The sequence below is a fragment of the Mustela lutreola genome, chromosome 8 (assembly GCF_030435805.1).
Source record: "Mustela lutreola isolate mMusLut2 chromosome 8, mMusLut2.pri, whole genome shotgun sequence".
NCBI lineage: Eukaryota > Metazoa > Chordata > Mammalia > Carnivora > Mustelidae > Mustela > Mustela lutreola.
In genome coordinates, this window is record NC_081297.1 from 28876140 (window position 1) to 28948228 (window position 72089).

Below are 72089 nucleotides of genomic sequence, written 5' to 3' on the forward strand. Positions count from 1 at the left end.
CCCAGAGCTGGGTGGCCTCGGGCAGGGGGAGAGGCTGAGGCCGGGTGTGGGCCTCTGCGGGGCCTTGTCCTGCTTTGAGCCCTGATGCTTGGGGCAGCCGAGTCCCAGACTTTCCACTGAAGCCTGGCTGCCTTTCCAGTACCAACCACAACTTCAAAGGACTGCCAAGGAGCAGCCTGGGCAATGTCCCCCAGTGAACTTGGCTAGCTGGGTGTGCAGCGTGTGCGTGGGAGGCTTGCACACATGGGGGTTTTGGAAACCACGACTGGCAATTCTGGATTCCAGGAGCAAGCCCTGAAGGTGGGAGTGGAGGCATGGAGCCAAAGGATCTGCTTTGAACTGGATCCCCCGAGGCAGAGGTCACATGCAGCAGCAGGTTCAAGCAACCCACGCCCCGGTGGAAGGGCCCTTCTCAGGCCCGGGAACACAACCCACTTCCCTTTCCTCTTTCCAGCTCTGTTCCGCCCACTGGAATGCTCTTTCAACCAAGCCAGACTGTGGAAATGACAGTCCCCACCTGCCTTCCCTCCCTTCCCTAGCGATGCCCCGCCCTCCAGACCCTGTAAGCTGAGGCACGGCTGTAAGCTGGGGATGGGCCCCAGCGAGTAGGGGGCAGAAAGAACACCGCAGGACGTGGCTGCATGGGAGACTAGAAGGGCTCGGCAGAGGAGACACAAGATGGTGGCCTCTCTCGGTGACAATGAAGAGGGTCAGCCCTCTCCACACTTGGGAGAAGGGACAGCTGGAAAGGCATCAGCCTGGTGAGGCTTGGGCAGCTTCACAGAAGGTGCGGGAAGCAGGGAGTTTGCATTCCATGCCACCAGGGTATGGACTACTAATCCCACCCCCCCCCACCCCTCCCGGGCATCCCTTGTGAAGAAGAGGAGTCTGCATTTTCTCATCTGTGAATGTTGTCCTCGCAGCCGCCTGACAGGCGGTCATGAGGAACAGGCGGTGACATTTAGCACCACTCACAGTGTGGGGCACAGGGAGGGACACACAGACTCGCTGGATGAATCGGCAAACACGGTCCTATTTAGCACCACTTGGTTCTCCTCCTAAGCTGCATGAATTACGAGTTTTGGACAACTGCTGTCCGTGATTAACACTTCAGTTGAGTTCCTTTGGTTTTTACGATTGGGCTGGAGAATAAAGGGCCTTAGAAGATATATCACAAACCCAGGGATGATGAGCTGGGAAGAGCCTGCCGAGGTGCCCCAAGCTGGGTTTGGAAAGCAAGCCCCAGGGAGGTGAGGCTCCCCGGCTGGTATGTCAAGGCCGGCCAGGGAGGCCCTTCCTGAACCTTCCTCCTCTTTGACATTGTCTTCACAAAGCAAAGGTTATCTCCCCCCAACTTCAAAATGCATAGACACCAAAGGATGTCTAAGTGACAGGATAAATTCTGTCCTATCCCATGGACTGGAAAGCCACGTACCACAGGAAGACCCGTTGGAAGCAGGAGAGAACCTTCTATCGTTACCACCCCAATAACGTCGGGGTGTGGGTTCCATCGGTGTGATGTGATTGCACAAAGACCACGGAGGCTGGAATGCATCTCTAATAACAAGGGCCAGCCTCCCGCTGCATGTCCCCCACTCGAGGGGCGCACGCCACTCAGCGGCAATCAGCGAATCCCGTGGACGGATCTCACCTGTCGCCTAGAAGTGCGTGTGCCTGCTCCCGCCAGCACACACACGTGTATACACACAGGGCCCCTGTGCTCGGGAGCCTCTCTGCCTGACACACGGATTCCTTGCTCACTCACCCCACCCCTTAAAGGTTATTTCCAGAACTTTGGTTGTTATCCTTGGCAGCTGTGCTTGACCCACAAACACTGAGAGGCTGGTTTATGAAGTGTGACATGTTTACCAAGGACTAAGTTCCATTAACCTCTGCTTCTGAATGTGAATTCCTACCTCTGGCCCCCCAGGCCGGAGCGGCCCAGCCCCTACCTTGAGTGCAGGCAGGGGGTGTTGGGCGGGGGTGACCGCTGAATCCCGAACCTAAGTGGCCACACTAGGAGCTCCAGTGCCCAGAAAGTAGACCCCCGAGGCCCTCCACAAAATGTGGATGGGTTTCCCCTTTGGAAATACTCTCTGAACCTCAGAAACACGGTTAGCTGGGGAAATGGCTGGCTTAAGCGTCTTGAAGAAGCAGTGGGAATCAGGAAAACCTACATTGAACTTGGCCATGGAGGCAGGGAGATTCCTTCTGATTCGGCTTTGCTCTAGATCCTGGCATGCCCCCAAAGCAGAAGGGCCCTTGGGAGCCCATGGCACACAGGTCTGGGCACTGGGGGAATCGGAAGGCAGAAAGCAACACTAGGAGGTGCCCCAGGATTGCACCGTTCTCCGAGTTGGGGTGGGGGGTGTCATTGGTGGACCCTATCCCTGACTCAGGGCCATTTGTGGTTTGCCCCGCCCAGCTTAGCGAACCGTGTTTGCCATTTTGGCTTTCTGGGCCATTTCTGAAAATCACTCTGTTTCCCCGCCTTTAGCTCATTGTTGAATAGAAAGTTCCTGCGCTTCAGATGATAAGCGGGCCTAAAGGAGATCCTTACACAGCAGTGCTGGCCCAGTTGGTGCGCCAATGGTATCGCATGGGCCGGGCACTGCCTGGCTTCTGGGGTCGTCAGTGGCCTCCCTAGAAGGACAGTAGCCAGGACAGCGAGTGAGCCTGCTGGTGACGGCAGCGGTTGGCCTTTCCTAAGTCTCATGAATTTGGAATATACAGGGAAGAGTTTCATGATCTGTTTTAAAATAAAGAGACATTTTAGATCGACCACAAACCTCACACACAGAGGTTGACCCTTTTTATGCTGAAAAGCGTGGGCTGGGAAGTGCCTTTAGGTCATGATCCTGCCTTTTCTCATGCAGACAGAGAGATTTTTTTCCCCTAGCAGCACTGCTTGCTCTTAGGGAAGAGGGAGAACCTGGCAAGGGGCAGGGAAGCAGGGGCTGCACTGGCCTGGTCAGCTGAGGCAGCAGGTGGCTGCATTCCTGGCCCAGCCACTCCCCCACCCCCCACCCCTCCAATGCAGTTCCAGTCCCCATCTTCCCAGGACTCGGTGGCTTAGAGCCCTGCCTTCTCTTTTCTCAGGTATCTGAAAGCAGGGCTTGTCCAGTGAGTAGATTAGAAAAGGATATGCCAACTTGTTCCCATACTTGAAAGCCCGAGAAAGCCTTGCTGTGAAGAGAACAAACAGAACCTGTTTGGTGGCTTGTCATTTCAATGACAACACGAACCTTTCACAGGTGAGCGTTCCTCACACACCTCCCCTTCCTCCTACCCCTCCCCCACCAGGCAGGCATGGGGGGTCACAGGCCAGAGCAGAGGAAAAACACAGCAAACCAGCTCCGAGCCTTCAGGGAACACCAGGGTTTGATGACAAACATTTAAGATCTCAAGGGACAGCTGAGGGAGAGAAATGTATTAAACCTTTTCCAGGTGGTCAAAAACACTCCTAGGGAAACAATGCCTCATTCTGCTGCCTCCATTAGGGACCCGGCCCAGCAGGGACGCCTTTCTCGATAAGAGTGTATTGTTTCCATATTTATCTTATTTCTCTCTACGTTCCTCTTGAATAAACATCAAGAACTGATTTCTTAGATCACCTGTATCAAAAACATCCCCACCAAATCCTCCGAAGGGTCAAAGGCCTCATAGCCAGAGCTGTGGGAATTTAAGGAAGAGAATACCTTTCTGATTTCTTTACCAATAAAAAGGCCAATCCTGAGGGTCTCCTGAGGCCTCACTTATCAACTCCACTAACCTCTTCATGAAAATGGGGAGCTGACCTTAGGAGCCCCCCACGAGGAATTTTGTGTGAAGAATCCTATACCGCCCATGCCCGTGTGTGCTGCGCAGGGAAGGAAGAGCAGGAGCGGGCTCAGGCCCGAACCCCGCCGTGTGTACCTCGACAGACTCAGGACACCCCCTGTCTTTCTCCTCAACGGGTCTTGAAAGAGAACAATGCCAGCTGGGGGACAAGAGCAGAGATCAGACTTTCTCCCAGTTTGGGCAGATTAGGGAGCACAGTGGAGCAGGGAGGAGGAGGGACGGGAACAGACATGGCTGCTCTAGTATCTGTGAAGTAGTGCTGTGCGTGCAGGTTACTGTGGAATCCACAGAGCAGTACTGTGTGCGGATTGTTACTCTGCTATCTGCAAAGCAGCTGATACCTGTGTTGGATTGTTTCTCTGGAATCCACAAGTAGTACTGTGTGTGGTTTGTTGCTCTGGAGTCCATGAAGTAGTACTGTGTGCAGATTGTTGTTCCGGTATCTACGAAGCAGTGCTGTGTGCAGATTGTTACTCTGGTATCTGTGAAGTGTTAATGTGTGTGGATTATTTCTCTGGAATCTGGTAAGTAGTGCTGTGTGGGGCTTCTTACTGTGGTATCCATGAAGTAGTACTGTGTGGATTGTTACTCTGGAATCCATGAAGTAGTGCTGTGTGTGGAGTGTTTCTCTGGAATCTGTGATGTAGTGCTGTGTGTAGATCGTCACTCTGCTATTGAAATAGTACTATGTGCAGATTGTTTCTCTGGAGTCCGTGAAGAAGTACTGTGTACATATTGTTACTCTGGTATCCACGAAGTAGTACTGTGTGTGGATTGTTACTTTGGTATCTGCAAAGTAGTACTGTGTGCAGATTGTTTCTCTGGAATCTGTGAAGTAGTACTATGTGTGGATTGTGACTCTGGAATCCACAAAGTAGTACTGTGTGCGGAGGAGACTTCAGTGGCATGTGTACATACCTTTCGAAAAGCAGGAAATCTTTCCCACCATTTTTAAGTATTAAGATAAAGAGTTTCATAAAAACGGAATGTGATTTACAGGTATCATTTTGAAAAGAAAAAAAAAAAACCATGGGCACTGGAGATTAATCTTTTCTTTTCATTACAATTTTGCTTTGAAATGTGATCCTTAGCGTTCCCTTGAAGATGAGCCTTTGTGAATGTCCTATCACATAGTTATGACAAGGGAACTAATGCCTCACTGCAAACTAGAGGTTAATTTAATTTCATTTATTTGAGAGAAAGCACGAGCAGGGTGAGGGGCAGAGGGAGAAACAAAGACTCCCCGCTGAGCAGGGAGACCGATGTGGGGCTCCATCCCAGGACCTCAGGATCACGACCCGAGCTAAAGACAGGTGCTTAACCGACTGAGCCATCCAGGGGCTCCCAAACTAGATGATTTTATTAACATGAAACGTATACAGGTTACAGCATTAATAGCTATCATTTGAATCTTGTACAAAACACATGCCTTTAATTACTAGGGTTTGGGGCACAAGAAATGGCCAGAGTAATAGCCAGTATAATTATGAATAAATATAAGGGAAGGATATAACCATTTAAAAGAAAATAATTGGGTGCAAGTATAAAATGCAAAAACAAAGCTGTTTCTACTTAAGACAAATCTCTAAATTTATTTTTCAAAAACGTCATCATGAGAACAATATACTTAGAGTCATGTTGACCTTAATCACAGTGAAGTCATAGGATAGCATACAAGAGATAATTCTCATATTTAAAGGATATTTAAAATGTTAGCCATAAAAAGACCATTAAAAGACCCTCTTTTAAACACTATATGGCATCTCTCCTTATGAAAGGGTAATATAGCCCTCAATTCTTCAAACAAAATCCAACATAAATAGGAACACAATAAAAACTATTTTGAAAACCTGTAAAATCAAAGCACCTATTTAAATTAAGACCATCAAGAATCTATAAGATTATTTTAGGAGGACATGGGCTGGATGAGACACTAAATACTGTAGTTCTAAGGAAACATTGACAATCAATTTATGTAACTTACAAGGCAAATTGAACACTACGAAAGATGTCCTTTACGACACATTTAAAAGTTTTAATTTAAATAATACTCAACAGGAGGCAACCAAGTCTGTGACACTCACTGAGACATAATAACAAAAGGGCGTGACTTGCAGTTGGGGCCCTTCCCAGTCTATTTTTAGAGGCTTAAGACTCCAGCCTTAAATAGTTTTAATAATAACATGCTTGTGGCTACAACTCAGCATGTAACACACAGTCTGGGAGAAAAGCAGTACTCAAGAACTGTGGAACCTAGCTTGCTGGGGTTTCATTCCCCTTTAAAACTAAACCTGAGATCGTGCTCACAGAACACGAGGGATCTCAAGAATGTTTTCGTTTCCTTCTGTTCACTAGCTACCTTGCAACACGCACAAGTAAAATTGGGTGATAAATTGAAATCAGGTTAAAATTAGGGGATACATCCTTAAAAATGTTCTTCACTTAAAAAAAAAAAAAAAAAAAGAACTATCTTGCTTCTCTGGAAGCCTACTTGAAATATTACCTTCCCTGGGTACAGAGCGACCCATGGGTGAGTAAGAAGCACTCTGATTATGGAGATGATTGAGATGTGTCCTTAAAGGTTCCAGTCTCTCTCCCATTGTAGCTGGGACGGCTGCGTCCATCGAGAGAGTAGGAAGGGCACTTACCTTACATCCTCTAGTTACTTGTTAGGGTCTTGAAACGTTGGTGGATGTGGACTCACGAAGATATGCGCGTGTGAACACAAGTTTCCATAAACACACATTACAGACAGGTATATACACCATACACGCTCACCCACATATCTCCCAGTGACAAAGCCCCCATAGTCTGATGGGACTTACTGAAAATTACCACCTTTTCCAAATCCGGCCTTCCCATTCCGTTCCTGTAACTCAAAATTACATATTCTGAAGGATTCATTTCAATATTCAATTTTTAAAAAATCCAAAGCAACACATGGGTAAACCAAATTATAGCCAGAAACAAAGGCACATCTAGGGCCAACACACCAACATTTACCCCTGAGAAACAAACAGAAAAACCAAGGGAGATGCTCTGAGATGTTATAAAGATTGAACGGGCATTTCTGTTTTATTTTCTCAGAAAAGGAAGAGGCAATCCCTTTCATGGATAACTAAATGTAAGAGATCTAAATGTCTTGGGTGTCCCCTCCTTGGGAGAAGTCTAGATGAGAGACTGAAAAGTAAACAGATCAGATCCAATCCCCTTCCTTCTAAATTCAAAAAAAAAGAAAAAAAAAAGATATGGCATTTAGGGTTTTCAGGGCTCGTCTTTGAACTCCAAGAAAAAGGAAGACAAGATAGGAGGCCGGACTCTCCCAGAAGGATCGCCCTGCTCGGACTTGGCAGCGAAGTCGGGCACACTTCCTGTCCCCACTCCCTCCGCCTGGACTGTGGAGTCCTGGCACCTGTCATCTCTTGTCCTCCACAGGGCACAGCCCTGGGACCGTGGCCACTGCTTCTCACGCGGGCACATCTGTTGTTAGGCCACATGGGCCTGGCCATCCTGCCTCTCCAGCCCCACCCCACCTCCATCACAAGTTCTCCTTCAGAAGGCCAAGCTTGCGCAGGGCCTCCCGGCGGGCCTCCTCCGTGGAGCCGCGACCAGAGAACTGGACAGTGATACCCTGGGGCCTAAACCCAACAGCCCTGGGCAGCGACCCTGACCGCTTCCTGGCATCCTGGCTGCAGTCCGGCTGCCGGTGCTCGTAAAGGCTCCTGCTGGCATTCTGCCGTGCAAGTTTGCCGGCCAGTGCCGGGTCTGGACGGAAGGTGACAGTTTTCCCCATTGAGACGAAGGCACTGGGCTCACTCTTCAGGACGTCGTGGATGCTCTGGAAGCCATTGGCCAATGGCGGGCACTGTTCCGTCTGCACGCCTCTGGACTGCAGAGTGCCGGTGTGGCTGCCCGCCCGCGTGGACGCGGCATCGTGGATGGGGCCTGGCTTGCTCTGGCCACGCATCCCTAGCTCGGCAACCTCAGCCTTGGGGGCCCGGTCTTCCACCTCCCCCGCGGCCAGGAAAGAGACGCCATTGATGTTGGCCAAGACCCGGGCCTTCCGCTCCTGCACGTTGACAGCTGCTTTGGAGATGGTCTTGTTGAACTCCTTCCCCGCGCTGTTGGTCACGCTGATGTTGCTTGGGAAGCGGTGGATCTTGGGCGCGGGCTGGGCTGTGTGTTTGTGCCACAGGAAAGTGTCCCCATGCCGAGGGGCCCCCGAAGGCAGTGTCCTCCAGTCCCCTGGCTTGCTCTCCTTGGAGGGGGACACAGGTGGAAACCCTTCATTCCCTGCCACCTTCTCAGACATTTTCTGAGCGATTACCAGGGGAGTGGGAACGGAGCGGGGCAGTTTGGGGTGCTCTGAGGGGGGAGCCGGGGCCAGCAGCTCTTTCCTAGGGGGCGCGGCTGCTGTGGCCACAGGCGGGGAGGGCGGCACAGGAGGGGCCTCTGGAGCTGCTGGGCCTGGCAAGGGAGGATCCCCGGCTTCTGGTTTCCTGCCCTCAAGGACAGGAATGTCTTCCTTCCCAACAGGGCCAGTCCCTGAAAAGGAGGCAGAATCCTCATCAGGTACCACGTTAGGTAAAAATAAATGCATCTCACTGCCTTCCCACTGGATTCATGAGGGCGTACAAGGGACATAAAGCCAACATCAGCAGCAATGTCAGCATCCTGTCGGCTAACCTCCCTGGCCCAGCAAAGGAGAACCTGCCCCGTGAGTCTCACCATCCTCGTGAGTTATGAGAAGGCATGACGCATCAGGGACAGTAGAAGACACCAGTCTGAAGGCTCAGCCCCTGGGATGCACACGGAGCATGTGGGCTTCTAAGGAGGTGTGGACCAGGTCAGAATAACAACCCACCTCAGGAGGCGGTGTTGCTGAGGGGAAATGGAGGCAGGAAGGTTGGGGGCACCCCTGCATCAGGTTTTTCTAGATGAAGACCAGCTGGTTGTGTCAGATGCCCTGGGTCAAACTCAATACACTGCTGAGCCTTTACGATGCCCTTAACAGATATGGATTACAGGCCACCCAACACCGTGGGCACCTACATCCACACACCTGTCCTTTGCGGCAGAATTGCGCGCTGCATCTTATTTGTCCCTAGTCTCAGACTTTCACACAGCGCCTGCCGGAGAAGGCAACTGCCACTGGCCTGAGAATGTCCCGGTAGAGATGGGTGGGCAGGGCGGCTTTCTCTCAGTGAGTGTTTCCCTTGGCACTAGTATACAATCTGGCATTTTTAAAGGATCAGCAGGTTCACGTTAACGTTAGGAAACACACTTCAAAGAAGTGTGATAAAAACGGGAAATTCTTATTCAGTCTCTTCTTTGCTGACATGGCTACAGGCAAAGCTCCACACTGGAGCCGAGAACCCCAGTCTGTGAAATCTGGTGTAACACCCCGCCTTGCGCACGTAGCTTGCAAGCACACAAACGTGTGCGCACGATAGAAAATATATTTCCAGAGGCTTGTGGCAGATGGCAGTATTTTGTAGTAAGAGCCCAAACACTTTCCCTTCTGTTTCTCCCTCATCCTTCCAATCCTCATGTCCTTGCCGAAGCTTATTTCGAGGATCTTTTCCGATCAGGAAGGACAGTGCCAGACAATCCCACCTCATCCGTCCTGTCTGGTCTTCTCGCAGGATTCAAAAGACAAAATTCGTGCCTCTCCTTGGAGGCCACCCTGAATCAAGCAAACCTACAAACCCACAACCTACTAGATGCTGAGCCAAATTCTTGTCTGCTCTTTTCCTGCTTTCCTGAACCAGCAGACTTCTCAGTTCAAATACTCCTACTTTGGAAAGTCATGCTAGAGAAACAGGGATAGAAGATTGCTCAAACTCTGAGATCAAACCCAAGGGCTAAAATAGAAGTACCTCGTCTGTTTTCTTCGTAGAATGAATTGTTACACCTGGAATCCATTTCCAGTTTTCTTTCTCTCCCCTTCCCCTCCGATTCATGTGGCCAGCTAGTGTCATTCTTTATCCTGGCCTTTCGGAAACTCCCTTCAGAGGCTGTCTCCTAATACGCTACGAAAGCATCTGCTTGGCTGGACACTCAAACTAGCGAGACCCTGCTTCTACCCTGCAAAAACCCGATGTACCCCACAGCATCATTTCTGGCCACACACAGGGGACGTCCTCACCTGCTGCTGCTGTCCCAGCTGCGAGGCACTCCGGTTCTCCCGCCTCTGGTGCTGGCTGCACTAAGTCGATCACCTCTCCTGGCTCTGAGTGACCAGAAGCACGCTCTTCCAGAGACCCTGGAGAGTGGCCGTCACACAGGACTTGCTCCTCAAAGTCGTCTTCCAGGGAATCGATGGTCTCTTCGAAAAACAGGATGACATCCTTTTCCTCGTGCGTCAGGTACTTCAGACTCTCGTCATCCTGTACGACAGGTGTGGGGATTGGGAATAAAAGGGAAAAAACAAACAGTCATTTCGCTCAAGAGAGAAAACAAGACAAAGTCGGGATCTGCACCCAGCGCCTGATAGGATCCACAGCCCCCTCAGAGCTCCTGCTGGGGAGAGTCTGCCATTCGGGAGGCTCCATGGACCAACGTGTCCCTCCCCATTTTACCTGAATGAAAAAGAACGCTGCCAAGAAGCTATAGCCAAGAAAGCATCTTAGAACCTATTACAGGCTCTAGCCTATGGTTCCTGATGAGCCAATGACAAGAAAAATAATAATTCTTCAAACCTCCTTGGACCAGTGTTCTCAACTGACTGCTCTCAGATGTCTTCCCCAAGAGCAGCGGGGGACATCTCTGGTCAAAGAGAGTGACATGAATGGACATATTTATGTCCTCTTCCACCGGAAACCTCTCTAAAACAATGGGATTTATTATTTGTTTTAAAGGCACAAGTCGCAAAGACAAAAATAATAGGAAAGGAGACGACGGCCACAAAATGTGGGAAGTTAGGCGGCAGCAGGACAGTTGTAACCGACTCCGAAGACCCAGGGAAGCTGAGTTTCAGCCAGCAGCCACGGAAAGCCAGGGACCAGCCTGCTGGGGACAGGGGACTCTCCCCTCAGTCCCCCACCCCCGCTCAGGTACTGGAGGTACAAAGCAGTTCTGGGAGAGTGGCAGCAAGTGGACGGTGGAAAGAGCAGAATTGGTTCAGCAGGAATGAGGCACCCTGGCAGAAAACTAGATTTTTTTTTTTTTTTTTAAAAAGAAGGTAAGAGAGGGATTTGAAGCAGAGCTGGTTGTGATGGAAACAGAGAGTAAATGAAGCCAAACAGATGCTCTAGGGACAGAAACCTGGAAGCTTTTCTGGGGCATCTGAACGTTCAAGGGCCCAAAGGGGTTGGCCCCACGGGTTCCCCAACAGAGCAGCTCAGTACGATCTCCCTACAGATGAAGACCACAGTCAACAAACCCCACACAGAATTTCTAATCAGCTTCTCAACCTCCTCTCTTAAATATGTGCACACGTAGAAGGATCAGCGAGCAGCTGAGAAAAACCTTTATCATGAAAGACATACCTGAACAAATAAAAAAGAAAGCACTTAACAAAAACAAACTATGGAGAACTGATGACAATTTCCAAACAATGACTATGAATGCCCTCAGAGAGATGAAGAGACACTGAACCCGTCAAGAATATGATCCTCTTGGGGTTCCTGGGTGGCTCAGTGGGTTAAAGCCTCTGCCTTCAGCTCGGGTCGTGTTCCCAGGGTCCTGGGATCGAGCCCCGCATCAGACTCTCTGCTGGGCAGGGAGCCTGCTTCCTCCTCTCTCTCTCTCTGCCTGCCTCTCTGCTCACTTGTGATTTCTATCGGTCAAATGAATAAATAAAATCTTAAAAAAAAAAAAAAGAAAAGAATATGATGTTCTTAAAAAAAAAAAACAAAAAAAAAAACCAGAGGACCAAAAGCAGCTCTTATAAATTAACACCAGGACAACAGAGTTGAAAAATGAAATCAAAGCCTACAAGAGAAAGTAGAGAAACAAGTAAAGTAAAACAAATAGACATTTAAAAAAAAATTAAAAAAGAAGGAAGACAAGAAAATTAGAGGATAAGTATGGGAGGGCCAACATCTGATAATGAGGTTCCCAAAAGATAAATCAGAAAAGTAGAGGGAAAGTCTCAAAATAAATAAGTAAGAGAATTCAAGGAGAGGCCACTGAACTGGAGGCTCTGGGTTTCCAGAGTTTGCATGGTGGAAGTCATCATGAGGACAACCTAATGAACAAGAACAAAACAGACTGAAATCTCAGGATGCCACAGACCAAGATCCCAAAATCTTCCCAGAGTGAAAATCAGGTTACAAAACAAAAGACCAAGAATTGAAATAGCAACAGACTTCTTAGCAGTGATATCATTGGAAGCAAGAAGCAAACAACAGGATTCCTTCAAAATTCTGAGTGAACTGAGAACTAGAATTTTATGCCTAACCAAATTACGGTGATGATAAAATAAAGAGGCTTTTAAGACACGTGAGGACTACACAATGGATCCCCCACGTATGCCTTTCTCAGGGTGGTGGGATAGTGTGGCCGCTCCCCTGGACAAGGGAGGAAACCAAGAAAAGACACGGGAGTTGGGGCCCAAGAGAGCATGAGAGACAGCCAAAAGGAATCCCAGGAGGCCAGTGACATTCCCAGGATGTCGGCGGTGCAGTGAACAACCAGTCTAGTTCAAAGCACACCAGAAGGGGAAGAACACAAAACAAGCAAATAAAACTCGGACAGTTATTAACCACAGAAAACTGAAGTTATGAGAAAAGGCATGTCTATGAATCCATTTGTCTACAGTAATAAGCATCCATACACATAGATATATGACTTATATTTGTGTTGACAGTAGCAAGAAAACAAGCAAAACAAGAAACTACAGAATGTCCAACAATAAGGGTGTAGTTAAACACACTGAGGCATGCTCACAGATGGAATGTTATAACCGGTGTTTTCAAAAGAATATAAAGCTAAGTGAAAAAGATGCAGATAGAAAAATGGAGCTGTCTCAATTTGACTTAAATATATGCATATTTAATATTTCCCCCCCACAAGAAATACTGATGGGACATAGAGTAAAAGGTAGACAGTGGCAGTGGAAGGAAGATAAAGGTAAGTAACAGAGGAACAGGGTGTGTTAAAGGTTGTGTCCTCTAGGGGCGCCTGGGTGGCTCAGTGGGTTAAGAGGCTGCCTTTGGCTGGTCCTGGGGTGGAGTCCTGCCTCTGTCCCCTGCGCAGAGGGGCCTCTTCTTCTCCCTCTGCCCTTCCCCCTACTTGTGCTCATGCACTCCCTCTCTCATGTACTCCCTCTCTCATGTAAATAAACAAATCTTAAAGAAAAAAGTCACGTCTTCTAGTGAGTAGGAAATGGGAGGAGGGTGTTTTCATAACCCTATGAAACTGCTTGACCCTCTATGAGTGCAAACTTTGATAAAACAACAGAAAAAGTGGTAGACGCAAATGTGATTAAGACCTGACCAGGGTGGAGTGGCTGCGTGGCTCCAATGGCTAAGCATCTGACTCTTGCTCTCAACTCAGGTCTTGATATCAGGATTTTGAGTTCAAGCCTGCCTCATGTTGGGCTTAAAAGAAAAGAAAAAAGAAAAAAAAATTGTTGACCTCGGTGGCACAGGAGAATGCTTTTCACACTGGGATCTGAGAGATAATGACAAATGCTCGCCCACCCAAAGCCCCTGACTCCCGGGCCGCCCATGGAAGGGCCTGCAGGCTTCACAAATTTAGAGACCATTTAAGGCATTTGTTTGTTTTTGGTATTAAATCAAGAAGACGTGCAAATTTCTCAAGCTGCCTAGGCTATGTTAGCTTAATCCCGAAGACAGGACGACTCTGGGCAAGGGGACGGTCTGCAGCCGGGTTCAATGGGCAGACAGACAGAATGGCATGGGCTGGGTCACAGCCATGCGTCTGCTTTGGTAGACACAGACAGTTGTCTCATATGCTGGTCCCTGGTGGGCTTCCGCCTCTTACTCCCCCTCCCCCGCAGGCCTGGGCCAGCATCCTATTGTGATTTTCCATCCGCTCCCAAGACCAAGAAGACAGTGCTACAGTTTTTTCCCCCGCCCCCGTAATACTTCACTGGCTGTTTGGAGATTCTCTTATGAAGTGCCGCCTGTTCCCGTTTCTATCAAGTTGTCTTTTTAAAAAATACAGTACTAGCCAGACATCATTTGTTGGATATACTCGTTGCGAATATCTTCTGCTATTCATGGGCTGCTCCCTGCTATTCACTAGCAATTGGACGGGCATCCTGGTTGGCGAGGCTTCTGCGATTCAGTGCTACAGTGAGTCTGGAATGAATCTCTGTGTATGGTGTGGTCAAGGGTCATTGTTTTCTAAATTGATACCCAATTGTTTCAGCACCAGGCCTTGGAAAGACCTCCTTTCTCCCCTACAGGTCCCCCTGGTTGTATGTCAGGTGACGGTCCACGTGTTGGGTCTGTTTATCAATTCTCTTACCTGCCTACTTGTCTATTCATATACCAATTAAACAGTTCTATTTTTTAAAGAATTTTATTTATTTGAGAGACAGAGTGAGTGAGAGACAGCGTGAGCAGGGGTAGGGTGGGGCTGAGGGACAGAGGGAGAAGCAGGCCCCCTGCTGAGCAGGGAGCCTGATGTGGGCTCTATCCCAGACTCCGGGATCATGACTTGAACCGAAGGCAGACACTTAACCTGACCGAGCCACCCAAGAGCCCAGGTTGCTTCCATATATCTTGACTATTATAAATAATATTGCAACAATAACATGCTCACCCAAAGTGCATGAGGGCTCCCTTTTCTCCACATCCTCGCCAACACTTATCTCTTATCTTTTTGGTACGACTCATTCTGGCAGGGATGAGGCGATAGATACTTCACTGTGGTTCTGATTTGCATTTCCCTGATGATGACTGATGTTGAGCATCGTTTCGTGTCTGCTGGCCATCTGGATACCTTCTTTGGAAGAATGTCTATTCAATCCACTGTCCATTTTTACTTTTTATTTATTTACTTTTAAAGATGTATTTATTTATTTTAGGGAGAAAGAGAGCAGGGGTGGGGGCAGAGGGAGAGAATCTCAAGCAGACTCCGTGCTTGATCTCATGATCCCGAGATCACGCACTGAGCTGAAACTAAGAGTCGGATGCTTAACCAAATGAGGTACCCAGACGCGCCTTAAACACTGTTTTAATTATAAGTTTCACTATCTGGCAGTTTAAAAGCCTTCCAGGTTTGCTGTTCTTCTCTAAGTCTGTGCTAGCTCTTTTGGTCCTTTTTATGTCCATGTAAATTTTAGATTCAGCTTGTCAGTTTTCCATACACCCAGATACACACACACCTCTGCTGGGATTTTGGAACTATACAGAAGTTCCTTAAATGAGGAGAACTGAATTTTCCAATGTTTTTTGAATCCTCAAATATGGCATACATCCTCCCTTATTTAATTAGTGGCTCTCAAGCTGTGGGCCTTTACCAGCAACTGTAGGAGCTTAGCACAGCACTTAGAACTACAAATTCTTGGGCCCTACCTCAGATGGGCTGAATTTTGTAAAGCATTAAGGGCCTCGAGTCTGTGCGTTAACATATGCTCTGGGAAATACTGATGCACTAACGTTGGCTAGGCACTGATTTGGTTCTTCAGCATTCCTCAAGAATGTCTTGGGGTTTCCAGTCTGAGATTTTATGCAGTTATCATTATATGTCTTCTTAGGTATTTGATGTTTTTTTTTTGATGCTAATATAAATGCTGTCACTTAAAAAAATTTTTTTTTAAACTTTTAGGTGTTTTTTTTTTTTAAAGTAAAGGTTACCTCCAACGTGGGGCTCAAACTTATGAGCTGGAGATCAGAGCTGAATGCTCCACTGACTGAGTCAGCCAGGTGCCCCTAAATGGCGTCACTCAAAATTTTTTCTAATTGCTGTTGGTATATAGAAATATAAAGTACACTCATCTTGTAATAAATAAATTCAATTTGTTGTGTAATCCTGGCAACTTATTTGTAGATTCTTTTCAATTTTCTACACACACAATGGTGTCTGCAAATGAGAGATTTTTTCCCCCCTCCTTCCATTCTGCTCACGTCCTGTTCCATTTTTTCATTTGCCTTATCTCGCTGGGTTCTCAAGTCGGCTGAATACAAGTGGCCTCTTTGTCTTGGTCCCAGTATCAGAGAGAAAGCTTTCAATATTTCTCTATTAAGTATAATGTTTGACATAGGGTTTTCTTTTTCTTTTTTTAAATTTTATTGTTTGTATGTTTACTCTTTTTAAAAAAAAAGATTTTATTTATTTATTTATTTGACAGACAGAGATCACAAGCAGGCAGAGAGAGGGGAAGGGAAACAGGTTCCCCGCTGAGCAGAGAACCTGATGTGGGCCTCCATCCCAGGACCCTGGGATCATGACCTGAGCTGAAGGCAGAGGCTTTAACCCACTGAGCCACCAAGGCGCCCTGTTTACTTATTTTTAAGTAAAGTCGACCCCCAAAGTGGGGATCAAACTCACAACCCTGAGATCAAGAGTCCCACACTCTACCAACTGAGCATCAGGCACCCCTGCTGTAGATTTAAAAAAAAAAAAGGCTTCTCATCAGATTAAGAAAGATTTCTTCTATTCCTAATTTGCTGAGTGTGTTGGTTTTAATATAATGAATGGGTTTTGAATTTTGTCAAATCATTTTCTTTACATATTAGAGTGATACTCAGCTGGGGGTGCTGTTACCCTTCACAGGGCGCTTGGCAATGTGTGGAGACACTTTTGGTTATCACAACTGGGTGGGTGTCACTGGCCTCTAGCAGGTAGAGGGCTCAATAGCCCACAGGGCACCAGACAGCTCCTCACAGAAAGAATGATCTGGCTGGGGGCACCTGGGTGGCTCAGTGGGTTAAGCCTCTGCCTTCGGCTCAGGTCATGGTCTCAGGGTCCTGGGATCGAGCCCTGCGCATCGGGCTCTCTGCTGGGCGGGGAGCCTGTTTCCTCCTCTCTCTGCCTGCCTCTCTGCCTGCTTGTGATCTCTGTCTGTCAAATAAATAAATAAAATCTTTAAAAAAAAAACAAAACAGTAAGAATGATCTGGCTGAGGAGGCTGAGGACACAGGATCGTACGCTTTTCCTCTTTTATTCTGCTAATGAACTGAATTACGACGACTGATTTTCAAATATTAAACCAACCCTGCATTCTTGGAACAAGTCCAGTCTGGTTGTGATGTTATCTTTCTTATACATCACTGAATCTGATTTGCTAATACTTTGTTTAGAATTTCGGCATCTGTGTATTCACCAGACAGACTGGCTTGTCATTTTCCTTTCTTTGTGATTGGGTTTTGTACACCCTTCTTTTTAAAATGTCAACTTATAAATAAAACAATGTGCCTGCCCTAAGATTTTAATTTTAGTTCCTAGCTTATCTTTTTGCTCCACCTTTCCTGAGATATTTTTTGGGGGAGGCGGGGGGAGACAGAATTTCAGAATACTTTTTCTCCAGCTGAAATGAGAGCAGATTCATTTTAACTAGGTCTGTGTAATTTTACCAGCAGACCTAGCAGTAGACACTCCCTGAGAGCTTCAATACTTCCTCTAAGAACATGGTCAGGGTAAGGGGCATTAGAAGAGGGGCAGGGTACCATGAGGGAAAAGGTGTACCAGGTGTTCCTGACTGAGTACTTTCTATTGAGTGCTGGACCAAGGAAAAGAGAAATGGGTTTTTAAATACCTAGCACAGGGATGCCTGGGTGGCTTAGTCAGTTAAGCATCTGCCTTTGGCTCAGGTCATGATCCCGGGGCTCTGGGATCGAGTCCCATGTTGGGCTTCTTGCTCGGCGGGGAACCTGCATATCCCTCTGCCTGCCATTCCCCCTGCTTGTGCGCTTGCTCTCTCTCTCTCTAACAAATAAATAAAATCTTTTAAAAAAAATAAAAATAAAACCCAAAATATGATCATCTACATAACATGTGACTAAAGAATTTACACTTTATTCTGAGAATTTCAGGATCTGGCCCTACCTACTTTTCATATTTCATCTCCTACCACTCTGCCCTTTCTACTCTATTTAGGGGTCGTAAACCTTTTTCTGTAAGGGCAGGGAGTAAATATTTTGGGCTTTGTAGGCTTTATGGTGACAACTACTCAACTCTGGCCATGTAGTGTGTAAGTTACAGGCAGTGTGTTAATGAAAAAGCCTACCTTGTTACAATAAATCTTTATTTACAAAAACAAGTTGGGGGCCAGAGTTGGCTTGTAGGCTGTGGTCTGCCAAGTCTTGCTGTGTACACATCAAACCACCTGCCATCTCCTATGCTTGTTTTCATGTCAGCAGTGCCTGTCTCTGCATAGTCACATCTTACCTATCCTCCATGATGACCACGCCTCCAATACCACCACACCTCCAGCCTTCTCCATAACATCTACTGAATCATACATTCAAATATTTGAGCATCTACTAAGCATCAGGCAATGTAAATGTAACAAAAGTCTACCTGACCGTCTAATGAGGGCTTTAGATAAGAAAAGAGGTAGTTACTTCAGAGTCTGGAAATGGTTCCAATGAGGTGACTTTCCTGTTAGGGAAATGGGTGTCAATTCACACATTTGGGGAAGTGGTCTGACATGGAACACTTTGGCAAGGATATAGTACCTGCTAATAATGTGAAAGAAGTGGGTGAGATTCAAACAAAGGGCCACGGGGTAGGTAGATCTGTGTTTCAGAGATCATGCTGGCTATCATGCGGGAAATATTGGATGTGGGAAGCAATCTGGACGAGACTTCAAGGTCACCTAAACTAGAGCAAGGGTGATGGGAAGAGAAAGGAGGAGGTGGGACTTCAGAGAGATATAAAATGTAGAATCATCTCCTCATTTAAATCTTCTACTATAGTTTCGTCATCCAGCTTTTCAGCTCTACTAGCCGTCACACTTAAAGAGGAGCCTCATATATCTGCTGCCCACCCCCCCCCCGGACCACCCACAGAGTTTACAGGCTATCCTGTCACTGTGAACAAAGCATCAGCTGTCTCTTTACCACATCTGACTACTTTGTCCCTCTGGCAACCAGAACAGGAAAGCTTCATATGAAATCAGCGACGCCGTTCATTTTCTGATTTTTCTAGAGTTTTTTGAAGACTGGTGGGATCATCTGGAGGGTCACCATGGATGGTGTAGGGCATTCCTGCCTCATCTTTTCTTTACACACCTTCTTCTTCTTTTTTTTTTAAAAGATTTTATTTATTTGACAGAGAGATCATAGGCAGAGAGGCAGCAGAGAAGGGGGGAAAGCAGGCTCCCCGCTGAGCAGAGAGCCCAATGTGGGGCTCGATCCCAGGACCCTGAGATCATGACCTGAGCCAAAGGCAGAGGCTTAACCCACTGAGCCACTCAGGCGCCCCTACACACCTTATTCTTGCCAGACCAACCTGTCCCCTAACCATTCAGCACACACGCTCTTAACTCTCTTCCTTTCCCAGACTCACCAAAAGACATTTCAAATGTTTCTCCTATCCATGCAGAATGGTTTAGCTCAGTAATTGGAGGGAAAAAAAAATTCCAGGGCGCCTGGGTGGCTCAGTGGGCTAAGCCGCTGCCTTCGGCTCAGGTCATGATCTCAGGGTCCTGGGATCGAGTCCCGCATCGGGCTCTCTGCTCAGCAAAGAGCCTGCTTCCTCTCCTCTCTCTCTCTGCCTGCCTCTCTGCCTACTTGTGATTTCTGTCTGTCAAATGAATAAATAAAATCTTAAAAAAAAAAAAAATTCCAAGTCTAAAAATCATTAGGGCTCTTAGCATAACAAAGGTCCCCGTAGTTAATAATTACAACCATCACGGATATTGTTAGGATGATGAGATGATGATAACAGCCATAACCAAACAAAATGTCTACAGAAATAAATTAATGCTCTCTACCCTCTTCCTCCTACTTCTCCTCTCCTAACTCAGTGTTTCAGGAAAGATATGCACAAGAATTCTAGATAATCTACGTTGGTTAGGCATACAGACAGCAGAATTAAATGGGCAGCTGGCCTGCAACTACACCTTCAGCTTAAGACACATGCCAACTTCCCACACTGAGCGAGGGGCAGAAACTATGAACAGAGTATATAACCCCCATGGGTCTTTTTTAAAAAAATATTTTATTTATTTATTTGACAGAGAGAGAGAGAGAAGCAGGCAGAGAGAGGGGAAGATGAAGTCTCCCCGCTGAGCAAGGGAGCCCCATGTGGGGCTCGATCCCAGGACTCTGGGACCATGACCTGAGCTGAAGGCAGACACTTAATGACTGAGCCACTCGGGTACCCCAATAACCCCACGGGTCTAATCCAACTTCAGAACAAGAAACCCCAGCGTAAGTTTTCATTTGAAAAATGGGCTTAGATCCGCTTTCGGCTCAGGTCATGATTGCGGGGTCCTGGGATCGAGTCCCGCATCGGGCTCTCTGCTCAGCGGGGAGCCTGCTTCCCCCTCTCTCTGCCTGCCTCTCTGCCTACTTGAGATCTCTGTCTGTCAAATAAATAAAATCTTTAAAAAAAAATGGGCTTAGAAAGGGCAGCTCCTACACAAGGATTCTGTGTTCTAGGACAGATTGTGGGACCCACAGGCTGAAAGATACAACACATAGATCAATCAGCCTACCTCCCTCACTGGAAGATGGGAACACTGAGCTCAGGGCCAATGAAGTGACCCCAAGGGTCATACAACTCCTCAGTAGAGTGGCTAAGACAAGACCTAGTCTGTTCTTGCTTTTTTGTTTTATCCTATTCATTTCTGTTTTTAGTCACATACTTATTCAAGATCAGAAGCCTGGGTCCTGGAAGACTCAGATTTTTGCATCCTCAACCCATCCAAGGTCTCTCCTCAGAGTTAGAGGCTGGAGTACGTATAGGCTGGCAGGAAGGCTGGTGTGGATTCCCATGCATAGTCTCTGAGCTCAGCCTGGCCTTAGCACTGACTTCAGGGGCAGAGCCAAAAACAGCTGTGTGCTTGGTCTGCTGCCTAATTCCCCAAATAAGAAGCTGCCCTCCATATGAAGCCCCCTCTGCCTACACCTGGGAGAGGAAAGAAGGCAGAAACCAAAAAAAGCTCCAGAGCCACAGGCAGGGAAACGGTATTCAGGGCCAGAAAAGGGGCGCATGGCCTTGTGCAAGAGAGTTCCTATCTACTCCTCCCGTCCCAGGAGATGCCTGCGCTGTCTCCCTCAGACAGGGATGTGAGAGGAAGACTCGGGCCTTGGGGAAGAGGCAGAGCTTGGAAAGCAGAGGGCATAGGCAAATCCACAGAGCCAGGGAGTAGGTGAGTGTTTGCTCAGGGCTGCGGGAGTTGGGGGAAATGGAAATGACTGCTAATGGGCATGGGGTTTCTTCTTTGGGGGCAGTGACAATGTTCTAAATGTGTCTGTGAGGATGGTTGCTTGACTCTGGGAATCTACTAAAAACCACTGACGGGCATACTGTAAACGGGTGGACTGTCTGGTACGCGACTATCTCAACAGAGCTGTCATGCAGTGAAAACAACAAGGAAGGCAGGGCCTCGTGGGCCCGGGGAGGAGGGAGGGAGCCCTGGCGGTGGTGGCCCCGCTTTGCTGGTGGGGTTTTAGAAGTGGCATTTGCTAACTTAGTTCCAAAGAACTAAGTAGATAGGAAATGAAGATAAATGAAAACAGCAGCTTTCTAGGACTGTTGACAACAGTCAACTGTTGGTAACATTTGCTATAAAAGTCTGTCATCCAGGGGCACCTGGGGATGGCTCAGTCCTAGATATGCCTATAGGAGTGCAGATTTGGGACAAGAGTTTCATTTCAAGGGAAAATGTAGGGAGGACAAAAAATATCTCTGTTTGATTAAACAAAAAAGTCAAGGAAGCCTAAAATACTCATGCTAAACACCTACCTAAAAAAGTACTGAATTAGTTAAGTTTTGAAGCTTTTTCTTTTCTTTTTTTTTTTAGATTTATTTATTATTTTAGAGAGAGAGAGTGCAAGCAGTGGGTGGGGAGAGGGACAGAGGAAGAGGGAGAATCTCAAACAGGTTCCATGTTCAGCACGGAACCCGATGTGGGGCTTGATCTCAGGACCCTGAGATCATGACCTTAGCTAAAACCAAGAGTTGAAAGCTTAACTGACTGAGCCACTGAGGCGCCCCTTGTTTTGTTTCTTGTTTAAACAAAGAAATTGGTGTTGTGGGGCACCTGGGTGGCTCAGTTGATTAAGTGTCTGCCTTCAACTCAGGTCATGATATCAGGGTCCTGGGATCAAGCCTCACACTGGGCTCCCTGCTCAGTGGGGAGCCTGCTTTTCCCTCTGTCCATCCCCCAACCTGCTCACGCTGTCTCTCTCATGTGTTCTCTCACTCTCTCTGACAAATAAATAAAAAAAAAAATCTTAAAAAAAAAAAAAGCAAATATGAATATCAAATCACACTCTGCCAAAATAAATACTATAGGCTGCCTACCTAAGAGACAGGCAGTTGAGAACTTCTCAAGAATATTTTTAGATGTCATAATCTTGTTTATGATTTTTTTTTTTTTGTCTAGAACAGATATGAGTTCTATAGGGTTTTTTTTTCTCCCTCACAAGGAGTTGCCACATTATCTTAACCTGCAGTGAAGTCAAATTTCTTTGTTTCATTTAAAAAAAATTTATTTGTTTAAGAGAGAGAGAGCACAACTGGGTGCAGGGGGTGGGGGAAGGGAAGCAGGAGGAGAAGCAGACCTTGTGCTGAGCATAGAGCCTGACTCGGGGCTCAATCTCAGGACTCTGAGATCATGACCTGAGCAGAAACCAAGAATTAGTCTCTCAACTAACTGAGACACCCAGGTGCCCCAATCCCAATTTCTTTTTTTCTTTTTTAAAGATTTTATTTATTTATTTGACAGAGAGAGAGACATCGAGAGAGGGAACACAAGCAGGGGGAATAGGAGAGGGAGAAGCAAGCTTCCCACTGAGCAGGGGGCCCAGTGAGGGGGATCCCAGGACCCTGTGATCCTGACCTGAGCCGAAGGCAGATGTCTAACAAACTGAGCCTTGCATTTGCTTTTTTCACACACCAAAATGACCTTCCAGACACTTGAGCAGGGCTTCACTGACCTAAGCTGAGGAACGATGCCCCCACCCCCGCAGCTGAAGGGAACCGGGGCAAAGAGAAGCACATCAGCCTCGGCCTCTGCGCAGTTCTCCACGTGGCTGTGCGTGCTGTGCTGACCTGGGCCCATCACCCCCACCCCAAGAGCAGAAGTGCACATGGCGTGTCCCACAGCCTGGGGTAAGGGCTTCATTATGGTCTAGGCGTCCCTGCGGTGAGGTTTCCCCAGCACTAACTGAACCCTGTACTTCTGGCCGGAAAGAGACACAAACTGACCAGTGGGCGACCAGATGTGCACCCAGTTTTGATTATAGATCTGATGATTCAAGGCTTCCAAGGATCACCGCTGGGCTCCCTGCGGCCTGTAACTTCCCTCCGCCAGCAGTATCAGGAAGGAGTCCTGACAAAGATGCACCCCCACCAGGCGTGGGCCAGCCATTGAGCCCCCACCCCCACCCCAGACCCCTCCGGAGCCCACAGTGCTGACCCAGATCCTCCCATGGCACCCAATTGCGAGTTCATGCAAGGCTGAAAACCGCCTTGTGCTCATCATCTACCATCGCGGTAGTTTGGCTTTGGGGTTTACTGAATTGAACTTTTGCAAAAGCTATTTGTGCTTTGTCATAAAATGGCTGCTTTGACTGGCAAGTGAGGCCAGTATAGAAAGGAAGATGGGTTCATTGTTGACCAGTCTTTTTTTTTAAAGATTTTATTTATTTATTTGGCAGACAGAGATCACAAGTAGGCAGAGAGGCAGGCAGAGAGAGAAGAAGGGAAGCAGACTCCCTGCTGAGCAGAGAGCCCGATGCAGGGCTTGATCCCAGGACCCTGAGATCATGACCTGAGCTGAAGGCAGAGACTTAACCCACTGAGCCACCCAGGCGCCTGGCCAGTCTTTTTAAAGATTTTATATATTCATTTGAGAGAGAGTATGCACACGAGCAAGGGAAGGGACAAAGGAGAAGCAGACTCCCCACTGAGCAGGGAGCACGATGTGGGGCTCCTTCCCAGGACCCTTATATCATGACCCAAGTGGAAGGCAGACGCTTAACTGACTGAGCCAGCCAGGCACCCCTGCTTCTTCTTTCCATCCTAGGTTCTATTTCCTTTCCTTGCAATCACCCGACCCCTTATGTGTCCCAATGCCATGTAGGACCCAGACTTCACCTAACCCAGCCATGCAGGCAGAGCTCACCACTGCTTGCTCTACCTTCTTATTCCATGACAAATGGGTGAGGCCAAAAGGCAATCAAAGGCTTTGGAGAAGGAAGGGGGTAATCAGGAGCTGACAACTGCTGCCTGACCACAGGCTTATTATGTGACTACAGGGCCCTGACGTTTGTTAACTCAGGGTTAAGGGAGGGTTGTAGGACTCTGCACTGAGTAGATCATCTCCAAACACGTGCTAATGAATCTGGATCATTGTTTGGCCCCAAGTTAGAGATAAAAATGAACAGGAGGTATGCCTGGGGATTCGAGGTGCTTCTAATCTGCCCTCAAAGAAGCGTGTGCATTAACAAGTCCCTTCCGAGCTAGAGTTTCCAACTCTTTCCAAGCAGGTGGTCACTTTCTTTTCTAGAAGAAGCCCCAGGAGGCCTGCAGGCTGCAGGGCCACACACAGCAGTGGCACCCAAGCACACCAGCAGGGGGCAGCCATCTTTCCCTGGGCATTTCATGAGATGGGTGCTCCAGATCCAACCCAGCTTGAAGGAGTTAAGAATATAGGGAACCCTACACCCAAAGTTTCCTTTGCTCCGTAAACAGCTATCATATATGAATGTCTCCAGATTCTTCTCAAAACTTTTATCCTGAATCTGTATTACGGACTGAGGATAAATTTCTAGAACCATCCTCCCAGATTTGTGAATATGTGCTGCCTTGCGTTGCATTTAGTCATCCTTCTCAAGTTCCAGAGAGGGAGAAAAAACACGTTCAAAAGGTATCTTCTTACTCAAGTATTTCAAGATTTGGCTAATCTGGTCTCGTTCTAGCTCTGTCTTTCATTAAAACGTGTTCAGAGGCAGAATTCCTTACAAGAGAAATAAAGTACATATCCAAATACAACCAGCCTCTTGGTAATACAGACCACATCCTCTGCCCTCCTGGAACAGCCCCGGTCGTCATGGTGGCCATATGGGCAGCCAGAACAAGCCTACTGAAGCATCTATTTTCATTTTTAGCTTGCACTGGCTCAGGAGAAAAGTTTCCATTGTGTAAAGATCTGTTACAACCCAGGCAACCCTTCCACCAGTGTTTGAGAACATTAGGATACTCTCATTTAACACCAGGCATTCGTGTTTTATCTTCTTTTAAAAAATAACCTTGCTTAAAAGAAATGTTTCCCTAAGGCAAAACTAGGTGATCTCTTATTTAAAGAGCCTTCCAAGAGGTACACGGAATGCAAAACAGTGTAAAGGCCTGAAAGCACAGTCCCTGACTAGTCTTTCATGAGGCTGGGGGTTCAGAGAGGCAAGGGTTTGCAAAACTATTATGGTTCAGTCTCATTCCGAAAAAACGGGTCATAAAAAGCCCTGATGATGTAGAATCAAAACATAAAGAGCTCCTCTCCACATTCAGACTCCCTGAAAGTTCACCCGTTTTTGTAATGGTGTGGCTAGTTCACTGGTGAAAGGGGCTGGCTGCTGAGGCAGTGCTTCATTAAAGTTAAGTCCTAATCAAAATGCCAAATTTTCTCAGCGTGCCACTGCTCTCTAAGGAGAACACACAACTGTAAGAGGACACAGATGGCAGCTCAAGTCGGCTTGAGAATCTTCCAGAAAGGAAAACACTTGCAAGCAAGCAGAGGTCTGCAAAGAAGGTGCTGGAACAAGACTGGGATGTGTCCTCCTACAGACACCGAGAAACAGGGAGCCAGGTGGGGCACGTGGCAGGATTACGTGGTCACACCCACCCACGCACGCATCCTGAGAATATAATTTCACTGCGCACTTCTTGAAAGCAGAATCTGCCATGCCGTTCCCACAATTATGCTCCACTGGGTACAGTGCTGGGGCTGCCAGAGAATAAAAGAGTCAGGCATGTTGCAGTCCCACTGCAGGACGGTACCAGAGAGGAAACAACACAGAGGATAGGCATTCTGGACGTTCACTCCAAAGTGATGCCCCAGAGTGAGATCGCCAGAATTAGGAAGTGTGTGAGATGCTCGGTGCGGGGAGAGGAGTTCTCCCTTTCCCATCTCATCATTAGTGGCCAAAGGAAAAACTCAGAAGACTACTGGTAAGACAGAGACACGACACGGAGAGCATGGATCCCACGAGAAGCTGGGGCGGGATGAGGCAGAATCACATACAGCCTGGAAGCTAAGTGGGCACTCACCAAGGAGGCTGTGGTCAGGAAGGGCGGACTATATGCTGGCCGGCGCGTCCTCACAGTCACCCTGGGGAAGAATTCTTATCCCAGCACCCCTGTTTGTAACTCGGGAAGAAAACTACTGAGGAACACAGTGACTGATTAACTTTCCCAGATTCCAAAGGCAATGAATTTGAATTTGAACTCAGGCCTGTCACTAATATGCTGTGTTTATGACTATGTTGAGCAGTTTCTTAGGATACAGACTGCTTAGTAAGAGGGAAGCAACTTGAAACATGCATAATGTGGGTTTTTTTTTGATTTCAGAGAAATTATAAGTATACTGGGGAATGTCCTGCTGATACCTATTCAAACGCACTGTAAAACCTATTTGGACCAACACTGATGGCTCAGAAATCCTTCCCCAAAGATAGTTAATGCTGTTCACTCTACCCACCTTGACCTCCTGATATTTATAAATGTAAAAGATTTGTAATCTCTCCCACCTTTGAACCTAAAATTTCTAAAGGCAGAGGCTTAACTCACTGAGCCACCCAGGCACCCCTCATCTGTCTTTTCTACATATTCTTTTATTTTTAAAAGATTTTTTTTTTTTTTAAATTTGAGAAGGAGAGAGGGAGAGATCACAAGTAGGCAGAGAGGCAGGCAGAGAGAGAGGGGGAAGCAGGCTCCCTGCAGAGCAGAGAGTCCAATGTGGGGCTGGACCCTGAGATCATGACCTGAGCCAAAGGCAGAGGCTTAACCCACTGAGCCACTGAGGTGACCCTCTACATATTCTTTTAATAGGTCCTTTGTATAAACTTAAATTTAAAAAGCAGCCCAGGGGCATCTGGGTGGCTCAGTCGTTAAGCATCTGCCTTCGGCTCAGGTCATGATCCCAGGGTCCTGGGATCAAGCCCCATGTCAGGCTCTCTGCTCAGTGGGAAGCCTGCTTCTCCTTCTCCCACTCCCCCTACTTGTGTTCCCTCTCTCACTGTGTCTCTCTCTGTCAAATAATAAATAAAATCTTTAAAAAAAAAAAAAGTAAAAACAGCCCAAATTCCCCTTTATTAAGGCTTTCTAGGTCCCCAGATATTCAGGGAGTAATTTGTAATATATGTTTTTTTTGGATGAATCAAATCAGATAGTATTTATTTCATACTACTGTGATGGTTTAAGAAAAGATCCAAGTGGAAATCTATAAAGCTCTATCATTACTATTGACTGCCCTCTTTGCCATATATAGTTATCTTAAGTTCAGCACAATTGGGGTTAATTTTAGGACTCAGTGTATCTGAAGGAAATTCTGCCCCCACTCCAAGGGAGTGAGATGAACAACCGAAACAGTTCTCAGTGGGCCCAACGTTAACCTGTCCTTCCCTCTGTGAATAAAAAGGTCTCTCTCCTGAAAGACGAAGATCTTGAGGGGCAAGGGGTGCAGAAGAGTCACCGTAAAAACTAAAGACCCTTTCTGTAAATGTTGCCAAAGCTTTCTGATGCTGTGTAAGGGCCTGGATCCTGAGAGAAAGGGATACAATAACACTTAACATTTGCAAAGGAGGTAAAAATCGGTTTCAGAGTGAATTTGGTTTTGCCCCATGAAATGCTTCTCTCTTTTCAACATCCCCCCTCGCTTTTTAAAAATATTTTCATTTATTTATTTGAGAGAGAGACAGAGATAGGCACAGAGATAGTGAGAGAGAGATCAGGGAGGAGAGGGAGGGCTGAGCAGGGAGCCCGCCCCAGGGCTCGATCCCAGGATTCTGGGATCAGGACTCGAGCTGAAGGTAGACGTTTAATCAACCGAGCCGCCCAGGTACCCCTCAACCTCAACCCCTTTTAAAAAAAGATTTTAATTACTGATTGATTTAGAGAGAAAGAGAGAGCATAAGCAGGGGTGAGGGGCAGAGGGAGAGGGAGAGAGAATCTCAGATGGACTCTGCACTGAGCTTGGAGCCTGATGTGAGGCTCGATCTCACGACCCCGAGACCATGACCTGAGCCAAAATCAAGAGTTGGATGATCAAACCGATGGAGCCATCCAGGCACCCCTCCTTTCAGCCCTTTGAGCGGAAAGGCAGTGGGCCTTTGCTGGGTGGGTTACAGACGTCAGGCACGGTCCTCTCCGAGTCTCAGCAGCCGGATTACCGGGCCACAGCATGAGATCTGATTTGAGTGGAACGTTCTGCATCTATGCAAATCTTAAGATGATTACAAACGAAATGCCACTCCACAAAGCAAGTATGTCGAGACGTCAAGCTTGTGAACCCAAGAAGGTAAGCTATTCCTCAAAGAGGAGGGGGCTGCACAAAACCAGGCAGCCAGAGCATTAAAGAAAGCAGTCACTCACCAAAGTCAAACTCCTGGAGCGGGAGCTGCTGCTTCGACTGTCCAGGCTGCCCCCTCTGCTCAGGTCGCTGAGACCGCAGCTGGGGGACACATCCGAGTCCATCTCCGAAGAGTCTGACTGCTGGCGGTTCACAGGCATCCCCACACACACCTCCACTGCTGGCCCAGTCACAGGAAGTGGGGGAGGGGCCAGGGTCCCATTCCCTCTGGAGAAACCAAGCACAGGGGGACAGCTGTTAGAAAGCCCACACAATGAATGCCTTAGCCCTCCGAATGAAAGGCTCAGCATGGGTCAGAATCATCTCAATCTGCAGCCTCAACCATCAAAACAAAGGGAATTAGGAGCCCCTAAGTCAATGTGTCTGCTCATTTTCATTTCTCCTTTATATCTCTTTTCATCATGAAGATGTGAATCATTTTTTAAGGAAAAGATGAATGGACTAACAATTACTTTGTCGCTGAAAAGTTAATAGGCTAATGTTCTGGCTCCCTCCTTTGCACCGAGGACCTGTACTATCATGCTCTTTCCCACGTGGATTCAGGACTTCCTTGTGCTCTTTATTGATGCTAGTCTCTTCTACCTCAGACACCACCACATTATGGCTCTTTTTCCAGCTCCACTGCAGTTCAGAGTTCAGTGAAGTGAAAAGAGCTAGTAAATCGTGAATTAAAGTCTGGTTGACATCTCTGAGATTCCAGGCTCTCTGGGGGCTGAGAGGCTTTTGCAATTTCTACATAATATTCTAAGGTACGGTAAGTTACCACTACAAGGAAGTTCATATTTTTTACTTTCAGGAACAAAGATAGGAAAATTTCCCCTACCGGCCCCTTAGTTTCATACTCTGACTCTTTTAGCAGGAAATTCAACTCAGTCTCTGAACAATGGACAATGGGGTTCAACAAAACCTTCTAGAAGACCAAACAAGATTAATAGGGAATAAGGGAATAAGCCTCTTGTGGAGGCTTAGGGCAAGTGGAGAGATACAAGCCCACGTCATTTATTCCTAAATTGAAAATACTGCCAGGTGGCCTTACGAACCCCTTTAAGAATACTGAGGGGCATGTGAGCTCAGATAACCATTGGCAGAACTGTGTGCATACACGTGCACACTCATGTGTGCATTAATTTTTTTTTAATTTATTTGATAGAGAGAGAGAGATCGCAAGTAGGCAGAGAGGCAGGCAGAGACAGAGAGGGAAGCAGGCTCCCTGCTGAGCAGAGAGCCTGAGGTGGGCCTCGATCCCAGGACCCTGGGATCATGACCTGAGCCGAAGGCAGAGGCCTAACCCACTGAGCCACCCAGGCGCCCCTGTGCATTAATTTTTAATAGAAACATGACCACCTGTGGAGAAAACCTAATCAGTATGGAATACTTTTGGGTGGACTGTGTTGTTTAAAACTTCTAAAATTAGTGTAAGATCTTCTTAGGGAAATCCTGAAGGTGTGAGAACAGCTTAGAAAAGAAACTCTTCCTCGCCTGGTTTCTCTTCATTTTTCAGGTGAGTCAGCTTATGTTAACTGGCAGTTTAAGAGCAAGGCTAGGGAGCAGAAGATTCTGAGCATATACATACTTTTTGGCAGTCACCATTATTCCAAATGGTTTAAAAAAAAAAAAAAAAGCTTAATGTGTTAAAGGTGTTTCTTTTTTTTTTTTTTTTAAGATTGATTGATTGATTGATTTTGAGAGAGAGCGAGAGAGCGAGCATGAACGAGCACAGCCAGGGAGAAAGGGAGAGTGAGCTTAAGCAGACTCCTCGCTGAGCAGGGAGCCTGGAGCGGCTTTGATCCCAGGACCATGGGATTACAACCTGAGCTGAAATCAAGAATTGGACGCTTAACTGACTGAGCTACTCAGGCACCCCCCCAAAATGTTATAGGTTTTAAAATTTGTGTAACAGCAAGCCTAAACAGTGCACAGACGTCATCTAAACCATCTAACCATCTATGTAGCTAATAATATGCGCCTTCCCTGGGCCGCTGAGTAGCTGGGGACTGGGTGAGGTGGACCCATGGATGCTAATTCATTCCTGAACTAAGCAAGTCACTGCTCCAGGGAAAGGAGGGAGATGTGGGGCAGTAAATCTTCCCCTGACACAACAAGGAGGTGAAAGATGGGGAAGTGAGATGCTCATTAGCCCCACATGAGGAAGGAACCCAGTGGATGTGCCTTGTCTGTGGGAAAGGGCCGGGAATTTTGCAACAAGTCTGTGCAGTAGGAACAGCGCTCTGAGGCAGCCCCAGCATGGCCAGAGGGCAGTAACCTACCAGATCGTTCGAGAACACACCTTTTTCTTGTGCTATGACAATTTGAAAAGCTATTCTGACACTGTAAAACTATAACATTTAGATTTTTACAAATTACTACCTTGAAAGAATATGAGGAAGCTAACCATAATTCTCCAGAAGGCAGAAGTTGTCGGGGAGAAAGTGAACACCTTGGTTCAACATCCTTCCCAAGTTCAAGGTGCAACTCTTCTGTGATCTCTTAAGACCTCAAGAATGAGGGGCTCCCCTCATCCCGGTTCCCTGGGAACTAAAAATATAGAATCCCAAGGTGGTCCACTGTGGCGAGAGCAAAGTTTTCTGGAGAGGAAGGGCAAAGACGCAGCCTTTTTCTCTGGTCTGCCCTGGGAAGGGAATAGGGCAGACAGGTTTGACAGGAGTGACTCCCCACATCCCATGGGCCTGGGAGGGTCATTACCACCCTAAAATATTTAGTCTCCTTGTCCAATCATGGGTTCACTCTTTGGGTTTACAGTAAAGTTTAGAACAAACAAGACTAAGAGAGCCCCATAGGTGAAGAAGCTGATTTCTACCAGAGGAGCTTGCTGAGGTCCCAGCAAGTCTGACACCGTAGGAGCAGAAATTTGAGCCACTGTGTTCACTTCCTTTTTTTTCCCTCTTCAATTTAATTTAATTTTTTTTCTTCAATTTAACGTAATTAAAAAAATTTTTTTTTGAAGAGAAAGAGTGGGTGGAGGGGCAGAGGGAGAGAGAGAATCTCAAGCGGGTTCCATGATCAGTGCAGAACCCAATGTGGGGCTCAATCTCATGACCCTGAGATCATGATCTGAGCTGAAACAAGAGTCAGAACTTAACTGAGCCACCCAGGTGCCCCGATGTGCTCACTTTCTGTTTATTTTCTTAGACTTCCTGTGTTTATTTCTCATTATTTACTAGTAGTGTCCTTGTCCGGAAAGGTCTAGTTTATCTGTTGAGCAGACAGAACGAGGACAAGGCCACTGCTGATCTACAGTCCTAGGAAATCTACATCTGCCAAGCATGGCAGGTGGGAAGGACAGCAGCTATCCAGGCTGAAGGACCTGGTGGGTCTGTGGGAGCTGGGCAAGTGAACGCCCTCAGGTGAGTCCATTGCAGCCAACAGAGGAAGACAACTCCTTTTTTTCATCTTCCCCTACATTCCAGCAAGATATAGAATGACCTAGATGCATCTAGCACAAAGCCCTCCCTCACCATCACCCCACTCTGTCTCAGTTCCTACCAATCAATACGTGCTTCAATCTGAGGCCTATCTTCCCTTCTAGCCCCAGCATATTCTCCAGATATTTGCCGTTTTCCGACCTCACACTGAGCAGACTGCAGGTACCAGGCAATAACCGACAAGTAAAAACCACTTCTTCCACAGAGGAACTTGATGGAGGCCCTGGTTCTTAAGTCCATAAGGTATCAGACAGACCGAATGTGCGTACAGGAGTTAAGCCTGAGCACATGTATTTTTTAAAAGTGCTGCAAACAGTTCTGCCACGCAGCACCGACTCCCACATAAGACGGAAGTGTAGGCTACGCTCAGCGCCATTGCGGAGAAAATGGGAGCACAGGGCAAGGGGTGCCATTAAGCCCAGTGGGATTCAGAGACTTCACAGAACGGTGACAACAAGGCCAAGCCCTAAGAGATGTTTAAGATGTAAGAGACTATCGGTTATACACACTGTGATGGGCATTCCGAGTAGAGAGAAGGACTGAGCAAAGGCCTGGCCCCACTCGGGGTCTGTGGAAGTGGTGGGCACTGGGGTGAAGCACTGAGCTTGGCTAGAGCATAGGACCAAATAAGCTGGGAAAGGAAGACAGAAGTGCAGATGGAGGGAAAGGGGCTCTGACTTTTTTTTTTTTAAAGATTTTATTTATTTATTTGACAGAGAGAAATCACAAGTAGATGGAGAGGCAGGCAGAGAGAGAGAGAGGGAAGCAGGCTCCCCGCTGAGCAGAGAGCCCGATGCGGGACTAGATCCCAGGACCCTGAGATCATGACCTGAGTGAGCTGAAGGCAGCGGCTTAACCCACTGAGCCACCCAGGCGCCCGGGGCTCTGACTTTTGAAGTGACTTGCTCACAGGTGGAGGAGGGGGAGCAAGGAGGTTTATGCCCCAGCAGAGTGCCACCATCCCATGCATAACACACAGGTAACTCAGGTGATACCTTGACGGGCAGATAGCCCAGGAGAGGAACTTAAAGGTAATGAAGATAATGGAATATCAAACACTGTTTTAAAAGGGGGGAGGTATGTGCAGGGCGCCTAGGTGGCTCAGCCGGTTAAGCATCTGCCTTCAGCTCAGGTCATGATCTCAGGGTCCTGAGTTTGAGCCCCACATCTTTTGGGCTCCCTGCTCAGCAGGGAATCTGCTTCCCTCTCTCTGTCTCACTCCTTCTCTCAAATGAATAAATAAAATCTTTGGGAGGAAAAAGAAGGGGCAGCTGAGTGGTTTGCAGGACACAGTTTGTGTGTGGAAAGAGCAAGGGAAAGAACAGAACCTGGCGTATACTTCCACTGGAATAGGGAAATCAGTGAGAAAATATATTTATGCAGAAACTTTCTCTGGAAGGATAGACAGAAAGATGCTCAGGGGAATTGTCTGCAAGGAGGGAGAAAGGGATGGCCAGGAGGCGAGAGCAGAGATGATGCTTTCACCAAATGATCTTTTCTGTCTTTCAAATGCTGCACATACTCACTCTCCAATCAATAATCTATCTCTGGGGCAATCAAAGCTATTATCAAGTTATTTTACCAGTTCACATAAGAAATGATAAAAACCTGGAAACTACTGTGGCCGTAAGTTTGGAAGGCAAAAAACGTTAAGAGGTAAAGGGTATGAAATTTTCATGACTAACAGGCAGGGCAGGAGTGTATTTTCAGAACAAAAGAGAGGGGGACTCTGGCTGCCAAAAGGTGCAACAGAGTAAGGACTAAAAACTGCCAACAAACTCACTGACCTTATAAAGAGCGAGCAGTGCAGAGATGATCCAAAGCCCCCGAGAGTGGGCCAAGACATGGACGGGAGAAGTGGGGTGTGCATCGTGTCATTGGGGGTGTGCTCTCTGGCGGGGGGGATGGGTGACATGGGTAATGGGGATGAAGGAGTGCACTTGTCGTGATTATGGAACAGCTGAATCACTAAATTGTATACCTGAAACTGATATAACACTGTATATTAACTATCTGGAATTAAAAGAAAAACTCAAGGGGTCCTGGGTGGCTGAGTCAGTTAAGTGTCTGACTCTTGATCTCAGCTCAGGTCTTGATCTCATAGTCATGAGTTCAAGCTCCGTGTTGGGCTCCACACTGGGCATAGAGCCCACTTTTAAAAAATGAAATAAAATAAAAACTTGGAAAAAAAAAGTTGAGATGTGATGGGAAAGCAAAAAAAATGAAAAAATTAAAGACAGTAGCTACAGGGACAACTGGGTTGGAGAAAGGTTATTTTCAGTTACTGGTTTGGTTTATCTATTTTGTTTTGTTTTAAGGAGAGGAGAAGCCTATTGATGAGCTAAGGGGAAAAGAGAAGGTAACAGCCCCATGGAGAAACCCTCATTTCCAGAGTCTGGTGGATAAGACAGCCTGGCTGGTATATTGGGACAGTTTTAGATGTGGAATGCTATATGAAAAATACTTCTGACCACTCTCTCTTCCTCACAGAAGGAAAATATCTCATCATAAAAAATGACCAGAGTAATTTGAAAAAGAACCAAATTGAACTTAAAAAAAAAAAAAGTTAATAGCAATTTAAAAACTCAAGTGGATGGGGTAAACTGAAGATTGAATATCTGAAGCAACGAGTAAATTTAATATTAGGCATAATTTTTTTAAGAACTTCACAAAGTATGAAGGAAGAACTTCTAACCCAATAAAAGATATGCATGAAAAATTACAGTAAACATTATACTTAGTGACAAAACATTAAAGCCATTCTCATTATCACCACTGCTGTTCTCTATACTGTATTTTATTTAAGTCCTATCCCACATATAAGACAAGAAAAAAAATGTATAAGGATTGAAAAGGAAGAAACAAAAATGTCAGTATTTATAGATACTTGTGATCTTTGTAGAAAACACCAAGAATCTCATAAATTATTAGAATCAACAAGTGTTTTCTGGGGCCCCTGGGTGGCTCAGTTGGTTAAGTGTCTGCCTTCAGCTCAGGTCATGGTCTTGGCGTCCTGGAATCAAGCCCCATATCGGGCTTCCTGCTCAGCTGGGAGCCTGCCTCTCCCTCTCCCTCTACCTGCTGCTCCCCTGCTTGCTCTCTCTCTCTGTCAAATAAATAAATAAAATCTTAAAAAAAAAAAACCCAAGTGTTTTTTATAAAGTCACTGGATATAAATCAATATATAAAAAAAACAATTTCTATAGGCTAGCCACAAACAATAACTAAGAAAACATTTAAAATAGCATAAAATAAAAAATAAAATAGCATAACATATGTATGCATATACATATATATTAGAGTTGCACAAAAAATGTGTGAAGTTTTTTGGAAAATAATAATAAAATGTTATTGAAAGTCAATAAAGAACTAATAAGTGACCATTTTCAGGACTGGAAGAGTCAATATCACTAAGATGAGCTAGTCTCCTACAGTTGAATTGCTCTGAAGGAATAGACATCCAGTAAACTCTAGCCATGTGTGGTTACTTAAATTTAATTAAAATTAAATTAAAAGATTCGGTTCCTCAGCTGTACTAGCCATATTTTAAGTATTAATTAATGGAAATTTTCCATCATTCTAGAAAGTTCTGTTGGACAGTGCAGCCAACAGAGCCATCAAAATCACAACAGGGTTGTTTTTGGAAAAATCCAGTAGGTTGGTTTTTAAACTTATTAGGGGCTTAACAAAAGGAGAAAGTTGTATTGGGAAAAACAAAGAGATAAGAACAACCAGGAAGCTCCTAAAGAAGCTGGAAGAACTTTCAAAAGAAAGAAGCTGGAAGCTCCTAAAGAAGCTTCCAGAATCATTATAAAGTAAGAGTAATCCAGACACAGGTACTGGTGCTAGATCAGTAAACACACCCATGGAACAGACTAGAAAACCCAGAAACTGCTTAACATAAATTGCAAAAATGTTTTCTTAACTTGTGCATTGACTTAAAGAATTTGTTTTTATATAGTTGACTTCATCAATCTTTTGGTTTATAACTTATGGGTTTTGCAAACTTAGAAAGGCCTTTCCTGAGGCATCTAGGTGGCTGAGTCAGTTAAATATCTTGCACTTGGTCTCAGCTTGAATCTTGATCTCAGGGTCCTGAGTTCAAACCCTATGCTAAGACTTGAACTAAAAAAAAAAAAAAATTCTAAGGATATAAATAAAATACTTCTCATATTTTCTACTTAGCATTTTTATGGTTTCACTTTTCATATTTAAATATCTGACCCAACTTGAATTTGTCTTAGTGTGAAGTGTGAAGGAGAGATCTATTTCTCCATCCCCAAGCTAAAATGGCTCTGCAATTTCTCAAATGCCAAGTGTTGAAAACTCATCTTTTCCGCTGTCTTGAAGTACTAAATGTGATTTTATGCTAAATGGTTATGTGGTAGTTTCTATTTCTGAATTTCCTGTTCTGTTCCATTGATATTTCTGTTCATTAGGACTCAAAAAACCACAAGTCCTAAGGTGAAAATTGCAATGATTATATGTAAAAATGGAAGGCACTGTAGGCCACGTTAACAGAAAAGAGGCAGGCCGGTGGGAGATGTGCATGGTCTCATAAAAGGAACTGATCGCTAGAATATGCAAAAAATTCTTGTAAACCAACAGGAACAAGACAGGAAGCTCATGAGAAAAAAAGTACAAGGAATATGATTAAGCAGTTCACAGAGAGGAAACCCGAGTGACTAAGAGGTATGTGAGAGATGTTCAATGTTACCGGGAAACAGAAGAAATACAAGTCTAGAAGTACTGTAAGACATTAGCTTATACCTACTGGATTGGCACAAATTAGACAACTGAAAAATAACAAACACCAGCAAGAATGTGGGGAAACAGGAAACTTCATGTACCACTCACTGTTGGGGGTGTGAAATTCATCCGACCTCTCCATGGAGCAATGGGGCAGCACGGTGAAACTATGCCCCGTGATCCAAAAATCCCACTGCTTGGTCTACTCCATGGGAATTCTCCAGGAATACAGGGGAACTTTGCCTGTAGCAGAGTTGAGCTGGTGGGAATCTAGTTTCATTATCCACTACGAACTCCCAGAATAAATCAAAACCTGGTAAATGCTTTTACTATGGAAAATTGTGCCTCAGCCCAAAGCAATCGACTGGACAACGGCATGCATATGTCCTAAAATGTTTTGAGTGAAAAGTTATAGTCAGATTGTTAACACAATTCCATTTATTTAAGTATAACACACAACACTATGTTTTATCTCCATACCCAGAGGACAAGCTAGTCGCAGGTACAACAGGGCCCCACCTACCTCCCACTGCCAGGGAGACAGAAAAGAAAGATGACCTGGAAGTTTGAAGAGTAACAATGTATCAGATCATTTAGCACCCAGGAGATGTCGGCAAGGTCCAGCATGGAAGGAGATGATGCAGGACAGGCGGATGACTTCGGACTTAATGAGGGAGGAAGAGAAGACATATAATCTAGAAACCCCAGGGCAATGCAGGAGGGAAGTGCTTTCAAAGGAAGGAGAAACCACAAAGATAAACTTTTCTTGGTTCGTGGTTTAGCCTGAAATTAACCAGGGAAAGGCTGATCTGATGCAGTTTGCTGCATCTAAGCTAGAACAAGTATATGAAGTTCCTTCACCTTCCAACTATTGGGCTTTGTACCTACAAGGTGGGGGGCAGGGAAACATACCTTACAAGGCTTAGATGCCCTACAGACAGGCTGAACAAAATCACGAGAGTGATTACTGCCTTTGTTCATTCTGAACATGAATGGAAAAATTATCTACCTGAACCGAATGATGTGGAACTAATTTTTGCTCAGTGTGCCTACAGGACACTTCAAAAAGAAAACTGCTCCGGCTCCTCGCCAAGGTAAACTCCTTATGAAAGAAAAGGTCCAGGTTGGATCCTAGGATTCTAAGCCCCTGGATCTGTGATTTATAGACCCGTACACATTGTCCAGATACCACCGTTACCCAACAGTGCTAAGATGCAGTCAGCAGAAGCACAGCTGAGCTGGAAAAGGGGTACAAGTCATCTTAGAAACGGCCTCTTTCCCACGTCAGGCTTTTCCCACGTCAGGCTGTGCAGGAGGGTCGGTGTGTCCATCTGTGAGTAACGGGAGCAGGATCCCTCCCCACCCGAGTCCTATTGCTCCATCAACTCAGTCTCTTCTGCTTCCATGCACAGGAATTCTGTGAAGACTTTTTCAGAAACGTAGAAAAACAATCCTAGGAAAGGAATGACCTTTAAAGCTATAGCCTGAGAAATCTCAGTACGATGATTTAATAGCCAAGCTGCTTTTAAAGGTATGGGCTGTTGGTATTTTGGTTTCATGTGTGTATGTGTGTGTGTGGGGGGTTGTTTTGTTTTATTTTTGACCTTCAAGAACACTAAAAACGAAGCAGTTTCACAGTGGGAATGGTTTCTAAGTCACCACCGCTCATTATCATGAATGGGCTTTTTCATATGGTTAAGCAGTGGGTGAGAATAAAGAGAACAGCCATTTTTATTGGAATGTACACACTCCTAGATGAAACTCGCAGTAAATATAAAATAGCCATTGTTGGCCTTAATGCTAGTAGCTCCTGACAACATTCATTCATGTGAACACCAACGAATGTGATAGGCACTTTGTACTGATTTACTTGAACAAAAAAGACAGGAGTCCTACTTTTATCGTTTCTGTCTGGTTCTGTCTTGATTCCTATTTTTATGTAAAGAGTGTGTGTTAAAAATGAGTTATTTCTAATAAGAAATTAACTAGAAGATGGAGTTATGAATGATACCAACTCTTGTTCTTTTTTAAGATTTTATTTTTAAGGGGCGCCTGGGTGGCTCAGTGGGTTAAAGCCTCTGCCTTCGGCTCAGGTCATGATCTCAGGGTCCTGGGATCGAGCCCTGCATCGGGCTCTCTGCTCAGCAGGGAGCCTGTTTCCTCCTCTTTCTCTACCTGCCTCTCCGTCTACTTATGATCTCTGTCTGTCAAATAAATAAATAAAATCTTAAAAAAAAAAAAGATTTTATTTTTAAGTCACTTCTACCCCCAACGTGGGGCTTAAACTCACAACTCCAAGATCAAGAGTCACACATTCCCCTAACAGAGGCAGCCGGGTGCCCCTTCTATTGTTTTATATTACCCCAATCCATATGTGAGAAGAAAACTGAATGCTTATATTCTCTTTCCTATTATTCAAATTAATTAGGGATTTAACCAATTTCTTGTGGGCAAAGAGCTCTCTTTGTTTTTTTCAATATAGCCACAGGACTTCAGAAAACATGTGTCACCAAATGGAGACTTGCTATTCAGTATTTCACAACATTCATATTTTGAAACCATCTTATTATTATTTTTAAGTCCTATCCTTAAAACAGACCTTTGATCTAAGCAAAAGGCTTCCACACTCAGGAGTCCTTTCAAACATGGTAACTTCACTGGGAGGACCATCCTTTATCCCTCTCTCAGACTGAAAGACCAAAGCAGTCAGATTTAGATGAAATTACTCTCATTACCTATCTATTTCAATCAAAGACAAATGGAGAACACAGGGGAAATGACTTTAAATTACAGCCATAGAGGAGACGTTTCACTTAGATTCACAAGTGTTAAAAAGTCAGCACTAATAAATACACCAGGCGTAACAAACCAGTACCACTCCCCAATATTAACATGTAATACGTGTCAGTATAAATGCAGGTATGTGTACAACTATAGGCATTAATCTATACCCAAGATCAACTTAAAAAATAAGACTCTAACAAATAAACAGCTGAAATAAAAGAAATATGTAGTTACTATTCTTCAGCATGGGCTCTTTCTCAATGTCAAGAAAACAAAAACCTTGGAAAGATAAGAAAGCTTCAAAAAAATATTCACTGAGTCAACTGGCAAACTATGACTAGTCCCCAGCCCTGAAGATCAGAGGAAAGTCCTCTACAGATGGAAGCTGGTTGGTGCTAGGCGTTAGAGATTTAGTTTTGTTCTGGAATTAAAATTTTTTTTTTTTTAAATATTTGTTTATTTGACAGAGAATGAGAGAGAGAAAGCATGAGCAGGGGAGAGGAGAAGCCGACTCCCTGTAGAGCAGGGAGCTCTATCCCAGGACCCTGAGGATCAGGACCTGGGCTGAGGGCAGATGCTTAACTGACTGGGCCCCCCAAGGAACCCCTGAAATTTTAAAATGTTAATGCGGCCAACGGTTTTGGCATCCCTTACATGTGATTTTTTGGCTTTTTCTCTGAGTTGGGTTTTTTCCCATTACTACTGAAACGTCTGCTGTAAGAATTTAGGACCTTAAACTCTAACTGGCACTCACGGGTATTAAATACAATTACACATTTTAAAGGCTAGTAATTTTACTTTTCCAGAACAACTGTCATGCTTTCATGTAGACTTTTTTCTTTCTTTCAAAAAGCTCTTTCTGAACAATGTTGAAAAGCAAGATTTATTTCAGACTGTCTCAACTGTGAACAGTTTCAGCTGTTTATAGGAGATAGTAATTTACTGAGGGCCTGGCAGCACCTGAGAGTAACTGATGTGCCTACACTTAAGCAAACAAGTTCAGGGTTGAGGCCTCACCTAGCTAGGCTAGGTTAACAGGCCTAAGGGAAGAAACCTCCTGTTACCTATTTCCTATCACTGAACAGAAGGCGTGGAAATTAGATTTTCCTAAAGTGAAGCCTCACCTGAAAACAACCTTGACTAGATTTCAGATAAGTTCCTTATAACAAGAAGGAATGACAAAAACAAAAAAACACCTACAAGAGAAAATCCAGTTCTACCTGATGAAATACAAATTTTATTTATACACAAATGTATTCAAAGACGGACACTTCTAATTTAATTCTTAGCTCATCAAAACGAAGAAAATTGACATTCTGTATGCCTACTGCCTATTTCTCGATTTCTGGATTCTTATGGAAATTTTTTAGAAGAAAATCCCCATTTAACTTTTACTTTTGTTAAACAAGTTTGGGTGCGTTCTCTGAATGTATTCAGCAAATATTAACAGAGTACCCCCTACATGCTACAGTGGCGAGATAAAATTCATACTTTTTACTTAGAAGTAATAATCATGCCTTATTATTGTATAATACTGTTTCTTTCTGAGAAGCTCAAAGTTCTTAGCTGAGTATTTCTTTTTTCTTTTTCTTTCTTTTTTTTTTAAGATTTTATGTATTTATTTGATAGAGATAGAGTGAGAGAGGGAACACAAGCAGGGGGAATGGGAGAAGGAGAAGCAGGCTTCCCGCAGAACAGGGAGCCCACTGCAGGGCTGATCCCAGGACTTTGCGATCATGACCTGAGCTGAAGGTTAATGACTGAGTCACCCAGGCATCCCCAGCTGAGTGTTTCTTTCATCCTCACAATGAAAATAAAGCTGAGGTAGAGTATGTTCATCTAGTATTAGTATTTTAACACCTGGTTAGATTGGAAGTAGAGATCTGATTCACATATCTTATCTCAAGTTGAACAGATTTAATTCCAAGCCAAGGGGAAGCAAAGCTCACTCAAGACATCCCACTGGGTCAACCCACTGCACTGGACCTTTAACCCTACCTTCCAAGACTTCTTTTCTAGCCCTGCTGCTGTGGGTGTATATACAGAGGCTCCCTTCTTCTCCCCAGACTCTTCTTAGACACCTTCTGGGAATACCGTCAGTAAGAACTTTCATCCTGAAAAACTGGGAATTAGCTAAGAAACACAATATTTAAATGCACTGTGTTTTTCTGTGAATTTTCCAGTTCACTGACTACATTCTTACAATGGTTGAAAAGGGGAGAGTCTAACAACCAGGCCTCTAAGGTTAGATTGAATCATATGAAGTTGCCATATGCATAGGCTGAAAATAGCAGAATACTGGTAATTATATATGGTTAATGTTCTTAGAATAGAATTGATAATTAGTCATAGCAAATTATATATATATATATATATATATATATATTTCATTTTAAGGAATATATATATATTCTTTAAATATATATTAAATAAATATACATGAAATGTGTTTAAAATGAAATTGTGGTTTAAGTATGATTTACTACATGTTGATACAGATATGTTTTTCCTCAGAAGATACCTCTAAAATCACAGTAGGAGGAGTGTCTGGGTGGCTCAGTCTGCTAAGCTTCCAACTCTTGATTTTGGGTCAGGTTGTGATTTTATTAGGGTCCTGAGATTGAGCCCTGAGTCAGGCATGGAGTCTGCTAGAGATTCTCTCTTACCCTCTGCCCCTCTCCTACCCTCCTGAAAAAATAAGGTAAAAAAAGATCAATAAAATCACAATAGGAGTCTGCAGAGAAAAAGTGCTCACTACACAACATATTCACCTCAGATACACTGTAAGATAGCTGATTCATGAAGTGACGTTGCCTGCAGTATTAGCAGGACCTCAGTCACCAAAGTTGTTGGTTTATCTAGTGTGTATGGAGGGCAATTTAACAGGTGAGGAACTGAGGCCCAAAGCCCTTAAGTCAGTTTGGCAAGTCAGAAGGAGCGGGGTCTAGATCCCTAGTTCTCCACTTAAGAATAATGCTTTTTTAAAAACACTTCTTGTGGGCGCCTGGGTGGCTCAGTGGGTTGAGCCGCTGCCTTCGGCTCAGGTCATGATCTCAAGGTCTTGGGATGGAGTTCTGCATCGGGCTCTCTGCTCAGTGAGGAGCCTGCTTCCCTCTCTCTCTGCCTGCCTCTCTGTCTACTTGTGATCTCTGTCTGTCAAATAAACAGGTAAAATCTTTAAAAAATAAAAATAAAAAAATAAAAAAAAACCACTTCTTGCACTGAAACATCTAATCAAGATTTGACATTTTCAGTGCCAACTCCCCTGTTTGTACCATCTTATCTCATATTTCTATCCTCCCTCCTCAACAATGAATATCCCATTCAACGTCAAGTTACTCCCTGTGTATACAAAAGTCTATTCTACAGTGAAGCCAGAAGATAAGACCTGCCGTCTTCCATGGTTAATTCCCCCCAGATACAAGACTAACCTCCTCCGCCTTCTAATCCAAGCCACCATTCTACCACTCTGATTTTCCAGTATTCTCCCGTTTTTGGCTCAGCTTCAACATCACATTCTCCAAGAGATGTTCTGATGCCCTGAAGGAAAGAATATCTATGTCCTCTGCTCCCAAAAGAGAGCAGAATGTCGCTGCTATGGACTCCGATGACATTTATACTATCTCCTTTATTAGATCATGAATTTCTCAAAAGCAAGTTCCACCCCTTATCCATATCTACATTCCTAGTTGTGCCTACCATGGTAGGAACTTAAATGCTCACGGAAGCTCTTCAAACCCTCTGAATCTTTACAGAAAATACCAACTGCCCCATCTTGGAAGGAAGCAATCAACCAAACCCACCTTTGTCATCTAGTGGAAAGGAGCACAAGCTGCTTCTTCTTTCTTTCTTTCCCCCACACAAGATAGTTCCTTTAAGTGTACTGTGCAACATAAACTATTTTCCGTACCTTCACAGAATTAGGTGTGCAAAAGAAAACTGTCTTGAATCCTTAACTTACAATAATCAGTTTCAAGGTCAGAGGGGTCTGAGAAGTCATACCCCAAATTTCCTACCCCAAATTTCACAGACCAGGAAACTAAGATCCAGAAATGCAAGTTGGTGAACCCTGCAACACATGAGGCTGACTCCCTCACCTCCAGCTGAGTGCTCTTCTTTTTCCCTATGCCAAGCTCTACTAATATCTTAAAAAAAAAAAAAAAAAAAAAAAAGATATCTACAGACATCAAAAAGAGAAGCCCATGAAGACTGGTATGTTTGTATACCCAGTGACTAGCTCAGTGCACAGGACAATGCTGGTGGCCAATCTTCAAATACTGCTGAATGAACAAAGGAACAACGCAGGCCTTTGGAACAATCAATACCTAAAATAGGCAGAATATGAAATATTTCAAAGCACTAGTCAGACAATTAGTCTCCTAGGAGGAGCAGCTGACGTCTGAAAAAGAAAGCAGGGGGAAAACCCCCTAAACAACAGAACGAAGGTTTGAGAAGGAACATAATAGACAACCCAAGCCCTATAAAAATAACTACACTTGCTCACATGCAAGATTTTGGCAATACAAAAGCAAATACAAAAGAGAACTGCGTCCTTGAATTATTATTTCTCCAAAGAAGACCTCTAAGTGGCTAGCAAGCACATGAAAAGATGTTCAACACTATTAGTCATTAGGGAACTGCAAATTAAAACCACAGTGAGATACCACTTCATGTCCACTAGGATGGCAATTTAAACACACACACACACACACACACACACACACACACAAGTGTTGACAGGATGTGGAGGAACTGGAGCCCTCATACGTTGCTGGTGAGAATGTGTAAAATGGTGCAGCTGCTGAAGAAAACAGTCTGGTGATTCCTTGATAGGTTACACACCACATTACCGTATTACTCAGGAATTCCACTCTTAGGAACAGACCCCAAAACATTTAAAACAAGTTTTCAAACAAAAACTTGTACATGGGTGTTCACAGTAGCACTACTCAGAGCAGCCAAAAGGTGGAAATGACCCAAACGTATATGAACTGATAAATGGATAAGCAAATTGTGGTCTATCCAAGGAAATATTCAGCCTTTCAAAAAGGGATGAAGTGCGGCACCTGGGTGACTCAGTCAGTTAAGCATCTGCCTTCGGCTCAGGCCATGATCTGGGGGTCCTGGGATCAGCCCTGGGTTGGGCTCCTTGCTCAGCAGGGAGTCTGCTTCTCCCTCTGTCTGCCCCTCCTCGCTGTTTGTGGGCTCCCTCATTTTCTCTTTCTCTCTCAAATAAATAAATAAAATCTTTTAAAATAAATAAATAATAAAAAAGGGATTAAGTACTGATGTACACTTTCACATTGGTTGCTCTCACATGGATGAATCTTGAAAACATTGCTAAGTGGAAGAAGCCAGCTGCAAAGAACCGCATGCTGTATGATTCCATTGACATGAAAAAGCCAGAACAGGGAAATCCATAGAGAAAGAAAGATTAGTGGTTGCCAGAGGCTGGAGTGGGAGGAAAAGGGGAGTGACTCTTTAATGGGAATGGGGTTTCCCTTCAGGGTGATGAAAAAGTTCTGGAACTAGATAGTGGTGATGGTTGCACAACATGGTGAATGTACCTTTTTTTCTTTTTTAACGCTTTAAATATGTGCAGTTTATTGAATGTCTATTATAATTCAGGAAAGACATGTAGAAGAAAATAAAAATGAGAAAAGGTAAGATCAAGCCAGTATTCACAACAGCAACAATGAGAGGATCTCTTCTGGCTATATTACATAAAGCACAATAGATTTTAAGGCAAAAATCCTCATTAATGATGAGAGTAATCAAGTAATAATAAAAGCTCAATTCTTATTAGACACTGTACATCTACCAATATATACTTACAGATGCACATTTTTAGGTATTCACATATAAAGATGTATGCACAAAGTCTGAGAATACTTTCTAGCTCAAAATACAAAGAGAGAGTGACAAATCCCCTATTGCAGTGTTATCTTTCAATATACAGATCTTCCTTGACTTATGAGAGGGTTATATCCCGATAAATCTATGTTAGGTTGAAAATGCATTTCATACACATAACCTACTGAACATCAAAGCTTAGCCTAGCCAACTTTTAATGTATTCAGAACACTCACATTAGCCTACAGTTGGGAAAAATCCTCTAACACAAAACCTATTTGATAATAAACTGTGGATCATCCCGTGTAATGTGCCGAACGCCGGACCTGAAGACTAGGGTGGTGATGGGTACAGACAGAATGGTTGTCGGGATGGCCCACCCGCCCTCATGATCGCTGGCTGCCTGGGAGCTGCAGCTCACTGCCCAGCGTCCGAGAGAGGACTGACCACACATTGCTGGCCCAGGACAAGATCCAACTTCAAAATCCTAAGTACTGTTTCTACTGAATCTATACGCTTTATGAAGTTTAAAAATCGTCAAGTGGGGGGACAATCTGTACCTCTCTCAATTATTAACATCTTGAGCAGACACAAACTTAGGAATAATTCAATTAATAAGGTTCATTTAATGGATATCTGCAGACCTCTACAGAAAAAAAATTAGAGAAAACATTCTCAAACATGTAGAATGTGAATGTACTTAATGCTACTGATTTGTATACTTTAAAATGATAAATTTGATGTTATATATATTTAACTCCAATTTAAAAACAAAAATGAAGAGATTCAAGTCTTTGGAGTGCTAGGATCTTTGCAAAGATCCAGTCTGAAGTTCTGCATTCATAAAGCACTATCCCGTCTCTCTTCAACAAAGTAGACTGTTCTGCCCTACAAGTTTCTTTGCCACCAATCCTGACCGCATGGATTATAAAACCAGCACTTACTTTCTTAAAATAGGTTTCAATATGAATGCTGTGAGTCTAGAAGGGGGACAAGGGCATCACTGTGGCTCTCCGCAGACAGAGTACTATCAGGGATTCCACGCTGACCCTCCTGTGTCAGTGTGGACAGAGTTTTCTCTGCAATGGTCAGCAGACCATTCAAAATTCAAGAGGGACAGATGTACTACAATGTATCAAAGGGTGGCAAGATGCATCATTCCTTAGAGCACGCCATCAGCTCAGAAGCCACCAGCATTACCACCAGTGGAAACTGAAATGCAATGCTGCCCTTCAGCAAAGCAGAGAGCTCAAGTTCTGGGATGCTCCTAGGATTCCCTAGCACCTACCCCTGAACGGCCTCTGTGCCCTGGCGGCTGTCCCACAAACACGTAGATAAGATGCACCTGAACTTTTGTTCCAGAGGCTCCCTTGCTCTTAGCTCAGCTCTACCAAAACCTTTCACCTCTCTCCCTCTAGGCTTCTACTCGATGCATTTAGTTACTTGAGATGATCTTTAAAATCAACACAGAGCGCCAACTCTAGACTCCTTAGGTGTCTGAGAACTTTGGAACGGCGGCCAGGTGTTATCTTCAGCTCCTGATGAAGGCTTACTTGATCTGATTTCAGTCAGTTTGGGCCATATGGCTGATATCTAGATATGCTTGTGTGCCCAAAGATGAACTCAGTACTCAGCGTAGTGTAGGTGGTCAATCCCCAAATATTGCTGCACAAGTTAAAGAGCACTCAGTCTGTACCACTTAAGGACGTCATCCTGCCTGACACACTCAAATCTTCTTAAAAGCATCTCTCATCTTTCTAATCTTTAAATTATTACTAGCCTATGTTACTCTAATTTTTGGCTTCCTGATTTTTAGTAGTGGAGAAAATGTGTTGCTTCTAGATTATCAATGTCCAAAATTTTCAAAGAAAAGCTCACTTGAAATGCTGTTACCAAGGAACCTATCCAGTCAGTTAAAAATGGCTCTTATTGGTCTGGGCAAGAAAACACACAAGATTCCATACATACACTGTCAAGTTTGGCAAGAGAGATTTTAGACAACTTCCGTCCTTCCCACCCAATCCCAAGTAAACAGGGCATTTGTTTGTATTTCCACATTGGCCTCATGAACGAAATACCTCCTCCACCTAGAAAAACAATCTGTAACATTCAGGCATGGAACTTTGAGGACTAACTTTTTTTTTTTTTTTTTTTTTTTTTTTTTTTTTTTTTTTTTTTTGATTTTATTTATTTATTTGACAGAGAGAAATCACAAGTAGATGGAGAGGCAGGCAGAGAGAGAGAGAGGGAAGCAGGCTCCCTGACGAGCAGAGAGCCCGATGCGGGACTCGATCCCAGGACGCTGAGATCATGACCCGAGCCGAAGGCAGCGGCCCAACCCACTGAGCCACCCAGGCGCCCCGAGGACTAACTTTTTAGTGTATGCTAGAGCCCTAGGTATTCAGTGCTTTAAAAAAAAAAATAAAGTAGAAAATTATCTTTAATAAACATTTCTCCGGTGAGCATCTTTCTCAAGTCTACACTTATACCTGGCTTGATGTTTCTGTGTCTTTCAGAAATGCAGATCTAAAAAAAAAGTTTTCCATTAAAATTGGAGCCAGAAGGAACTTTCTTCCTACAATCTCCCTGCAACAGACCTGAACGTTCGTTTTACTTTCTTTGGGGAGGATGGCCGGGAGTGGGCGAGGCACAAAAAACGACTTTCTTTTACTCACTGTTTAAGTTTTCTGCTCTGTACCACTATCCTGCCCCGCAAAGAGTTAAGAATTTTCTGAGGTTAGTTCCTGCGGTTTAAAAAAAATAAATAAATAAAAAAAATAAAAAAGCTAGATGCTTAAATTTAGACTCCGTAAAACAATACTGGGAAACTTTCAAAGCCTCAGAGAAATACTGGAGTTTATTGTATTGCCTTTCGTTAAACTGCATCACATCGGTCACATTTTCTTCTCTTTTCTAATCCCTCCCGGCCTCTATTCACTGCTGATCCTACACATGCCCACTTGATTCAGCTACCTGCCGGTGGGTTGGGGAGCGGAGGTGGGGGAGAAAATCTCGTGGTCACTTTGCACCACGTTTAACAGGTGGCTTTGGCTACCTCCTATCAATATGCACGTCTCCCACCCTCCTCTCCGTAGTGTGAGGCAGAGCTCCCGGGAGTTCGAGGGCCACCGCAGTGGCGACGAGTCAGGCGACGAGTCTAGAAGGACTCCGGGAAGAGCCGTGGGGATCAACCGTAACCGCTCTGAGCCCCCAAGTTAAACACGTGCCTCGGACCACCTCGCAGCCCCCAATAGGATAACCTCGGAGCCGAAAATCGCCGCGTTCTCCCTACTTCCCCGACCCGGAGCGGAGGCGTACCCCTGGAATCCCAAAGGAAGCACTGGGTTTCCCGTAGGTGAGGCCCCCAGGTTGACCACGGTCCCTCGGATTGCGCGTCTTTCCTAACTTTCAAGAGGCTGGGCGAGCGATGTGGAGGACACTGGCGAGCGAGAAGAGATCCACACAACTTGGGCGCCGGCAGGGAAGCGTGGGACGTGCACACAGCCGGGCCACAAGAAAAGGGGGTCACCCTTGCCTATCCGAAACCCACCCGAGCCCAAGCCTCCCTCTACAGGCTCTAAACACCGCCCCGCTCATGGACGTGCCCGCCCGCCTCCCTGACCCAGTCCGCGATCCCAAAGTCCATACTCACCTGGAAGGAGCCCCCGCGCCCGGGACCGCAGGCGCCCACCGGGACGGCGACCCAGAGCCCTCACGCCGCCTGCTCGCCAGTCAGCCCGCGCGCGCGCGCCTGGCGTACAGTCCCAGGCCGCTCCGCCGCGCGCTCCCCGCCGCGCGCTCCCACGGCTGCCGCTTACTCCTCGCCGCGCGCTCCCAGCCTACCCGGCGCTCGCACCGCCGCCGCGCGCTCCCCGCCTCGCGCTCGCAACCGCGCCGGCGTCCGCACCTCCAGCCCGCGCCCGCACCCCTCCCCCACACGCAGCGCGTCCGCTTCTGCGCGCTGCACAGTCCTACCCGCCAGGGCTCAGCCCCCCAAAACGCACAGCGCGCGCCCTGGGCATTTAAAGGGACAGCCCCCCACCCACGCCACTGCTGCCCGGAGGCCGCCTCTGGAGGGGGGTGTCTTCGGTCTCCGCGCGAGGTCTGAGTTGGGGACTCCATTGCACCCTCCCCGAGTTAACAGCCGCCGAGAAGAGCAACAGGGGTTTGCGTCTGGAACTCTGAGGGAGACGGGGCTTGTTCCCCCTCACCGCCGCATGGTCAGCTTTTTATTTTTAGTGATAATAACTCCCAAACATAGGATTTTTATTACCCTCGGAAAAGACATGGAACATACCCATTATTTCACGTAACCCGTAGAACTAGCCTCTGATTCTGCGCGCCGTTTCTCACTGAGGGAAACCCGTGGTTCAGAGAGGCGACGAACCTTCTCCCGGAGCTCCTGACCCCACTGCTGGGTGCTGTTTTCTTCTTTTCTCCATCGCGGTGGAAATACCGACTGAGGTTAACAGCCGGTTGTGGAAGGCTTTCATCAAGTTGTTGAGAGCTAATGGGACCAGTGTTTCCACCGGGCGGCACAGGTCCGGAGGGAGGGAGAAAGCAAGAGTTACGGGCTTTATTAATTGTAGGGTTTGTTGGGGACTCCGCTGGCCGACATTACAAAACCTACATTCCAAAAGGCTACGTGTGGCGTATCCCCATTTTACAGAAAACTGAGGAAGGAAGTGGATGGAGGCACCGCAGGGCTGAGTCACGGGCGGCGCTCAGGGCTGAGCCCCAATACCTTAGTCCTTAGCTCATTTCTTTGTCCTCCCCAGGAAGGCATACCTGATTAAAGGAGAGACCTTTTTCACTAATAACACACTGGCCTGATCTAACTCCCTGCATCTTTAATTAATGTTTACAAAGTACTTTAATCTACCCAACATGCTGGTTAATTAGGCAAGTATTATTACCCCCTCTTTCTGAACCAAATCCAGGAGAGAATCAATATTGTCAGTCCTTAATTTCTGTTGAATAATGGGCCTAATCTTTCGGCTGTTTGTTTGTTTGTTTGTTTTTTCCCAAATTGTGATACTAATTCATTTAGCATGAATGGGCTTACTAAAAGAGACTATTAAACACCCGCAGGTGAGAGGTAAAATAGACAACCCTGTCTTTAAGGATTTCAGCATTTTCTTTCGCATTTCAGATAAAGCATTTTGTCAAGTGCTTTCCAGAATTTTTTTTTCCTTTTTATTATTGTGCTATTTGCTTGTTTGGGTTTTCATGATGTATAAACATATGTTTGGCTTAATCTTTAAAGTTTATTTAAAATTTCTGATTTACACATTATCTTTACTTATTAGTAATTAAGCACTAAATTTTACTATGTTTCTTACAGGTGAAGAAGAGATAAGAAAGAAGAAATTGAAGGATGTTGGGATTGGGAAGGAAGAAGGAGAAAAGAAAAAGGCAAAAAGAAAAAAAATCCCAAACACCACCACTGCCATCAAAAAAACAGAGAATTAAAAAAAAAAAATCAAAAATAAATAAATAAATAAATAGTAAAAAAAAAAAAAAAACCCAGAGAATGAACAGGGAAGAAGGTGAGACAGGTTTCAACCAGATGGCTGTGGGGCTGTGAAGCAGCCCCAGGTTAGCACACCCCAGAGCTCTGTGGGAATTACAAACAGGTGGACCTTCCTCTGGGCTGGTGTGGACCTAGCCAGGGCCCCAGAGTGACTACCTGAACACAGGCTGGCTTCCCCTCCCCACTGCACCCCTGTCCAGGGACCTTTGTGCCACTGATTAACACAGAGGAACAAGAACAACAAGAAGGGAAGAAAACAAGAAATGGCTTAGAGGGGTAATTGAAAAATAGTTATTCATAAAAGTACTTACATGACGTCAAGGGAGGAAAAAAGAAACAAAGAAACATCTGGAGGGTCTTTCTATCTACCGTCTTTATTCCTTTAAAACCCATGGAATTTACAAACTTCTACTTTATATTTACTTGAGTTTTTAATCAATGTCTTCCAAGGCTGCTCTTCCTTAAGAAAATCCTGGCACTACATGATCCCCAAATTGGAGACAAATAATATCATGAACTTTGTGTAAATTAATTTTAAAGTGAATTTTAAAAATTAAGCTAAAGGCACAGGAATGTTTTATAATTACTGTAGAACATTGGCTTGATAAACTGCAGTATCTGTTTTGGCCACTAGAGGAGGCACACAGGAAAGAAGGAAGGCTAATGATTTTCACGTTTCCTTTGCTGAAAAACTATAGCATGGCAGAGCTGAAAGAGATTAAAAGAAATGATTTTATTTTATGCCTCTTCCACTCATACGATTTTGAGCTGCTTATCCTTTTTGAGACTCAGTTCCTCATCTGTACAGTGAAGCTACTAACACCTACTCTTGGAGGCTAAAATGGAATTATTTTAACGTTTATCTGAATACACGGCAGATGAGAAGAGTTAAGAAAATTGCGAAAATGGAGGAAAAATATAGCAAATTGCACTGTTTTGAATTGAAACATAGTACAAGACTATAATAATTTAAAAGTATCATGATAGAATGGCAACAGATATTGAATAATAGAGAAAGTAGAATGGAATCGATAATCCAGAAAAAGATAATATTGACATAGTGTAGACTTTGAGATGTGATGAAGAGAGTCATCTAAAATAAATGAAAAAGGGGCGGATTCTCGATAAATAGGTTTGAGAAAACTAGTAATTTGAAAAAATACTCGATGTAGAACCCTTCCATTATGTGCTAAAACAAATTTCAGATACATTAAGAAATTTTAAAGCTAGGAGAAAATTTAGGCATTTATGTGACCTCAAGATGAGGGAAGAAAAGAAGTGGAAAAATCATAGATGAAATGAACATTAGACTAGATTACATAAAAATTTTAAATCCTGAGAACTAAAAATATTCTGAACAAAATTTGAAAGGAAAAAAAGACCCTACAGTACTGTGCGGAACAAATCTGGCAGTTAATTTTATCCTCAATGCAAGAATATCCTTAAGTTGATATGAAAACTCCAATAACTCAATGGGAAAATTACCTCAAAAAATGGTAATTAGCTCTCTTGCTGTTTGTTATATTTTTAAGCGTTTGAACTACCTAGCAATGGGAAAGTAAAAATTTAAAATAATACCTAATATATCTAGTAGAAAATATTTTCTTAAATTCTAATGTTTAATACTGACAGGAACGCAAAGAAATGGGACATTTTATATACTATCAATGGGAGCATAAAATGATATAACTTTACTGGAAAACAACTTTATAAGAATATTTCCCAGCTTTAAAAATGTTTATACATTTTGATCCTATAATTCCATATCTGTGGATTCTATAGAAATAGTAAAAAACGATCACAAAAATAATGCATAAAGATATATATTGTCCCTTTTTAAAATGTCAGAAAATTAGAACCAACCACATATCTAAAATTAGGGAGAAATAAATTATCGTGCAGCTTTTTGAAATGAGGAATTTTTAGTGGCCTCAAGAAAATATCTAAATATATGGTTGGGGGGGACATTACAAAATTGTATATAAATTATTATTTCATGGAAATATATTTCCACATACGTAGAAAATGCATGTATGTATGGAAAAGTTAGAAGGAAATCTGTCAAATTGATGGCAGTTTGTGTTTCCATCTCTGATTATGTGATTCTTTTTTATGATAACTGTATATGTTCCAAATTTTCTGTTGTGACTTTTTCTATGACTTTTTTCTCTTATTACTTTTATACATCACCAAAAACGAGTAGATATTTTATGTCTATATGGGACAGTAAATGCCAATGTGCATAGCATTGAGCCTGGCTTCCATCAAACATTCAATAAATACTTGCTAGACAACAGGAGGAGAAGAAGGACATTGATGTACTTCAAGTATGATTTCTTGGTGAAGTTTCTTGATTCAAAAAAAGAAATATATTTTTTTTAAATGAATAATTATTCTACTTCAGCAAATGAAGAACTTATGACCTGGAGGTTTTTTGGTGACACATTTAGAGGAAGACTAGAAAAAATGTGGTGGAATGGTTTCACATTTCCTGAAAGCAGGTAGATGATGTCCATATTCCAGGGCGGTATTTTGAAGGAGAAACATGTGAAAGAAACAATTATGGAAGCAAACAGTAAACAAGTTACTACTAAGCTTTAATGGTAAGCATTCTGGAAGAGAAGCAAGTCTCCAGAAGATGCCTGGTGAACAACAGTGCTGCTCAGGCAAGCGTTAGGACCTGCCAGGGAATGAGGTCCAAACACGGAAAGAGGATGTCAAGCGCCTACCCATACTTCATCCGAAAATTCTTTGTGGTCTTTTCTGTGGCAAGCCCACAGTGGTAAGGTCTAGGAGATACAACAGTGAAGAGTAGAGATAAATTCCCCACCTCCAAGGAATTTACAGTCTGGGAGGACTTGGAGAGACAAAGACAGGACTCAGGTGATAAAATGGTTAATCACGAACAGTCTGTTAATCCACAGGTGATTCTATAAATAAAAACAGTAGCCAGCTGAACTACATTCCCCCCCCTGCCAGAGATAAGCCTGAGGCATAATTGGTGGTTAAAATTTGACTGAGGAGAGCTTGTTTTGCTGCTGCCGATCTGTGTCCGGCTAGTTTTCAGTTTACGGGTGGAGGACACAGCGCTGACAGCGTTTGGGAATGGCTTGTTTCTGAGGAGACTGGGGGTAGGGCAGCTGCTGAGGGAAGGACTTTTCAAGGAAAAGTCTCAGGAGATTTCCCTGACAAGGTGTCTGTTAACCCTCACCCTCTTCCCACCAAACCTTCACGAACTCCCTGCTTCCTCCTGAGGGCTTTTGGTGTCAGGAGTTGAACACGGGCCAACACCAGCCTCAGATGAGTGTCTGGTAAGAGCAGGACTTGGCAAGACTCAATCTGGTTTTTGTCACAGATAAAGCAAGTACCACTTTTGGAAGGACAGATGAGTCTAGTGGTGGAGTGCTGTGTGTGTGGAGTTTTCTGCTTCGGCTACATTGAGCTTTCGTAAGCCCATTTCAGTCAAAATAGTTCATTATGCCAGATTTCTGAGTTTGAGGGCTTTTAAAATACAATTCCACTGTAACCTGAAACAGAACTTCCTCTTTGATCTGACCCTGAACTTGAAGATGTGAATTCCCTGAATTGTGACTGAGCTCTTTCCTAGTGTTGCAGTCAGAGTGAGAGGAAGGAATCACCCCGCAGGATTCGTGATTACTTAATGGGGCTGCGAAGTCCTGGTCTGGCCACCAGCTTTACAGACCTGGGCATCACCAGGCTTTCAGGCCCTGAGTCCCCATTGCATTTCCAAGCTGCAATATTGGTGGAGGGGAGGATGGGGGAGATCTTACCGGCCGTCCTTTGATAAGCTTAAAATATTTTAATTCAGTTTCCAGATTGTTAAATAGGATTGAAAACAACAACAACAACCACTCTTCCTATGGAGAATCACAACAGGAAAATAAAAGGGAAACCGCACCACACGCTACCATTCACCGTGAGTAATAATATGTTGGGGGATGTGTTTCCTTTGTCCTCAAATGGCAGCTGAGGGCGGACAATTCTCAACATCTCGTACGTTTCAAATTCAAGACATCACCAGGAACTAACAGCGAACTATCTCTTCAGGATTTACTGACAGGACCTCTCAGTTTTTGGGCCTCTACTTGAAGGAACACAGAAATGATCTAAGAGACAGACTTGGAGTAAGCTGCCTGCCACGGGGCCAGTAAGCCAGGCAGCTGAGTTTAAGATGGAAGTTTCTAAATGCCTAGGACTAAATCTTTTTTAAAAAAATTCTTTTTATTGTGGTAAAATAAAATTTATCATTTTATTTTATTTTTAAATGTATCAGTTTAATCATTTTTGAAAGTACAATTTAGTGGCATTAAGTACATTCACAGTGTTGTATAACCATCATCACTCTCTATCTTCAGGACTTTTTCATCTTTGTCCCCATTAAACACTAACTCCCTATTGTGCCCTCTCCCATCCTCTGGCAATCACCATTCTTTCTGTCTCTATGAATTTGCCTGTTCTAGGTACTTCATATATGGGGAATCATACATTTGCCATTTTATCTGGCTTACTTCGCTTAGCATATGTTTTCAAGTTCATTCATGTTGAAACATATATTAAAAACTCCTTCCCTCTTAAGACTGAATAATATTCCGTTGTATGGATAGACCACACTTCGTTTATTTGTTCATCTGTCTATAAACACTTGAGTCGCTTCCACCTTTTGGCTATTGTGACTAAGGCTGCAGTGAATACAGGTGCACAAGTATCTGTTCAAGCCTCTGCTTTGAATGGTTTTGTGTATTCACCCAGAAGAGGAATTGCTGAATCATACTGTGACTCCATGTTTGACATTTTGACAGACCGCCATATTGCTTTCCACAGTGGCTGTGCCATGGTACATTCCCACCAGCCGTGCCTATGTGAGTTCCAGTTTCTTCACATCCTCACCAGCTCTTGTTTTCTCTTTGTAATAATTGGAACTGAATCTTAAAATGAGACTGGTTTAATAACCAAAACTGTTAGGGAGTTTATTAAACCTGGCCAGTCTGATTCCTGATGTCCTGCTGGTCTGTGGAAAATGGGAATTTCACAGAGAACAGCTCGGGGCAGATACTGATAGCAGTAAAACTGATTGATGCTTATGCCCCAACATGTTGAGACTCCTGAATAGACCAGTCAGGAACAAAGAAGTAGGTGAAAAATATTTTTCTTCCTCCTTGGCTTTTTCTTAAAATGTGTACTAACTTTGAAAATGATTCACATAAGAATGTAGCAGGCTACGCATATGGCCAGTAAGCCATACCCTGGCTTACTGGCCCCGTGGCAGGCAGCTTACTCCAAGTCTTATGTGAATGATTCACATAAGAATGTAGCAGGCTACGCATATGTATGACCTTCATCGTTTCATGTCCCATTCATTTCTTAAACCTTTACCATCTGGGTTCTAATACCACAACCATTCTGAAGCTGAGTCCTCTTGGTTTCCATCCTGGCTTTCAATCTCTGGTGGTTGGGATCACCCATTAAATCTACATATTTTTCCTAAAGTTGAGTCTTCATCAGAGTTCACACTGCTTTCCTTGGGGACCATTCTGAAGCTGTGTCCTCTTGGTTTCCATCCTGGCTTTCAATCTCTGGTGGTTGGGATCACCCATTAAATCTACATATTTTTCCTAAAGTTGAGTCTTCATCAGAGTTCACACTGCTTTCCTTGGGGAAAGAAAGACATTCATCAGCCTGACCTCACATATTCTCTGACGATGATCTGGAAAACTTCCCCTCTGGGCATTATTCATTCCACTTAACAAGCTGAGTGGCTACTCTGGTTTCAGTTGGGAGCCTTGCTTTAAACTGTGTGCCGGGCATTCTCATTCATTAAATTCATTCACCATCACCCTGTCTTGGTTGTGAAAGGCCAACCTCCCTCCTTAGACTGCTTGACCTGGGAGAAGTATAGACACACATACACCCAGTTAAATCATTCCGCATGATGGGAAACAGGAGTAATCCACTGGCATCTCAAGAAGGAGATTGGGATCCTAAAAGAGGAAATGGAAGGGTCAGGAAGGGTGGGAAGCAGGGAGGGCTAGCTGATGACATGATGGAAGCGCAGGCCCTATGGAGAGACCTAGATAGCGAACATTCTGTATGTGGGAATGATGGGACTTTGGGAAAGTGATGTCGACAGTAAAGTCTAAAGTGTTTACTAATTGTGTGGCATTCCCTCTGCTACTCCCAAATCTCCTAACACCAGTGGTTCTTAGGGGGAATGAAAAGGATCATAGCTCATGATTTTCAGGGAAGTAAAGAGAAGTGAAATATAACCAGGTGTACTGGTTTGGAGTCAGAAGGCAGCAGGAAGTCAGTTGCAGTATGGGTAAGAAAGCAAAGCCCTGTGCCATTGAATATGTTAGAGAAGTAGAGGAGGGTGTTCTAGACTCTACCATTATGACAACCTAAGTCTTTAATGTTGACATTAAGTAAAGCAGCAACCTTAAGAAGTGGGAGGCTTGGAGATTCTTGGATATACAATGTTCACAAACAGGATGTCAACCTGTGGCATCAGGTACCTATTCATAGAGGCTGGAGCACACCTGGGACCAGCTGCATGTGTTGCTCTAGCCGCCCTCACCTTTTGGCTTCTTCTTGGGTTCCTAATGTTCTCTCTCGGACCTAATCTTCTTTCTGAAGCTCTTTATAAGTCCTGGAGACCCTCTTTCTCACATTTCAGGGGTATAAGTAATAATAATGCTGTGTATCTTTATATCATATTTCATAGTTTACAGAACTCATTCACACATATTTAATTCTCAATAGTCTCAAAAGGTATCGTTCTTCCCATCTTACAGATAAGGAATCTGAAGCTCAACAAGGTTCCATGACTTGCTCAAACTCACTCATGTAGTAAGTGTCCCAGTGAGAATTCTGTCTGCTGTACTCTGCTTTTCGTGAGAGCTGCCTTCGTGAGCTCTTCCCATAAGGAAGAGCAGTGCTGGTTGATGCATTTTCTCTCTAGAAGGCCAGTTGAGGGATTTGTGCTCCTGCTGTTGACGGTTTTCAAGGTTTCAAATTAGTATTGGGGAAAAGTGTAACCTTTATGAGAGTTTAAGGAATAGTAATAAGCATCAGAAATTTGGAAATCTTACCTTATTCAATATTCATCTGAGTGGAGTCAGCTGAGGAGGTACTAAGATGGACGAAAAAAGCAGAAACCACATTTCCCAGCCAAAGAAAGGATGAGAACTGCATAAAAATCCACTAAGATTTTGATGGAAAGATTCCAGTGTTTTCCTTAAGGATTCCATAAAGAGTTGCTCAATGCCAAATACAAAGTATCATTACATAATTGTGAAAAGATTCTTTGCTTCCATATATCAAGTAAATCTAAAGCAGAATAATTCCATGAGTAGAGCTAACATATGGAAAGCATCATGTCTTTCCAGGACAGACTGAAGCCCTGAAATCAGGCAAAACCCCAGAAGCTGCAAAGAGATAAGGCTAAGGATTCATGCTGCCCAGACTTCATCATCTTACCCATCTTCATCACATGTTGCTTCGGTTTTACTTGGAAGGCCTTAGCCGGACTGGCAGGAGTGACACAAAGAGTGCAGGTGATGAGGAGAGCTGGCCAGAGAACAGAGTTTGCTTCTGTTTCTGGCCCTCGCAGGAAGAATAGATGGACCATCCTTGCAAAATATGTATTATGGTGGCAGAATCATTATTCTCAATGGGGTATTTAAATTTGCTCACTTCCACGCAACTGTTTGAGAATTGAAGGGCTATTGGATCTAGAATAGTTCTCCCCTCTCCTTTATCTGCACTCAAGTTAGTCCAAAAGCAGATGATTCTCCTTCTGACGTAGGGTCAGAAGGTCATTAGTAGCTTCGTGCTTTGTCACAATGCCTACGTCATTCATCTACTTCCTCTCATCATGGAGGCATTTCTTCTCGCTCCATCACAAGAAGAAAGGTGAGTACAGCACACAAGAAGATATTTTGTGAGAGAGAGAGAGGGGGGCCATATTAACAGAACTTTTATTACAGTATATCAGTACAATTGTTCTATTTAATTGTTAGTTATTGTTGTTAATCTCTTACCTGTCTACTTTATAAGTGAAACTCTATCATAGTAAAGTATGTATAGGAAAAAACAGAGTACATTTGGATTTAGTACTATCCCTGATTTCAGGCTTCCGCTGGGGGGGGTGGGTTGTGGAATGTGGATAAAGGGGCCCAGCTGTTCCACAGCAGGATTGAGTTTTGTCTTTCATCACCTCATTTTCCAAGTTTACTAGAAAGAGTTAAATTAAGTCATTTAATTTTCATTGACTTGCCCTTCTCCTTCCTCTCCTGGGAAGAAATGCTTATGAGCTCTGAAGAGGAACAGGCCTGGTTAGATTCATAAATTGAATAGCTTAAGCAATTAAGATCTGACTTCAGAGCTAAATAGGATATACTAGTAAGGAAGGAGTCATCTAATTTAATACGTGGAATGACATGGTAAAGAATAAGCCATTTTAACTTCCTCTCTGTTAAAAAAAATTGTGTTAAGAAATTCCAAATGCATGAAACATTTCTAAGAGGGCCCGACAATTTAACATTTCATAAATGCATTTACTACAGGGTTTCTCTAGAGGTGCTCTGGGTACACCTCTGACTCTTGATTTCGGCTCAGGTAATGATCTCAGGGTCATGAGATCAAGCCCCACGTCCAGCTCCTTGCTGAATGTGCAGCCTGCTTAGGATTCTCTCTCTCCCTCTCCCTTTGCCCCTCCCTCCTCTAAAAAAAAGGTATCTTTAAGTCATGAGGGTCTTAGGTGCATTAAGAATATCCAGGTTACATGGGTGCCTGCATGGTTCCATTGGTTAAGCCTCACAGTCTTAGTTTTGGCTCAGGTCATGATCTCAGGGTCCTGGGATCCAGCCTCATGTTGGGCTCCATGCTCATTGAGGAGTCAGCTTCATCTCTCTCTCCCTCTGCCCCTCCATCTGCACAGTATCTTTCTCTCTCTCTAATAAATAAGTAAATTCTTTTTTTTTCCTAATAAGTAAATTCTTTAAAAAAAAAAAAAAGAGTATCCTGGTTACACACAAGAATACTTCTGTTGCTTAAGATGAGCTTCTTGTGTAGCTCTGGACCTAGAGTGGTTCTCATGCCTCAGTCTCAAAATGTTTTTCAGACACTAATGCATTAACTAGATGACAGAGAAACTGAAGCTCTGAGAGAACCAAGAAAAGGACATGGTTTCTGATCCTCAATCTGCAGCCTTCCTCCAACAAAACAAAACAAAACAAAACAACCCATTGCCAATTCAGGGACACTGCCTGACAAGTAGAGTTGCTGTAAATTTAGGCAATGTGTTACTAAAACAAGGCAGTAAGATGAAATGCTATGAATTTTGGTAAAATACATTTCAGATAATTAACTGAAAAACCATAAACATCAGATTGGGACTGGAGGAAAGGCTATTTAAATGTGTTTTAAAAATACATAGCCTTCGTCCTCTTGCCCAGTGAAGAGATACCCGTAGGGTGGCATCAGCTGGGTATGTTTAAGTAAGTGAAAAAGTATCTAGTAACCAGAACAGGTGGGTCGGCGTGTGCCAAGGCCGTGTGACATTTCAGCACCAGTGAGGGGGTGACCAGCCTCCTGGGGTCTGATCGCTATCCCCTGCCGGCGCTGTGGGCCATCTCCAGGGCCTTCCACATCACCAGCGCTTGTCTTCCAGGAGCAGCGATAACTGTCCTTGGGGGGGAGGAGCCTTCTTGGCAGCTGCTTCAAGGTTGTGACTTCATGACCCATTTCACCTCAGAGTCAGAACGGGTGAGGAAAAGGGTTGAGGTGGGAAGGCCCGAGGTTCCCTGCCTTTCAGAGGGGCGGGAGAGGGAGGGGCAGGAAGGCAGCCCACCCCATCTCCAAGCTTTGCTAACGGCATGTGCTTCTGCTGTTGTCTTGGGAGCCTCGGGACGAACATGAGGCCACTGAATTCTTTTTGTTTGTTTGTTTGTTTTTGTTTTCGTGAATGGAACAGGACCCAGAAGCTTGACATAAAAGGTAATAATAATGATTCAGTTCCTTTTTTATGTGTAAGCAGTCAAGTTGGAAGGAAGCCTGAGTGGGTAAGGTGTTATGGCTGCCTGGTAAATAGTTGTCACCATGGGTCCTACTCACATACTTAGTAGCTCACCAGGTCCAGCTGGCCTCATCAGTACCACATTCCTCTCTCTGACCCCCAAGGCCCCTCTTCCCTCAAATCTCTAACTTGTTCTGCAGCCCGAATTGCTCCCCGCGTTGTAGGGATTGCCCCCATCCTGGCCTGTTCAAGACCTCAGCGGAAGCACCGGCCTCCTCTGTGGAGGTTTCCTGAGTGTCCCCTCAAACAGTACTACCTGCTCTTTTCTCCCTCTTTCTCTTTTCATAGTGCCTGGGATGTTCTCCCGGGTGGGGGGGCTGTTCCTGAGCACCCCCCACGGATCTCCCAGCTCTCTGGAGCTAGGGCTGAGCATTCAGTCCCCTTAGCACCTTCCACAAGGAATGAACTCAGGCTGAAACTCACATTTCAAAACTGAAACTGATTTGGAAGAGGTGGAAACCCAGTGGAAGGGAGTAAGGGGCCAAGTGTGGGAGCAGAAGGCTGGCGGGCAAACGCAGGGGAGCAGGATGGTGATCGGTATCCAAGGCGGCAAGTCTGATGGGTGCTGAAGGGGAGGACACCATGGGAGAGTCTAGCAGGATGCGCTGAGTTCTGAGTCATTGATGGGTATGATCCCTGGAAGGAAGGGCCCCCAGGAACTCGGGGAACTCGGGGAATAGGCCAGAGCCCTGGCATCCTCAGACAATGTGATATGACCAGTGGGTGACTGGCTGCAAGCAAAGTCCATTCTTAGAGCAGCTAAATCCCAACAGCCCGGGGGCCGAGGGGGGAAAGGTCAGAGTGTCCGGAGCAGCCCTGACTGAGGGACACGCTTCGGGGTCCGGATGAGGAGTCCTGTGGAGACCCACCCCTACCCAGTGGGGGCCCAGATCCAAGGATGACACCGGGCTCTAGGAGACCGGCCACTTGGGAGTCACACGTCCTCCAGCTGCAATCGATGAGCCTCTCGGCTACTGTTCAGGGTTTCTAGAAAAGATTTTACTCCCTTCTCTCACAGGGAAAGCTTCTTTCTGGGGTTAGTTAAGGATGCGTCCGTGAACTCTGGAGGCCACCTGGGCCCTGTTGTGTGCGGCCGTGACTCAGGGTCCGTGTGTGCGACTGCCCCAGTTTAAACAGGAGAGGACAGACAGCCTTGGTGCCGGTGCCCACCCAGCGAACAGCATCTGCAGAGAACTTACCATGTACTTTCTGGACTCTGAACCCAGCCCAGTGGTCAGAGTGGAGGGCTGAGGCCGGGGGTCGGGTGAGAGGTGGGGAAGCTGAGGGGCTGTTTCTCTGAATCAGGGTGTCGTCACACAGCTGCGAGAGGGGGGCGGAGAGGATGAGGACCTGCTCCCCCAGCGGGCCTCGGACCGATGCCAGACCGCAGATACCTCCCATCCCTGCTCAGCGCCTCAGGGCCAACCCGACTAAGGGCCTTTCGTTTGGAAGGGTGTGCAACCCGGGTGATGAAACCTGAACCAGAGCCGGAGGGACGGCCTCAATCAAAGATCTGGACTAATGCAGCCAGTTGGAGACCTCTGTATAATCCCCAGGATGCAAGCTGGGGAGGAAACAAGGGCCTTTGTTTTTGTGTCAGCGGTGGTGCCTCTGTTTACCCTCTTAATTCTGAAATGCTTTAGTTTCCAGTCAGCTGCGCTGCTTGGCTGCTGTTGGTGGGAGGCAGCTCCCCACCTGAGTTTGTGGCTTCCCAGAAATCCTAGTGTGCCTATCACCAAAGAGGCCAGGTCCAGACAGTTGTCCTGTGGGGCAGTTAGGGGCACCCCACACAGAACCCAGTTGTAATTCTGACAAAACAAGTGACAGACAAACCCACAAGAGGCCTGTGGGTCGGCATCTAAATTTAAACACACCGTGTCCTGCCTAATGTTTTTGGGGCGGGGTTCGGGGGTGGTTGCCCACACTAGAAAATTGGACCTCAGAGAAACCTTGACTTTGAGGGGACTCTTTAAAGGCTGATTTGTGTTCCCCCAAATTCCTGTGTGAAACTCTTATCCCCAGTACCTCAAAATGTGCCTGAATTTAGAGATGGCCCTAACAGGGTAATTAAGTTAACATGAGGTCATTAGTGGGGGCGCCTGGGTGGCTCAATCAGTTAAGCGTCTGCCTTCAGCTCAGGTCATGATCCCGGGGTTCTGGGATCGAGCCCCATGCTGGGCTCCCTGCTCAGCAAGAAGCCTGCTTCTCCCTTTCCCCCAGCTTGTGCACTCTCTCTCTCACTCTCAGATAAATAAATAAAATCTTAAAAAAAATAAAAAGATTAAGAGGGACCCTAATCCATGTGACTGCTTTCTGTATTAAAAGAGATCCAGACCCAGACACAGAGACACCGTGGGGAGAGATACAGGGAGAATGTGCCTGAGGAGAGCTGAGGAGAGTAGCATCAGGAGAAACTGATGCCAGACATAACTTGCAGCCTTCAGAACAGTGAGGAAATAAATGTTTGTGATTTCAGCTTTCCAGGGTGTGGGACTTTGCTGTGGTCCCCGGGCAGACTCCTACAAGACTGTTGAGGCATACCGTCTGCGGAGCAGGAACAAGGCCTGGAAAAGGGAAGGAAGGATCCGAGACTGAAGGATTGCTCGGAAGTGACAGCTTAGGTGGAGTGTTCCAGATTAGGGAGACAGACTCAGGGGTGGGAAGTGAAGGATAACTGTAAGCCTGGATGAAGGTAAAAGGAGCAAACCGGTCGAATTGTGCTCTCTCTGCCTGGGTTCCACACATCCTTCTTTCACAGCCCAGCTTGTTTATCGCTGCCTAAGGTCTTAGCGTGTCTCTCGGGAATATATACCATTTATTCGGGGACCCTCAAAAGTAGAACCGTACCCCATCTTCTCCCCCAGTAATCTCTACTGGTGGAACTTCACAGTGGTAGTAGGGAACTGTGAGTAGTAAAGGCCCTTTTTTTTTTTTTTTTAAAGATTTTATTTATTTATTTGACAGAGAGAGATCACAAGTAGGCAGAGAGGCAGGCAGAGAGAGAGGAAGAGGCAGGCTCCCCGCTGAGCAGAGAGCCCGATACAGGACTCGATCCCAGGACCCTGAGATCATGACCTGAGCCAAAGGCAGCGGCTCAACTCACTGAGCCACCCAGGCGCCCCAGTAAAGGCCCTTCTTAAGTGGGGCTCAGAGTGTATCACTTGGGGTACAGCCTGCTATTTTACTCTTGATTAAGGCTGCCTCATTGAATAAGTAAAAGATTTAAAGAAAAAAAAAGATTATGAATTGTGGGAGTCCATGCTGAATTTCAAGTGGAAAAAAAATCCTCAATATGGAGTCCCCTCATAGAGTCCTGTCTCCCCGTTAGTCTCAGATCTCGATTCCTCTCTCTCTCTCTTTATTTATTTTATTTTTAAATTTTTTTTTGAAAGGTTTTATTTGAGAGAAGGAGTGGAGGCAGAGAGAGCACAGAGGGAGAGGGAGGGGCAGACTCCCCACTGAGCAGCGACCCTGATGGGGGCTCAATCGCAGGAGCCTGAGATCATGACCTGAGCTGAAGGCAGATGCTTAATGACTGAGCCACCTAGGTGCCCCCCCCTTTTTTTTAAGAGAGGGAGAAGGAGAGAGAGAATCTTAAGTAGGCTCTATGCACATTGGGGAGTCCAAGAGGACTCAATGTCATGACCTTAAGCTAAAATCAAGAGTCAGGTGCTTAACTGACTGAGCCACCCAGATGTCTCCATTCCTGTCTCTTTTATTTTTAGTACCTTAAAACAAAATTACTAGCCCAGCATTAACTAAGAGTTGGGCCAGAATTGGAAGTTCTGCCATGAAATAGACACAGAGACCCCTAGAAGTTTCATTAGTTTGTGTCTTGATTTCTCCATGTGCAAACCAGTAGGCCATGCTACTCCACTGCCTCCATTCTCAAAATGCATTCAGGGACATTCGAGCTACAGTAAATTCAGCTTCTCAGCAACTGTTTGGTAAGTACTAAGCTCCAACATACTTCTTACTAGAAGTGAGAAAGTACCTGAAGCCCAAGTTCCCCCTTTTAAGTTTTGAGTTTGAAAAGGACTATTTCTGGCTTTTTTGAAAGAACAAACAAAACAGCACAACCATTCATTCTTGATTCCTAAATTATTACAATTTTCATTTAATAACAGGTCTCTAATAGGTAGAAATCCCTAAACCTGTGGAAAGGATGGCTCTCATCTCACTATAATTTTTGATAATTATAGCTAACAGCAGTTCAATTTAGTTAGCTTCATTTGGGAGAACTGAAATTTATCTCTCTGAGTGTTCTCCTTGTAACACTTCTTGTTTTGATAGAATCACTTCCAAATCCAATAAACATCCTTTTCTCTTTGTAGTCATTGTCCACTGAATATAGGGTCTTCACACTATTACTGTTGCACTAAGGCATAATTCAGTGCTGTCATCAATGAACCACTGTGTGTGCCTGCACATGTGTGTGAGTGTGTGTGTTCCCCTTGTGGTTAAATGATCACACTTTTAGGAATCTTGTGTCTACTTGGTGCCATTGCCTATTTTTGTCAATCTATGTACCTCAGTCTCTCCCACTTTCTGTGGCCTGGGAGAGCTGACACCAAGATTATTAGAATATGTCTATAATTAGATAAAATTGACTCTGAACTCCAAGTGTCAGGACATCTCTGGTAAATAGTGGTACAGTGAATATTCATGAATACCACCCCAGCTTGCACTACTGCCTTTCCAGTAGCCCCTGATTTCTACTAGGGACTCCAAGGTTGGAACCCTTGAGCCCAGCTAAGCCAATCAGCACATTGCATTCCCCTAGGCATGTGATTGGTCCAGAGGTGAGCAATGGACTCAAGAAGGTCCAATCAGAGTGCTCTCAGCATCTCTAGCTTATGATACCTTGATAAAGGTACCTGCTTTTTCTTGTACATGGAATAAACCATATAGGCTGAATCTGTCCACAGTCATCTTGTCACCATTACTGAGTTAGCCTAGGATGAAGCTGACACCAACAAAGACAGAATGAAAACAAGGATTGAAACGACACTGTGATGACATCTTGTAAGGACTAAGCCCTGGTTTAACCATTGCCTAAAGCTCCCCTTACCTCTGGATATTTCTTTCTCTTTCTTTCTTCTTTCCTTTCCTTTTTCTTCCTTCCTTCCTCCCTCCTTTCTTTTCTTTTCTTCTCTCATCTGAGACTTTAAATGACAAATATCCTTATTGTCTAAGCCAGTTTGACTTAGCTTTTCTGACACTTACATCAAAGAGAATCCTAGTGGATTCATAATTTGAAAGAATTTTATACTTGGACTTGGTAATAAAGTACATTTTGATACCTCAGAAGGTACTGTTGACATACCTCCCGGTAATACATGGGAATCTACTTATTCTTTAAATTGTACATATGCAGGGGCACCTGTGTGGCTCAGTCAGTTAGGTGTCTGACTCCTGATCTCAGCTCAGGTCTTGAGCTCAGGATCATGAGGTTGAGCCCTGCATTGGGCTCCATAGTGGGTTTGGAGCCTATTTAAAAATATAAGTAAATAAAATAAATTGTACATAGGCACTATATTCACTTTTATATGTATGATATTTTACTATAAAACAAGAAAATCGTTATTAACATTATATACCTATTTAGGCATAATTGACAATAACATCCATTCAGAAAATATTTATTGAATGTCTTTGATATGCCAGGCACATTCTTGGTCCTAGAGATATACTGGGGAAACAAGATAAAAATTCCTGCTCAAAAAATTTTTTAAAACAAAGGATATATGGGAATGTTATGTTTTTTTCATGTACCATGCAAAAAAGAGTATTAAGGGAGAGACAAAAATGTGTTGTCATTTTAGGCAGCACAGCAGGGAAGGCACCTCTGGTGAGATGACATTTGAGCAGAGATGTGAAGGAAGGTGAGGAGGTGAGCCTTGAAGATATCGAAGGGATTTAGGAAGAGCTCTCCAAACAGGGGGGATAGTATGTGCAAAGGTCCTGAGGTAGGGATGAGCTTGGAGTGTTCTGGGAACAGTGTGTGGTCTGGTGGCCTGCAATGCAGGAGGTGAGGGAGAGGGTGTCATAATGGCAGCTAGGAACACAGCCTCATAGGCTATAGCAAGGTCTGATTACATTCTGAGAGAGATGGGATATGTTTGGAGGATTTTGAACAGGAAGTGTTAGAATCTGACTTAGCATTCAAAGGATCTCTGCTGCCATGTGGAGAATAGCGTGTAGAGAGTAAAAATGGACTCAGGGAGACCAGTTAGGAGGCCCTTACATTATTTCAGGTGAGACAAACAGTGGCCTGGACTTCACTATAGCAGTAGGGATACTGAAAGGTGGTCAGAGCCCCCAAATAGAGCCTAGAACTTGTCAGGGAATGTGGATGGGATGTGGCACGGGAGGCAACAAGAGGAATGGAGAGTGCTTCCAAGTTTTTCCCTTAGGAACACTTGGAAGAGGAGCAAGTCTCCTGAAGAGAGAACTCAAGAGTTCTGCGTTGGACTTTTTAAATTTGTGATGCCTGGGACGCCTGGGTGGCTCAGTCGGTGAAGCATCTGTCTTCAGCTCAGGTCATGATTTCAGGGACCTGGGATCGAGTCCTACATCAGGCTCCTTGCTCAGCAGGGAGCCTGCTTCTCCTGCCTACCTCTTCCCCTGCTTGTGTGCCTGCACTCTCTCTCTGACAAGAAATAAGTAAAATCTTAAAAAAAACTGTGATGCCTGATTAGGCATTCAAGTGAAGCTCAGGTGGGCAGATGGATGTGCAAGTATGCGTTTGGGAGACTTTATCCAGGCTTCTGTGGATTATCCTATCACAGGCTGGTGGAAAACTAAAAATAAATGAAGTGGGTAGAAACTTCAGGAACGCTGGTGGTCATTACTACAATATCCACGTGGAGGCTCTGAAACCTCTAAGTGAGCTGCCTAAAATGGACTGATGCTCTATATCTGATCCACAAGTCATGTTATTAACGGACAGAGCAGAGGTGAGCTGAAAACCCTCCAGGAGCATGCCTGCGAGGCATCCCCCACACTACTAGACCAGTCCAGTTGTGCTCAGATGGCCTTGCCTCGCCAGCCTTCTGAACAGCAAAGGCACAGCCCTGGCACAGGCCCAAAGTCCATAAGTGCTGCGGATTCTGTCCTGATCTGATGCCGTTCTCCCTGCAGAGTCACTAAGGGAACCTGTCAATGCTGCTGTGGCACTGGGGACAGGAGATGCCAGTATTACCTGGGACTGTAAGGGCCACTCCCCTGGGTACTTCGTAACCCCGGACCTTTGACCCTCCTGCTCTGTGCAGCATGGGCACCACTGAACGTGAAACCAATAGGGTCTGCCTCTTCTATTTTTAGTGTAGGTCTCAGCTGGGCATATTTACATCTGAGTCCTTGGGCCCGTTCTCTGTGACATTATCTAATGTAGATTTCAAAATGAACACCAAACATAAAAGTTCTAGGAGTTCAAACAAAACATTCTTGCCTAACCTAGCAGAATTCTTTCTCCATTTTCCTGAAGGAAGAGGGCCAAGAGAGGAAGTGGGACAGGGCCTTAGTAACTCCTCAGATGATCTGTTGAGTACCCTTTTTATGGAACGATTAAAGGCTCCCTTGAGGTAATCAGCCCAAATACTCCCCTGTAGTTTTGCATTCAAATTAACTAATGAGATAAGCGTCCCAGTCCAGTTTCCTGTCTATGGTTTTAATTGCTATTGCAATCTTACTAATCATTTCCTGCAGTTTTTTCCTTCTTTTGCTATGATTAAATATTAATGCCTTTAATTTTCCATTCCTCCTTTGGCCTGGGGAGTCTGTTAAGAGAGAGTATTTCTTACTCTCTAGTGTGTCTTTCTCAGCGGTGAACAATGTTCATTTCCTGGAGTAGATTTATTTTTTTCCTCTTTCTTTTTTAAAGATTTTATTTGTTTATTTATTATTTATTTATTTGACAGATAGATCACAAGTAGGCAGAGTGGCAGGCAGAGAGAGAGGGAGAAGCAGACTCCCCGTTGAGCAGGGAGCTGGATGCAGGGCTCTATCCCAGGACCCTGGGATCATGACCTGAGCCGAAGACAGATGTTCAACCTACTCAGCTACCCAAGCAGCCCTAGACCAGATTTTTCTAGGTTAGTTTTTGATTCGGACCTTCACTTTTGTTTTACTTTATTCTAAAAAGCATGAGAATCCTACAATAACCAGAGTCAAATCCAAGAATTTTAGGCTCTTTGAGGTCTCTTTTTCATTGAGGTCTCTTTTTCATTGTTTTCGCTCAGGAGCCCTTAACCTGGGCTTCAAGGGCTGTGGGAATTCCCTGAGACTATATGCTGCATTTCGAGCACAATAAGAGTAATGTTCCTCACCCCACTCCCAGATAAAGAGGTCACAACTTTCATCAGGTTTTAAAACATTTTACTAAAATAAACTCAAAAGGCTTCAGGAACCCTACTTAATCATTTTAGAGATTATTGCTTTGGGAAAATCTGGTGACTAATCCTTACCATACCTGAGAACAAAGACAAGACCTTCTAGAGACTATAGGAAAAGAGTCTGCTTCTCCCTGTGCTCCTCCCCACTGTGCCCTCTGATTCACAGCCCATTTGAGCTAGAACTTTCCTTTCCCCCACCTCTTCCTCCTTCTACAGATGTAGGAACTGATTTCTTAAAATGGTAGATGAGAAGCCCATTATGAGATGAGAAGCTCGTAGATGAGAAGTTTTGGAGATAGGACTAGAATCTGAATCTGGGTCCTGATTCTATTCACCATCCACTCTCCATCACCAACAGCAGGGTGACCTCTCACAAGCCATGATATTCAGCATTCCAGATGCTTCTTTCTTCATTAGGATGCCCCCATTTTCTTAAAAATTTTATTTGACAGAGAGACAGTGAGAGAGGGGATACAAGCAAGGGGAGTGGGAGAGGGAGAAGCAGGCTTTCCGCTGAGCAGGGAGCCTGTATGTGGGGCTCAATCCCAGAACCCTGGGGTCGTGACCTGAACCGAAGGCAGACACTTAACAACTGAGCCACCCAGGTGCCCCTAAGATGCCCCCATTTATTCTCTCCACCTGAAGCATTTTCAGTGCAAGTGCCTAGGTAAAAGTGCCTAAGTAATATTTAGTAATTGAAAACTTCTGAACCATGTAAAGGGTAGTAGGTCATTAACTTCAGAAATCATTTCTTGTCCTTCTAAGCCTACAGAGAACATTCTATCTCTTTCTGTCGGTCCTCCTCCTTTCTCCCAGGATTTTAGGGGCCTTGAGGACAAGACTTTCTATTGAATGCTTTCTATCTCAGAGAGCTAGCACATAGGCCTTTTAATAAGGCAGATGTTTGTGGAAGGATTAACACTATTTGCACATTCCATTACACTTTTAGGACATTATCTAGGTGTCACCCCTGAACACTATAATTCATGAGCTCAGATGCCTTCAGGGTCAGGCAGATAATATAAATTAATGAGGCAAAACAAGTGTAGGACTATAGGGGTGGTGGAAACAGTAGACAACAGGAAATTCATGCCCCATCACCTTTAATGTTAAAAAAAAAAAAAAAAAAAGTGCTTCAGAAGCCAAACCTCCAGCTACCTTAGCATGAAAAAGTCCAGCAAATCCTCTCTCTACAGAACATGTAGAAAGCTGGAGGAAACAAAAAAAAACAAACAAACAGCTATTTCTAGGCCCTGGAAATTGGCCAAAGGCAGATAACAAATTGAGAAGCATTTACTCACGAAAAATAGCTAGAGCTTCAGGAAAGAACAGTGGGGGTCTGTAGCCTTTTTGTCTTGTCTCCCCAGCTTTATCAGCAAGGGGATGACCAGGAAGAAAAGAAAAAACTAAGTTTGCGGCCAAAGGGAGCAAATCAATTTTGGGTAGAGGGCAAAAACCTGCAGTGCGGACAGTAACAGAGAACTTGGCAGGAAACTAATGGGGGAAAACTCACAGCTCTGTAGGTGTGAGAATGTGCTTCTGGTTGGGGTAAGCAGCAGGCCATACATAAATTTAACAGAAATTCTTGGAATGGGAGAGCATGGAAGGGCTGAGATGGGCTCTCACACATCCCTGGCTGCCTGGGAAGCTATGTGTGTGTGTACCACAGAGAGCCCAGTAGAAAGTGAAAACCAAGGCAACTTAGCACTGGCTAAACATCAGAGACTGTCCCCAACCCTCACACACATCTATGTGCAGGGATGGAAGATTTCCTGGCCTGTGGTGTTGGAGAAAAACCTCTGCCTAAATTCACTGGCTGACCATTAAGCCACAGAGGGAGAGGGCAGCCCCTAGGAGATCAGGTTAAAAATAAAATTAGAAATAAACCTACCCACAGACAGCAGTAGCTACACAAATGTGGGGGAGAGTGGTTCTGCCATTCAGGTACAGACATATGTACAATAAGACTCTCAGGAAGAGAAATCAAAATGCAGAGTTATAAAAATATTACCTGAAACAAATACAACCTGAAATATTTGGTTCTCTCTCTCTCTTTCTCTCTCTCTCTCACACACATACACACAAACACTGCAAGACACGTAAACAGAGCAAAATGTGACTCATATTCAGGAAAAAAAAAAAAGCAGTGAATAGAAATGGACTCTGCATGGGCCCATATGTTCAATTTAGGAGATAAAGGCTTCCAAACAGCTATTTTCGAACAGTTTCAAGGAACTAAAGGAAACCAGATTTTAAAAATTAAAGGAAGAGGTACTGGGGTGGCTCAGTTGGTTAAGCATCTGCCTTCAGCTCAGGTCATGATCCCAGGGTCCTGGGATTGAGTCCCACATTAGGCTCTCTGCTCGGTGGGGAGTCTGCTTCTCCCTCTGCCCCTCCCCACTGTGCTTGTGCTCTCTCTCTCTCATACACAAATAAATAAATAAATAAATAAAATCTTTAAAACTTAACAGGAAAACACAATATGGTGACTCAATAAATGTGGAATCTCAGCAGAGAAATAAAAACTATAAAAAAGGACCACATGGAAATATTAGAATACTGAGAAGTACAATAAACAAATGAAAAATTCACTATTGGGCTCAGGAGCAGATGTGGGATGGCAGAAGAAAGAATCAAGGAATATGAGATAAATCAGTAGAAATTAATACAGTCTGGTTAAGTCAGTAGAAATTACACAATCTGAAGAAAAAAGATT

The 72089-nt window shown here is 44.7% G+C and overlaps 1 protein-coding gene across 1 annotated transcript; it reads right to left on the reverse strand.

Annotated features, from left to right (window-relative positions):
- Positions 1-5405: 5405 nt before the first annotated feature.
- On the reverse strand, positions 5406-49143 carry PROSER2 (proline and serine rich 2). Its single transcript, XM_059184157.1, has 4 exons — positions 49004-49143; positions 28525-28729; positions 9989-10229; positions 5406-8385 (listed from the first exon to the last, which is right to left on the reverse strand). The coding sequence occupies exons 2-4, from the start codon at positions 28660-28662 to the stop codon at positions 7379-7381; spliced, it is 1386 nt and encodes a 461-aa protein (XP_059040140.1). The 5' UTR covers positions 28663-28729; positions 49004-49143; the 3' UTR covers positions 5406-7378.
- Positions 49144-72089: the final 22946 nt, after the last annotated feature.

Excerpts from the sequence above, each read along its gene's own strand:
- PROSER2 (XM_059184157.1), bottom strand. The coding sequence starts at position 28,662 with ATGCCTGTGAACCGCCAGCAGTCAGACTCTTCGGAGATGGACTCGGAT. Across the intron at positions 10,230-28,524 it reads GCTCCAGGAGTTTGACTTTG|GATGACGAGAGTCTGAAGTA; the intron begins GTGAGTGACTGC and ends CCTGTCGTACAG. Across the intron at positions 8,386-9,988 it reads AGCTGGGACAGCAGCAGCAG|GGACTGGCCCTGTTGGGAAG; the intron begins GTGAGGACGTCC and ends CCTCCTTTTCAG.